At 38.0% G+C, this 72,089-nt stretch overlaps 6 protein-coding genes across 6 annotated transcripts; 4 read left to right on the forward strand and 2 right to left on the reverse strand.

Moving 5' to 3' along the window:
- Positions 1–16,369: 16,369 nt before the first annotated feature.
- LOC113293340 (replication protein A 70 kDa DNA-binding subunit A-like) lies at positions 16,370–19,694 on the reverse strand. Its single transcript, XM_026541999.1, has 2 exons — positions 19,269–19,694; positions 16,370–17,811 (listed from the first exon to the last, which is right to left on the reverse strand). The coding sequence occupies exons 1-2, from the start codon at positions 19,517–19,519 to the stop codon at positions 16,980–16,982; spliced, it is 1,083 nt and encodes a 360-aa protein (XP_026397784.1). The 5' UTR covers positions 19,520–19,694; the 3' UTR covers positions 16,370–16,979.
- A 10,905-nt stretch (positions 19,695–30,599) lies between these two features.
- Positions 30,600–38,107, forward strand: LOC113299528 (actin-interacting protein 1-2-like). The gene is made up of 6 exons (XM_026548560.1): positions 30,600–31,142; positions 31,867–32,028; positions 33,345–33,531; positions 35,167–35,580; positions 36,070–36,477; positions 37,213–38,107. Exons 1-6 carry the CDS (start codon positions 30,751–30,753, stop codon positions 37,468–37,470), a joined length of 1,821 nt encoding a protein of 606 aa, XP_026404345.1. The 5' UTR covers positions 30,600–30,750; the 3' UTR covers positions 37,471–38,107.
- Positions 38,108–39,815: 1,708 nt separating this feature from the next.
- Positions 39,816–40,871, reverse strand: LOC113295914 (zinc finger MYM-type protein 1-like). The gene has a single exon (XM_026544245.1). The coding sequence runs from the start codon at positions 40,869–40,871 to the stop codon at positions 39,816–39,818; it is 1,056 nt and encodes a 351-aa protein (XP_026400030.1).
- A 2,145-nt stretch (positions 40,872–43,016) lies between these two features.
- Positions 43,017–48,212, forward strand: LOC113299531 (anamorsin homolog). Its single transcript, XM_026548562.1, has 8 exons — positions 43,017–43,174; positions 45,900–46,047; positions 46,375–46,535; positions 46,614–46,718; positions 46,843–47,002; positions 47,092–47,228; positions 47,598–47,672; positions 47,802–48,212. Exons 2-8 carry the CDS (start codon positions 45,903–45,905, stop codon positions 47,838–47,840), a joined length of 822 nt encoding a protein of 273 aa, XP_026404347.1. The 5' UTR covers positions 43,017–43,174; positions 45,900–45,902; the 3' UTR covers positions 47,841–48,212.
- Positions 48,213–48,582: 370 nt separating this feature from the next.
- Positions 48,583–52,148, forward strand: LOC113299530 (protein S-acyltransferase 11-like). The gene is made up of 4 exons (XM_026548561.1): positions 48,583–48,711; positions 49,740–49,965; positions 50,945–51,243; positions 51,492–52,148. The coding sequence occupies exons 1-4, from the start codon at positions 48,694–48,696 to the stop codon at positions 51,972–51,974; spliced, it is 1,026 nt and encodes a 341-aa protein (XP_026404346.1). The 5' UTR covers positions 48,583–48,693; the 3' UTR covers positions 51,975–52,148.
- Positions 52,149–61,195: 9,047 nt separating this feature from the next.
- LOC113295915 (metacaspase-4-like) lies at positions 61,196–62,285 on the forward strand. The gene is made up of 2 exons (XM_026544246.1): positions 61,196–61,541; positions 61,630–62,285. The coding sequence occupies exons 1-2, from the start codon at positions 61,196–61,198 to the stop codon at positions 62,283–62,285; spliced, it is 1,002 nt and encodes a 333-aa protein (XP_026400031.1).
- Positions 62,286–72,089: the final 9,804 nt, after the last annotated feature.

Raw genomic sequence — 72,089 nt, forward strand, 5'->3', positions numbered from 1 at the left:
AAACTTGTCCTGAAAAAGGGACCCAAAATTGGGGATATCCTTCGATTCCGGACCAAATAACCGGAGCTTTCTCATTGATGCGGAATCCTCTAACGATATCGACTTACCAGCACCAGATCTAGGCGCTTCCATCCCAAACCCGAGACCAATAAAACTATCGAAGTTAATAAGAAAAAATTGAGGAAAGGAGAGATAAAGAAGGAAAATGCCAAAAGGAAGATAGAAGGAAAGAAAAGGAGAGAAGAAGAATTTATACAAGGAGGTGTTAGAAAGACGAAGAGTCGACACGTTTGAGGGAGCACACGTGTTAGTCAGCTAGTGGAAGACAAAGCGACGGAAGAAAATTATAGCTTATGGACAACAACCGTCGGGTAAAACCTAAAAGATAAAAGGCAGTAGTCAAGGTATAACATCAAGATCCCAAGGGGAAAAACAAAGAGAATGAGAATGAGTTTTCAAAATAGGATCTCCGGTGTAAGCCCACATCCGAAATCATGATCAACAGGGGCGCTCCGAAAAGACAAGAAAATATGCCGAATCAACAACCTAGATGCAAGCCATGGCGGATTTCCAAGCTGAATCCACATCTAAAATCATGACCAAAAGGGGCTCCGAGAAGACAAGGAGATATGCCGAGGCAACAACCCAAAGGCACACTCCAAATACAAGCTTTGACTGATTGCCAAGCTCGCTAGCCTTGACAAAACAGTCAAGGGGATAATGTAAACGCATGGTTTTGACTAAAATCGAAGACACGAGAATGGGGGCTTCAGATATAAAACCGAAGCCAATATTGACGATGATGCAACATGGACAAGCTACCCCGATGACAAGCCGAAGCCGCCATTGACGATGACGTGGCACAAGCAAGGATTCCCCTAAAGATAACTAGTGGTTGCCTAAATAACCCCAACTATAATAGTACATGTGTACGGCTAATAATAGAAGACTTACTAGAAAAGATATTAGGGTACATGTGTACGGTACTTACATGTCAGGCTTTGCCTATAAAAACAGGAAACTCTTTCAGAGAAAGGCAGAGTTCCCTAGACAATTGTATTGTGTATTGAGATTAGTCTCCCCATTACTCTATAATAATTTAAGGGTGTTTACGGTCTCCAACTTGAACTCTCATCTTTTACACTCTCAATCCTCATGGAGCTTTGATCATTTGCATCGACAAGGTAGTCCTCAAATCCATTAAGCTGAACTATGGATTTCTCTAGAAGAGTGGAAGCCTATATGCCCAAACATTCCTCGAAGAATATTATGCAGCATGTGACTCACTTGGCAAATATGTTTAAGCTAGTTAAGCTTATTGCAGTATATAAGAAGTACATAAATGAGATGAAAACAAAAAAAATAAATAAAACAAACTCATCCTGTCACATGGCCCATACACAAAGAGATAATTTCCTTCATCCAGACATAATTGCAACCCTCCATTCACGAAGGTGATGGCACAAGGTGTTGAGGTAAATTATGCATTCTTACCGGATGTGATACTAGGCCGAGTCGGCTAAACACTGAAGGAATGCTGCACTATGTAACTTAACAAACGACATGCTATGGTATTCCAACCTTCATGAAATTTTATAATAGAGGATTCCTTAAATTGCACTACACACTCCTCCTTAGTTGGTCCACTATCCACATCTTCCGAGTCTGAAGATAACTCTGACATATTCTCATTGTGTGCACATATTTAATCATCAGCCACGTGTTTATGAAGAAATACGTGGAAGGCATGCGAACCAAGCCATCAAAACATGATGAGACACGCTTACAACCAAGAAGCATGCCCCATCAGCATCAGATCTTCGTCCAGATAATCCGATGATAGAAAATTAAGGTGTACCGAAGTATGATGTTACTGCGGAGCACCAAATAGCCCCCAAAGATCTACTTTCTCTTATCCCCAGAAAGAGCCAAGATCAACGGCGAGGAGAAATATGACTGACACGGATGTGACAGGGGCAGAAGACACTTGTCTGACACGAGCAAACGTCTCAACTACCCGCATTAAACACTCTGAACAGTGTACGTGTCAATCAACCCATAGGACGAACGAGGAAAATCCTTCGTGATCAAGCATGGAACACATGGGGCATTGTAAAAGACGAAGACCTCTGCGTAATGGACACAAATCACAAGAATATAAGGTTTCAACGGCCTCTCAGAAGTAGGACCCACGTTTCAACCTTATAAATACCCATCTCCACTAAGAGAGAAGGGGTCGACCAATCCACAATCCTTAGAAGAGAACATAAGAGAGAGAAATAGGAAGAGTAAGTAAATCCCCTGCTTCCGCAGACTAATGTATACTCAAAATTCATTCGTCTTTGTAAACATTCAATACATAGTGAAACATCAACCTTCGTGGATGTAGGCCTTAGTGCCGAACCACGTAAATCTCCATCTTATTTATATTTCAGCACTTTTATATTCATTGCATATCCCTTATGATTCGTATTTGTGTTCGTATTTGTAGTCTTACTCTTCATACGATCATTTTCCTGATATTAATTCGACTAGGCAGTGATGACCCTGAGGGATTTGAGTCGATGAACCGATAGTATCATTTACTTTATGCATGTGCCATTTAAGTCAAGAGTTTTTATCATGTGCGAACATTGTTTTTGAACACGTAAAAGCCCACGTGATTTATGTGTTCACAATCTGGCGCTAGAAACATGGACTTTGTCCCGGTAAAAGATTTATCTTATCCTATGATTTCACCTTAAAACGCGCATTATGGCTGTGCTCTATTATTTTTAGCTGCACTTATCTGTTTATTATCCAATTTATACTGAGGCTTCAGTGTGCTTTCAAAACCTTTTTTATTCTGGGTTTATGGTCTCTATCTTCAGAACACCATTTCAAAGCAGACAAATCCATGGCTATCTATCACATATTTGCACGTGCGGCGTATTTTAAACTAAGTAAAAGACTTGATAATCAGATTCACGAGTTTTCGCTACGGATCTGTCTTTTCAAAAGATTTCCTATTTTTTTATCTTCACTGCGGATATAGACCCATGATTGTTTATTAGAGGATTTGTATTGCGAAAACATGACCGTTGAAGTCTTTATGTTTTTCTTTTATTAAGGCCCTCGGGAAACTCATTTCTTTCTTAAGGTAAACACTTTTTATTCCACACATTTTTCGGGTACAAATGACACTAACCCGATCCACGTGGATATCTTTGGTTCTCTTTATTTGAAATTCCCCTATGCAGAAAGGACCCAAGATGGAAAAGACACTAGAGGCAGGAAAAACCAAAGCCTCATCAAAGGAAACACCGAGGACTACACCGGTCATGACCCGAAGTAAGCATAGAGGAGACAAATCTAAGACAGCTAATCAGAGGCAGGATGCTGCGGAAATCACCTCACCTATGAACACTAACTCCATTGCAGCCGCGGCTCTCAAAGCAGCGGCGACGAAGAGCAATGCGACTGCTGCGGCCCTCCAGGATTCAGAAGCTAACAAAACTTTGGTTTCAAACCAAGTCCATCAACAAAGAGAAGGGGTGGCAGAATCTATGACACATCAACCCGCACACCCGCCAGCCTTCGTAATGCCGTCAACGAACGGTCAGAATCAAACTATACCAGTGGTTTTAGCACCGCGGGTGGAAACTCAACCGAGGGGACCAAACTTGGAGATACCAACAATTGAAGCTGATCCTCTACCACCCTTAATACAGACAGTAGATGAAGGGGGCACCATGGCCATAGGGGTACAAGCAGAAACTTCCAATCAGGGGTCTAACCAGTCCCATCGACTGATGGCAGAGATCGAAGAATTGAAGAAGAGCCAGCAGGTCTACGCAGATGTCGTAGCTCTGCTGGCCAGAGAGAATCAAGACTTAAAAGATCGGATTGCCCAAAGCACGAAGACCAGCCAACAACTGGACGAAGAAAATTCTAAGGCACCAGAGCCTAATCGAGACCGAAGAATCATCCTAACAAACGCCGCTAGGGGAAGCAGTGCATTTGATCCGGATTATGCCGCCGAAGACTCAGATTATTATGACAGTGAGGACCAAAGAAAGAAACGCTCAACTGAGCACGAGAACGTGGGACATTACCGCGCGATGTAAGATCTGCGTGATGAGATGATGGCTGAGATCAGGGAATTAAAAGCCATACAAGGCGGAGGAAGGATAGAAGAGGTGATGAAAGAGGCTAACTACACGCCCCTAACTCATCGCCTGGCAAACACCCCCATTTCGCTGAAGTGCCATGTCCCAACTTTCGAATGCTATGACGGATCCAGTGATCCCGCGGCACATATCCGGTATTATAATCGTATCTTAGCCCGATGGAGTCAAAACGACGCCGTCCTCTGTAGGTATTTCCCATCAAGTCTGGAGGGGTCGGCTTTGTCTTGGTTTGACAACCTGCCACCTGACTCCATCAATTCCTACGATCAACTCGCAGATAAATTCTTGAGAACCTACATGTACAACAAAGCTGTCAATACCGGAATGGATAAACTCTTTTCACTGGAAATTGGTTACAAGGAGAATACAAGGGACTACACCAACATATGGCATAATATCTGCCAAGCTATAGGGAGTGTAGATCCCGTAGTAAGCATCAACTGCTACAAATGGGGATTAGACCGAATGAGTCCACTGTTTGTTGAGATCCACGGAAGCGTACCTAAGACAGAAGGAGATCTTCGAATAATTATTGAGAAGTATGCTCGTCTTGAAGAAATCCAACGTGAGAACCCGAGGGCACAAACGCAAAGGTCACACCGTACCAATTTCGCAGAACAAACCAGCGGGGCCAAAAGGAATAGCTCAGTGGAAAGAACGAAGAGATGATTGACAAAAAGGCGATCGAAAATTCGAAGATCAGGTTTATACGAAGTTCAATGCTAGCTACGCTCGGATCTTGCGAGACTATGCCCCATGGAAAATCAATCTCAACCCTCGTCCTACAAGCAATACTTTCCTTCTTCACATATCCTGATACAACAACAGACAGCGCCGGCACCTAGCAATGGCTCCCTTCTTACCAGAAATGACGGACTGAAGCAAACGCTTAGCGGTCAATCAAAGGAAGGGAAAATTTGGAGTGTCCATGGTCTAAGGGAAAACAGCCCCCAAGAACCGAGAAGTCAAAATATTATTGTGAGTATCATTGCTTCAATGGTCACCAGACCGAGAAATGCAAAAACCTCAAAATAATGATCCAAAAGTTGATTGATGCTGGCGAACTCAAGCAATACATACAAAAGGAAGTCGCCGAGGATAGATCCAAACGAACCAAGCAAGTCCAACTTCCAGAGGGAAACCGCACAATCAACACCATTTCGTGTTCCGAAGCCGTAGGACCCTCACTTACAGCACAGATAAGAAAGAGCCTAAGAAAGCAATTCGAAGATCACTGCGAGTTATATAAGATTGATGGCGTAGAAGTGGACGAGCATGAAGAGTGGATGGACGCACCTATCATCTTCGATACTGAAGATATCGAAGAAGATATGGAAGACCATAACGATCCCTTGGTCCTCACACTACCAGTGGCCGGATGTAACCTCAAAAAGATCCTCATCGACGGGGGAAGCTCAGTTAATGTTCTATTCTACTACACCTTCAAACGGATGAAGCTCAATGATGAGAAGCTGATGTCCTCTTATTACACCATCTACGGGTTCAACAGAGCGCCCACAAAGCCATTGGGAGACATCGTGTTGCAGGTGAACGCCGGTCCCATGAAGGTAGAAACACGGTTCAACGTGGTAGACGCCCCATCCCCTTATAACGCCATTATTGGTCGAAAATGGGTACACAAACTCAAGGGAGTGGCAGCAACTTACTACCAATATCTCAGATTCCCTACACCCGAGGGAGTAATGGAAATCAAGGGAGATCGAGTCTCTGCAAAGGAGTGCCAGGCCACTCAGGATCGTATTAACAACGAAGAGGAAGAGGAGCGAAAAACCCGAAGGACCAAAAACAAAGAAGCTGCGAAAGAAAAGGCCATAGACCTGTTCCTCAAGGAAACCGCGGGGAAGGTCTTGACAAAGAATAATAATATTCTTAACACAGAGGCAAGTACTTCAGCAGCCAGCGAAGAGCAGGAACATACCAAATAGCAATTAAAGAACGTCCATGTCCTTGGGGACCCAAAGACGATGTTCAGACCAGTGGAGCCCGTAAAAGAAATCAACATAGGAACGGAAGAAAATCCGAAGATGATCAAAATAGGGACCATAATGGACGAAGAAAGAGAAGCTTCCTTAACCAAACTACTTAAAGAATACGCGGATGTATTCACCTGGAAGTTAGGAGACATGCCGGGGATTGATCCAAAAATAATCCAACACGAGATACGCATCAAAACAGGCACGCCGCCTTTCAGGCAGAAAATAAGAAAAGTTGCACCGGAGTATCATAAGGCAGTAGAGAAAGAGCTCCAGAAATTACTAGAAGCAGGCTTCATCAAGGAAGTCAAGTACCCAACATGGATCTCGAACATGGTCATCGTTCCTAAGAAAAACGGAGGGGTTCGAATATGCATCGACTTTACTAACCTCAACAAGGCATGTCCAAAAGACAGCTATCCACTACCGAGCATAGATCAACTGGTTGAAGCAGTGGAAGGGTACGAAGATCTATCATTCATGGATGGATATTCTGGTTACAACCAAGTAGCCCTGGCAGAAGAAGATCAACACACACATTCTACACCCCGCATGGCCTTTATTGCTACACTAGAATGCCCTTTGGACTTCGAAACGCAGGGGCAACTTACCAGAGAATGGTCGATGCTATCTTCAGCCATGGATTGGTAGTACCCTAGAAGTCTACGTTGATGACATGCTCGTCAAAAGTAGGCTGCGCAAAGATCACCACCAGGACCTGAGAGATATTTTCGAAGCAATGAGGAAACATCACATGAAAGTAAATCCAGAAAAATGCACCTTCGGTGTCACCTCAGGGAAATTCTCGGATATCTGGTAACAAAAAGGGGTATTGAGGTAGACCCCGCAAGATTCAGGCCATAGTGGAAATGCCATCTCCGAAGAATTTAAAAGAAGTGCAAAAGCTCAATGGGTCCTTAGCAGCCTTGGGCAGATTTATTGCCCGATCCTCGGACAAATGCAAACATTTTTTCAATATTCTCAAAAAAGGGAGTAAGTTTGAATGGACCGCAGAATGCGAAGAAGCCTTCCAAAAAAAGGAATACCTGGCTTCAATTCCAATCCTACAGAAGCCTGATCCTGATGAGGTTTTGGCATTGTACATAGCAGCGACAGAAGACGCAGTTAGCGCAGTGTTGGTCAAAACCAATACGAAGATAGAACAACCTATCTATTATGTCAGCAAGACCCTCAATTCTGCGGAAAGGAATTACACGAAGATCGAACAACTCATCCTGGCATTAGTATGGGCTACTCAAAAGCTGAGAACCTATTTCCTAACTCACTTCATCCGCGTCCCATGCAAAGCACCACTGGAAGCAGTCCTCAAAAGCGCGGGAAAAGTAGGAGAATAGCCAAGTGGAACACCCACCTGGACCAATTCAACATCATTCATGAAATTCAACATTCCCAAAAATCCCAAGTATTGGCGGATTTCTTAGCAGACCTCCCCCTGGACAACGATGAAGAGATTAGGGGATACCAGAAGCCGACGAGGAAAAAGGATCCAGTTGATGTCCTCGAACCCGAGTCAAAGACAATGGGAAGTCTTCGTTGATGGTTCCAAAAATAAGGAAGGGGCAGGAATAGGCATTGTCATCACCACCCCAAGGAGAAAGGATCGTACAGGCACTCAGGTTAGAATTCAAAGAGCATACTAACAACATCGTCGAATACGAGGCAGTCGTACATGCCCTCCGCTTATAATAGAGATGGGGGTAACTGATGTAAGACTGACAAGTGATTCGCAGCTTGTCATACGGCAAATAGGGCTCGAATACAATGTGTACGACGACACCCTCTCAGCTTACATGGCCTTGGTCCAAACATTGGCATCACAAATTCCGAACATCAAGTTCCGGCACTTATGCAGAAGGGATCTCAGGCACGCGGATGCCCTAGCATATATATCATCCATGCTGAAGGACAAGAGTATCGAAGCTATCAAAATAACAAGGGTATACGAGCCTTCGATTGCATCACAATTTTTTTGCTACAAATCAAGATACAGTGGAAGAAAATATCGAAGATCAGGTGGGAGAAGACATCCGTGACGATTTTGACGAAGAAGATATCCTGTCAAGAGCAAATCAAGACGAAGATTTCAAACGAAGATGATTGGAGAATGATGATCCATGCGTTTCTCAAGGATGGAACCTTACCCGCGGATCACAAACAAACCAGGAAAATACTCTCCAAAGTAGGAAGATATGATCTTCGGGATGGGATCCTGTACAAGAAATCTTTCCTCGGACCGTTACTACGTTGCTTATCCAGGAAAGAGGGGCATCGAATTCTAAACGACATCCATTATGGTGACGCAGGGAATCATAGCGGCATGAGATCACTAGCCGACAAAGCAAAAATGCAAGGATATTACTGGCCCACAATGATACAAGATGCTGCAAGAATGTCCCGACGATGTGAAGAATGTCAGCGTTTCGCCAAAAAGATACACGCACCAGCAACAACGTTGAATTCTGTGGATAGTCCGTGGCCATTTGCAAAATGGGGCATAGATATCGTTGGGCCTTTCATCGAAGGATCAGGGAAAAGACGATTTTTGATAGTAGCCACGGACTACTTCAGTAAATGGGTGGAAGCCAAAGCCTTAGCCAGGATCAGAGACGTGGATGTTTACTTTCATATTCCAAAACATTATTTGCAGGTTCGGCATACCAGCGGAAATCGTGTCCGATAATGGTAAACAATTACAGGGGAAAAATAGACATGCTCTTCGACACTTTCAAAATAAGGAAAAACAAGTCCACCCCCATATACCCTCAAAGCAACGGACAAGCGGAAGCTACTAACAAGACCCTCGCCCTTATCCTCAAAAAGCAATTAGACGAACACAAGGGGCGATGGTGTGAACAGCTACACAATGTATTATGGGCATACAGGACAACACGAAGATCTGCCACTGGGGAGTCCCCATTTCTCCTCACTTATGGAGCTGAAGCAGTCATCCCAACAGAGATCCTCATGCCAACCACAAAGACCGAAGCATGGGAGAAAAATCTCACAACAGACATGATGTTAGAGAGACTGGACGACCTGGAAGAAAGGAGGGAAGCAGCATTGCAAAAGATGGAAAATTATCAACGGAGATTAGCGAGAGAGTACAACAAAAAGGTTAAGCTTCGAAATTTTGTAGAAGGGCAGTATGTGCTAAGAACAATCCCGCAGTATCAACGAGAGAAGAAATGGGGAAAGTTAGCACCTACATGGGGAGGACCTTTTATAATACACGACATTGCGGGAAACGGTTCCTACTATCTTCGCAATCTGAAAGGCGAGGTCCTCCGACCCCTTGGAATGCTAAATGGCTCAAACCGTACTACCCATAGGAGCAGCGCAGCTTTGCATCTGCGTGAAGAATACCAGAAGAAGAAGGCAGCGTAACCGCTGTTTCTATCTCTGGACGAGGAGTAGCAGGCCTCAACCTATCAATCAAACAAACTTTTTGGGAAATCTTCAAGCAAACGAAATGGTCAAAAGGCCCGCTGGGTGAACGCATGTACATTACATAATAAATTAACAATATTGGGGAAAGTAGTTAATCTACAATCTCTCAGGGCTCCCCTATCAGTGTCTATGAGTGTAAGACCAGGGGGAAGGCACCCAAGAAAGAGATACCCAACCAATTTTAAGGCAGCGGGTCGACGGAATGGGTGCATGTAAATATTTCAAATAAGCATCCATATCCTAGAACGCTGCCTCGGCCCCCACCGTTTGGGAATCCTCAGGATTCGCCAGCGGGGTGACAGGTCTCAAGACGATCACGAAGGTATTTACCTTCGGTGTCGCACCCAAACACTCTCAACTTTTTACAAAGCAAGTTATTTCTATTTAACGCTTCACAATACTTAAAATAAAAATGAATTGATAACGCAGGTATGCCAAAAGGATGATCCATTTCATAAAGAGTTGATTACAAGTTCAGCAAATAAGATAAAGCAAAACACATCAAAAAATGATCCGAAATTATATAATCAACAAGGATCAACTTTCTATGACTAATAAAAGAAATCTACTTGGACGATACAGCTCCATCAACAGGGTTGTCTTGCGAGATGAAGGTACGCTACCACCTGAAGAAGGCCCAGAAGAACCAGGCAAGGGCGCGGGGGGACGACGCGGATAATTCTTGACAAGACCATGTTCGCTTTAAGATCAAGTTCAATCTTGTATAGGACTTTGTTGGTCTCCTCAGCCAACTGACATCGAGCTTTATATGTGATAACAGCGGTCCGCTGGTGGGCCTGAGACAACAATGCAGATAGGCGTTCCGCCTCTTTGGAGGCAATCTCTGTGCTTCCTCACGAGACGCGGCCAACCCTTTGAAATAGTTGGGTCCCTCCTGCTGCACTAAGGCAGATTGAGCTTTTTTAAGCTCATCATTTGCTGCGTGAAGCTGTCCCTCGAGCGCTGAAAACAAGAATACCAAGGGGTTAAAACAAGAAATAACAGAATCACACTCGATAAAACGAGGTTATACCTTCGACATTAGCCGAAGCCTCTTCATACTCATTAACAACTGCGTCCCGTGCCTCATCAAGAAAGTCATACTCGTCGGATAATTTCTTATAATCCATTTGAAGGTTCGTAAGAGCAAATTGACTCGCATCTAAGTCTACCTGCTTCATTGAATCCAAGTGACGAAGATGGTTGACTTCATCATCTCCCCATCCTTTTATGGAGTCGATACACATTTACTTCAAGATCTCTCTCAGACTCCACTTGGCGGGCAACACATCTCGAGACGCTGCTAGGGCTTTACTAAGAGCGCCGACCTAGCTAGCATTATCTCTTTCTTCGGTAACGCAATACTATCCCTAACCCCGGGGCCTAAGAAGAACGAGCCTGTTGTAACTCTTCCTTCCAAAAGGCGCACTCTAGCCTCTAAGTCCGAAGCATGTCCTCGAGCTTCCCGCAGGTTATCACGCGTCCATAGCAGCTACCATTAACAGACGACGGTCATGGTTGTACTTATTTTGCATATCAACCATTAGTGTTCGCTTTTCACGCCACTCAGCTGCTAAGGCGTTGTGCTCATCAGCACGAGCGTTCCACTTTACGGCTTCGCTTTTCAACTTACCCACCAACTCTGCAATACGGGATTTCTGTCGTTCCCTTTCTTTCCGAAGCCATATCAGCTCGGGGACTCCACCACTGAAGATAGGGTGGGGAGACTCAGACAGAACACCAAAGTACAAATAGGGAATCACGAGGAGTGAAAGATCGGTAAAATACGAACCTGTGAGGGACGAGACATTTCTGCGAGTCTGCTCCAATTTGTTGCGGACTATAGCAAGTTTTGAACGAAGACTCTCCTCAGTGTTACCCAGCTGTTCTTTTTCCTTAAGACGGCCCCTCAGTTCATTTATTTCCACTTCAGCCGCAGACAGTTCCTCTTCTCTATGACGAAGCTTAGCCTCCAACTTTAAAGACTTTGCTTTGAAGAATTGGTACAGAACATGGTTACAATGTTCGCTCCTCATCATCTATGTCACAAAAAACAAACATTATTATACCAAAGGGATCGGATATCACGAAGAATACAATGTTCGGATATCATAAAAATAAAAAATAAAAGTACAAGGATTTACCTCTAAGACACGCTGCTGGGGAAAACTGTATTGGTACCTATCAGCTATGGTCATCATATCAGCAACAGAGGATGGAGGGTCAACCACTAGGTTAGCTTCCTAAGCTCTCAGATTCTTCTCCCACATCTCAGCAACGCGGGCCTCAGAAGACAATTGCATCATCTGACGAGTATAAGCGTTGGAATTCTTCTCACCAATGACCACTGGGGAAGGATTAGGGACGAACATATGATTCTTCTTCTTAAGCCAAGTCAAGATGGCATCTTCACCTTCAGGCATTAGAGAGTGAGGGAAATCCTCCGAAGGAAACTCAACCGCAGATTTTCCCTTGGCTGTTATCTCCTCACCCGCGCAAGCTTCGACATCACAACCCTCAGCATGACCACATGCGTTTTCAGCCTGCTGACCAGTGGCACCCTCTTTACCAAGATTCCCAATCACATCCCAATCATCATTTGGGGAAAGCAATGAGAAGTCTTCGGCAAGACCCATGGCAGCGTTTACATCAAAGGATTCCCCTGCGGAATATATCCTACCAAAGGAAAATTCAGGAATAACGGGCATAGTACCCACACCACCAGTATTATCGCCAACACCACCAGTATTATCGCCAACAGGGGCAGATCCCCCCTCGCCAGTACCACCTGCGGTAATATTACCCTCAGAATCACCACCCGCGACAACTTCTTCTTCGCGATCATCACCCGCGGCAACTTCTTTTTCACCGTTACCACCCTCGTCATCAGGAGGAGAAGTATCAGTGCGTTCTTCTCCATCGTACATTTCATCTTCAGCAAACCCTTCGTTCACAGGACTAGTAACCTCCTAATAAACCTCAGCCTCACCAGTCACAACAGTAGAAGATTGTTTGGGTCCAATTTTCTTCTTCTTCGACACCTACAAAACAGTACACGTCCCAACAAAGGCTCATTTTCTCCCTCACTTAAAAAAAATGTTTTTTCAACCAAGAAAAAAAAATGGGCAAATAGAATAGAGAATAAACTGTACCTTGGCAGTAGCAGCACTCTTCGGTGGAAGGGTAGCACCAGAACCCTCATCCTCATCTCCATCAACGACATCAAGAGCGTAAGGAAAATTCATGCCCGCAAAATTCAGACGCCAAGGACAGAAACCTCCATAACGATCAGGAGGAGTTTCACGAGGCTTGCTGTTTTCAGAAGGACGCCAACCGCGCGGACCAGGAATCCAACCGTAAGCCTAAGGGCCAACAATTTCAATGACAGTAGCGTGCCACTCATAATCATGATCACGCTTAATCCTTTCATGAGCAGGAAAGAGTTTCCGTTTAGCAGATCCCTCAATACCAGGAACATACTTCAGCTTGGCATCACTCACCTCACTCAAAAGACGAATTTCACCCCGAGGAGCAGCAATGTTACGAAGACTAACACTCCACGGCTTACGGTTCCTACTGTTGACATAATCCCCAAAGGAACTATTAAAATTTTGAGGAGTGTACCACTCTCTCTCAGCAGGATTTGGAATGTAGCAGGTCATCATCGTCTCCCCCTTGCTCCGCAGATAACATTCCTTCAATGCACGAAGATAATTCCCAGACAATTGCGACACAGAACGATTATGAGTGTTTTTTAAAGAACCTTCGCGACTAGCCAGCACATCATAATAAAAGGAGTCACCCGACTTATACAGGGGCAACATGAGACCCGCCTCGAAGGCTCCAACTGTAGTCAACAGATGGAACTCATCAAACTGATACTTAGAGAGGAGTTCATAAGTGATATCATCATCAGGGGCATAGAAGCAAACCTCAAAAGCTTGAAGCTCATGTTTTTCCTGGAACATCTCAAGATCAATATGCTTGAAAGTGACCTTCTTCTTACCAACTGAAACGTTGCGTATCACGGCGGCAGCCTCTTCCTCGTCTGCAGAATCTGACGTGGGACTCAATTCTGAAGCCTTCCTTTTGGAAGGAAGATTTTTAGATGGATCAGCTCTCAACGTAGTACCCTTGGAGTACTTCCCCTTGAAAGAAACCGTTGGAGGAGGCGGCAAAGAACTCTGCAGGGGCACTGAAGGAGGAGCCATGGAATGAAGGGGAGGAACATCCAATGTTTCACTACGAGGAGGAGGAGCCCGCGTACTCCTAGAATCATCACGGGGAGGAGCCTGCGTACTCTTAGAATCTTCACGAGGACGAGAAGAAGCGCGGTTAACAGCGTACCTAGACCCAGAAGGACCCTTTGGCAGATCCCCTTTCTTAGTAGGCAAATCCTTCGCACCAGAGGAAGATGAAACCCTATGACCACGAGGATCCAATGGCGAAGATTTATAAGAACCTTCCCCAAGTGGAGATCTTTCAGATTCTCTACGCGGAGGGGATCTTGGCGGACTAGACGGCGGGGTCTGGTAAGGAATCCGCGGACGATCAGACATAGTTACGAGGAGACACAAAAACAGTTTAGAGGTGAATACGAGGGGGCCACCAAAGATCAAAAAACCCATAAAATGACAGTTCATCTTAGTCTCTCCCAAAAACCCTAAAACTAGAGAACAATCAATCAATCAAAATACTGGCCTATTCGCTTTGTAAAGAAGAACAGGGGCAAGCATATATGCTTCGACATATGTGTTCTTCATCACAAAACAAACAAGTTACAGCAGCAGAAGATAAACAAGTCGATACAAACAGCGGAAGATGGAAAAATCAACAACAGAAAAAGTGAAAAAACCCCATACCTATATAGAAGGAATTCACAGCACCACAAAGAAGAAGACGAATACCAACGAATAGGCAAGGGCAGAAGAATCAGAAAGAATCAGGAGCAGGGCGTGATCAATGAAAAGACAGAAGCAGTTAATAGCTAGAGAACAAGGAGAAAGAACAAAAATCTCTGATTTATAATATATGAAGACTGACAGGGAGAGAATGAAAGTTATTTCTAGAAAATTTTCACATTCTCTCTCTTATTAATAAGCTTGGGAGCAGAACCGTAACCGTCCCCTCCTTTTAAGAATGCAATTATTACATGGGTTGGGAAACGTGCCCGAATATTTATGGGAAGTTATTAGGAGAGAAATGAGGGATATGTAACGTTATTTTTCTTCTACACTCCCACTAATACCCAAGTCAGAAGAAAAGGGGCAAATTGTGTGTACATATTTAATCATCAGCCACGTATTTATGAAGAAATACGTGGAAGTCATGCGAACCAAGCCATCAAAACATGATGAGACACGCTTACAACCAAGAAGCATGCCCCATAAGCATCAGATCTTCGTCCAGATAATCCGATGATAGAAAATTAAGGTGTACCGAAGTATGATGTTACTGCGGAGCACCAAATAGCCCCCAAAGATCTACTTTCTCTTATCCCCAGAAAGATCCAAGATCAACGTCGAGGACAAATCTGACTGACACAGATGTGACAGGGGCAGAAGACACTTGTCTGACACGAGCAAACGTCTCAACTACCCGCATTAAACACTCTGAGCAGTGTACGTGTCAATCAACCCATATGACGAACGAGGACAACTCTTCGTGATCAAGCATGGAACGCATGGGGCATTGTAAAGGATGAAGACCTCTGCGTGATGGACACAAAGCACAAGAAGATAAGGTTGCAACGGCCTCTCAGAAATAGGACCCACGTTTCAACCCTATAAATACCCCTCTACACTAAGAGAGAAGGGGTCGACCAATCCACAATCCTTAGAAGAGAACATAAGAGAGAGAAATAGGAATAGTAAGTAAATCCCCTGCTTCCGCAGACTAATGTATACTCAAAATTCATTCGTCTTTGTAAACATTCAATACATAGTGAAACATCAACCTCCGTGGATGTAGGCCTTAGTGCCGAACCACGTAAATCTCCTTCTCAGCACTTTTATATTCATTGCATATCCCTTATGATTCGTATTTGTGTTCGTATTTGTAGTCTTACTCTTCATACGATCATTTTCCTGATATTATTCGACTAGGCAGTGATGAGCCCGAGGGCTTTGAGTCGATGAACCGATAGTATCATTTACTTTATGCAAATGTCATTTAAGTCAAGAGTTTTTAGCATGTGCGAACATTGTTTGTGAACACGTAAAAGTCCACGTGATTTATGTGTTCACACTCATCTCCACTAGCATCCTTCTGTTTGTCTTTGTTGTTTGCGCCGAGGCTCTTCTTCACAGCCGCGTCAGCTGATTTAGAACCATTTACACTTCTGATCCTGCGGGTATGGGAGGAAGTTTGAAAAGGAGAAGAGGCAGAGGGAACACCGGAATCTTGTAAAAAAAAAAATTAATCAAATCCAGGGCAGACGATATCCCGACTTCCCCTAGTATTGGCAGGAGGGCCCAAAGTAATAGGGCCAGGTTCTTTCTCAGGTAGATTAGCATTTTGCACCAATAGCATGTTTGTTTTAAGAGGTCTTCATTCTGTTTCTCTTTCAATTCAGTCACGTCACTGGGGTATTTGCCAACTGCTAACCTGAATTAGAGATGGATAAGAAAAAGAGTCCCAAACTTAACGCAACATATAATCATGATTCACAAGTTCCAAGTTGCTCATGCGTTTAAAGATCCAAGGTCACAAGTGTAGCTCATCTAATTCAATGTGCAACAAGCTTCTTTTTAGGTAGAGAAAAGAGGTCTAGAAACATTAATTCTCCAGGCTAAAACAAACCGTAAAATGAGCAAAAAGATTAAAAACTATTCTAACTATTACGTACAACGAGATTTACCAAAAAGAGGTCAGCACAACAGCTAAATATGAGTCTGGAACTCATGAGTCTTTCTCTGTCCTACTAACAACTTAGGCCACCAAATATACTTCTAACTTTACCCTCCGAGACTATCTCAGCGATCCCCTTCTTCTGCCTTGTGTCTCCAGAGGTCGATACAGCAGCATTAACAAATAGCTGGGTACAAGGCTCGGATTTCTTTTGTCGTCTTTGAGTAGTATCTCCAAATATGGACATAGACTTGGCTGCAACTTCAAACTTACTTCTCCATTCATCAAATGCACGGATATATGGAGTAATAAAAAGTAGACTTGGCTCTCTAGAGAAGGAGAAAACGGCAATATCCTTTGCTCCGGTATCAAACCAACTTCTCAATGCACTAGCTTCAGGCAGATCTGGATTATAGAAGAGCTGGCTTGAAGATATCGTATCAACTGATTTCCCGTTGACAATCATTTAGTCTAACAGCTTTAACGGCTAAAATAGAAATTACTCGAGCGTAAACATCTCTCGTAGCACTTGACCTTCATTGTCACAAAATTTCCCCCATAGAGTTATCTCAACAGTCTCGTTGGTATCATCGTTTAAAACCAGTTTTCTTTTTACGTTTTCTGTACCATTCTTGAACATAACAGGAACTGGATGACTGACATTTGTCACGATACCAATGACATCCAGTATAGAATTGTTCTCCACATTCTTGATCTCAGAGATTGGAGTGAACAAAAACTGCTGTTGTGGTATTGAACAGTCCTCTTCACATTTTTCCAGCATGGATGTTGCTTTCAAGATTATCACCCATTCATTCTTAAGATGGTTGTAGTCTTTTGGCACTTGTTTCAGACTTCCTTTTGAAACCATGTACACTTTCCCAACCTCAACATATGGATAAAAACGATTAACAACAGCACAGCCAACATACTTCACTTGAATTTCTCCTCCACTAGAATCAAGGAGATCGAAAGAAATAACCTTCACATCTCCCTCGACGAGTCTATGGTACTGGATTCCACCTTTTGCAGTTACTCTGGCCTTAAGTGTCCATTCACCCAGATGAGAACCCAAGGCAGAAATTGGATTAATAGGGACTTCGTTCTTCGCAAGGGAGCCACGAGTTATGAAATTCAGCGATGGAGGTTGACATGCAGGTTTTACAGTAGAATCAAAGATCGATGTCTTACTAATATTACCAGTTGGAGCAAAAGCGTTACAGCCAGATGGAGCACTTTGATATTTCAAATGAGGTTCACCTAAAGGCTTCGGGTCCCCAATTTTCACACACTCTGGGATAACAGTCCGCATGTTCATTATAAAAATATTCCTACATGAAGCAAATAAACATCAGATCAGGCAAGAGATGAAAGATCCCCAGCATTTAAAAGTTGTACATTTGAATAGTTCCATCCGCCAAGTCTTGCAAAATTCAAAGTTCACACTCTTTACTGGAAAAATTCTTTTAAAACAGGTAACCTCCCGGTCCTTACCTCCAATACAAAAGATAACTGCTGCAGAGATAAAGGACAGGCGTGCACAGGGATTATGTTATCACTGTAATGAAAAGTACTTCCAGGGTCATACTTGCAAGAACCCACAACTATTCATGGTGGAAGGCACTTGGCCACAGATTGAACAAGAGCAGAATCAACCTACGGAACTGCCTATAGGTGACAGTGGAAAAGAATCAACTCTTGCAATCTCTTATGCGCATTCACTTAGCCTTCCTTATGCACAACCTTGAGGACAAGGCTGTTAATGATATGCGCAGGTTTATGGGTCTGTTTTAGTATTGTATGTACTAATTTGTTGTCTTGTTAATGTATTGTATGTTGCTAAAGACTAATTTTCATTGTGCACAACCTTGAGGACAAGGCTGTTTTCAAGGGTGACGGAATGATACGCTCACATGGTTGGTCAGGCAATAGGGTAGTTCGTGGGTGCATGGTTGGTCAGATAAGTGTTGTTAGTTTATCGGGACGACCGAAGGGAGTCCCTTCTATACTGTCACTATGGGGCCTAAAAATGCATTGTTTGCTACGCTTTTTTTTTCATTTTTAATCGATCCAATTGAATGGGTATTGGTTGTTTTTTCTCGAAATTGAGTCAACAATCGGAGAGTTATCGTCCCCGACTACGGTTAGGAGCAATGAAAACGAATGGAAGCCAACCCAATTGACGGCTAATACGGCATGAAAATGGTCAAAAAACCGTCACCTAAACTTTCAATTTTAATCTTGATCGTTGATTGCCAACAAAATTCAGCCATCAGATCTAAAACTGTTACAGAAATGTTACAAAATATGCTACACAATTGTTATAATATAAGTGTTACACGAATATAACGCTTATAAATATTATAAAATACCTATTACGATACTGTTGCAAAGGCTGTTACAAATTGTGTCACCAAAAACAAGCCCCCTACTTTGGTGTCCCAGCACTGCTGAAGCAGTCATCTAGTCTATATTAGGTTGTGTATTGGGCAGTACGGTTATGGGTTGTAAGGCTATATATATATGTCACGTACTGATGAAGAAGGATTATGAATGGAAAAGTATGTTAATGTTCTCATCTGTATCTTCTTTCTGTTTCTAAGAATTCTTCTAATCCTAAGCTATTTCTTTGATATGTCTGGGCTTCTCAGGCTACATGCTTAGTAATCTCCACCAATCAGCAAGCACATAGATCAAAAGCGTTAAACACAATAATACATTCTATACCATGAGATTCTTAAAATTGAGACTGAAAAATTCAAATAAAATATGAAAATAAGAAACTTACTTGTGATTTTTGTAAAAGTATTCAATCAATTGAACCACGGACCCTTCGCGAACATAACCTTTCGTTACTTTATCATTTAATTGAACATCTAACGCGGCTTGTAGAGTTGATACCGAGTCAGAAACAACAAATTGATATCGAACCGGTGATTTTCTTACAGATTTTATATCTAAAACTTGAACAATGGGGCGTGACTTTGTATCCCCTCCTCTAATATCCAAAATCGCATCAGGAGTTAAAATTATATCCATTTTTGTGAATCACAATAGATACGGATCGGAGTGAAAAGAAATAAAAGGATATATGTTCTAGCCAGGGTTTTCTTCCGGCGGAAAGGAACGAGCCACCTTCAGAATATTTAGGCATCTCGATATTTTTTCTGGGTCTCGATATACTCCACCGCTTAAGGATGGTCTCTGTTATGGGTTTTAGAGTTGTAAAACCTACTTTGCCCTGAGTAGTGCGCTTCAAAATATATTTATAGTATTACTTTTTTTTTTTTTTTGGTTTCACCAAATTGCCACCCACATTTTTCCTATTTACCACTCTCATTAATTATCACCCCTACTTATCATGTTTGCCACCCACATAATTTTTCACCTTCACTAAAACTGATGTAGAATCTTCGTAAGAACTCGGATTTTGATGGTTCACCCTACCATTCTTATCAGAAGAAAATTTCTTATCCCCCACCTCGAGAAAATTTAGGTTTTGAGCTCGTTTAGGATGTGAAAACATCCCGACAGTAAAAACTCAGGAAGAATTCTGCCAGTTTTCAGCCATGACATAGCTCGCTCTTTAAGCTGTATATTTTAGAGTATTAATCTGATTGATGTGATTTTTGAGTATTTTATACTAGACATTTATACAAAACTTTTGGCATATAGATAATACTCAAATTATTTACCAATTGCTCACATATGTTCGTCCAACCTTTCGTGACCTTTTGGATGTTGTCCGACCAAGTTGAAAGATATGATTGGTTAGTGTGAAACCAAGTTGTCAGGTCAGCTTCGAGCATTCTGATTGGTCAGAATGGAAGAGGGTGAAAGGTGAGCACCATGAGACATGATTGTTCGGTCATGGGAGGAGCTAGAATAGTTAGATTGGCTGGAGCTGAGCATGTAGGCTATAAGCAATCTGATTGTCCGGAGCGGAGCAGATAGGCTATAAGTGATCTGATTGGTCGAACATAGAAGGATCCAGGATTTCTAATTTGACCGGCCAAGTTAAGTGGTCATGGTCGTTTTGCGGCGGAGCATGTTGAGTATTAAAACTAAGCAGCTTGACTAGCCTACTTTAGCTAACAATTTAAAACAGAGCTTGTATGCTAGAAGTGATGTGATTAGTTGATAAGAAAGAGGGGCGCAAGGAGGCCAACATGGAAAAAGGACGGTCGTTCATGGAAGGCGAGCTAGGGAAAATCGACCAGCCAAGTGGCGCGGTTGTGCTCCCTCCGTGACCGACCTAATCAGTCACGGTTTTCTTTTTATTTATTTTTTCCAACTTCTATTAGGATTTTACTCCTATTGGCTCTATCATGGGCTAATTCTTAGCTTTCCTAGGTTTAGTTTCGACCAATAGGGATCAAGATATCGTGCATGCTCAATTTTTATAGTAAAAATAATTCGACCAATAGGAATCGAGATATCGCGCATGCTCCAGTTTTAAGTAAAACTAGACAGGTTCAGTGAATCCATATTACTCAGACATAAATGTTAGGTAAGCTTTAGAAGTTCAGCCGAGGAACATAACACTAAAACATTTTGACAATCAAGTATTCTGAGAAATAATCCTAAAATGACCATTATGCCCTTTTAGGTCGAATTTTGATAAATGTTTTTTTGCCCCTGGTCCAAAACCTGATGAATATGACTTTTCACTTTGAATTATAAAATTACCATTTTACCCTTGGCCTAAAAAGTCACGCAAAATGACGGTTTCACCCTTTGTCAAAAATCCACCATCAACAGTACTACTTGTGATATTTCTATTATAGAGATAAACAATATAATGCGGAAAAAAATGACACTAAATCCCCGAAATTTTGTTAACGAAGAATACTACAATGTGCAGAAAACCCCGGGACCTAGTCCAAAATTTGAATACCACACTGTTTTAACTCACTATAAATGTTAGGATACTATCAAACTTCAAACTAGAATAGTTGGGACCGAATCAAACCTACGAGAAATTCAGCTTCAGTTGTGCCCTTTACAAGTTTAAAAGTATGCTTCAACCTAAGTGAAGATTTTTAACTATTCTTCCTCTAACAGATAGCCTACTTGATTTTCTCCAAAAAGATATTCAACCAAGGCAACGGAAATCGTTTTTTATGACGGATCTTCAGGTCAAAGAAGATATCAAGCAAAACTCAAAACAATTAGGATAACTTATTCTCTTCAAAAGTTATAGAAATGCCTAATCGATTCTATCTCACATAAAAAACATCTGAACAAATCAAAACTAAAGTGTTTTAGATATCTATATTGTGGAATCACATAGTCTGAGATGAAGAATACTTTGTGATTTCTATCGATTTTGTTTTCGATCTATAGTCCGAGAACTACAACAATCAATAAGAACAAGATCCAAATCACAAAGATCTATCAGATAAAAGATAATCTTACCGAGCTTCATGCATCCCTTAGTGAAGACTTTAAAAGTCATAATATGATCTCTTGTTTCTTCTTTATCTTCATATATCACCTCCTTTAATCTCTTGTTTCCTCAACTGAGAAACTCTTTTCTCATGCTATCCTAATACTCTCAGCTTCCTAAGACAGACAATAAAATGTCAAATAAATCAGAATAGAATGTCAAATACATCTAGTTAATAGTTGCAAACCCCAATTTTGAAAGTTAAAACATGGATGGTATCATTTCCAACATAAACTTAGTTATTAACAAAAATGAAGTACCTTTATTTTTTGGAACTATTTTTTTCTCCCAAACATACAATATTTCAACGGTAGAACAATGACTCGTAGTAAGAAAACTTCTATTACCAACAATACTTCCTGTTATTATCTCCTCATCTAACCTACCAAATAGGCCAAGACAACTCAAGCAACATGTTAGAGCATCGCTCGGTTGAAACCACCAAGTGTTGGTTTGTCCAGTTTGGTTGTCATATTTTAGTATCAAAACTCATATAGAGTCGATTGATTATTTACTAGAGTCAACTTCGTTTAGGTTAGACTAGAAAGTATAGGAATGTTGAGACATACAAGTATTACTCTGAAGACCTGAAGAAAGTGTAGAAGTAATGACTGCAACGAAGACATCATCCTTCCTCTTGAGGTTAGTAATATTGAGTTGATCTTGTTTCCATTCCTAACATATCTTTTAAGTCGCTTTATATAAATATATATATATAATACTGTAGTGATTAGACTTTGCCATATCATTATGATCAAAGTGTCAAGTAATTATATTTAATTACGAACTATAGCGTTTATCTTTTGAACTTCGTAAATACGACATCAACATAATCTATGTATTTAGTTACTTGATTATGTGTGGGATATAGGTGTGATTTCATCCTAGAAAACTATGTATTATTATATTGCTTTGAGGAAGTAGATGTATGAACTTGTTTCATAATCGAAAAGGTAAATCACGATCTTTTGGATGACCAATACTAGATGACAAGGTAGAACCTATCTTGACGTATATTGAGAATCAAGGTATAACCGATCATAGACTATAGTGTGTAGTAAGGTGTAACCAGTCATAAGCTTATTTCAAAAGCAAGGTGTAATCCGTCACAAGCTACATTGAGAAGTAAGGTGTAATCGGTCACAAGCTGAATTGGGAAGCAAGGTGTAACCGATTACAATCTACTTTGTGAAGTAAGGTGTAACCGATCACATGCTACTTTGGGGAGCATGGTGAAACCGTCACAACCTATCTTGGGAGCATGGTACAACCGATCACAACTTACATTGTGAGTCATGGTATAATCGGTCCCAAGAGCAAAACCGAATTTCCAAAGTTCGCACGTTTTCTTCATGATTGTGTGTGAGTCAGGAATTAGGGTTTGCTAAGAGAAACTTCTAGATGTCTACATTATTTGAACATGTACATAACTCTTATCATTAGATATTCCTTGATGCTCAAGGTAATCCCGAACCGAAATATTGAAAAACATTTAATTATGATTTTCATCATATATGTTTTATTACCAGCAATTAAAGCACGTCCTCTTAAAAAGTTTTATTAGTTAATATGCTAAACTAATAATAAAAACTTTCTAAGAGAGATTTCGGAAATATGGTTTGGCATTTAATTGGAAATAGAAAAACTGAAATTAAGTACTTTAATGAATATCTTGAGAATATTTTCGTTTTTGGAATTTCCTTGTTGTCCAAACAACCTTGGTCTATAAATACTTGAGTTTGCATTTCTTGCAAACTATCCTAAGAGACAGACAAACTTTATTCGTGTTATTTCTGGTAGAGCCGTCTATTCGGAGAGAAAAGTACCCTAATTGAGCGAAATCTCTTACGACCGCTCGTTTAAAGACTTTTTTGGGATCAAGAAGCTCTATGAGTACCGTTGGTGGGAAACTAGATAATTGCATTGTTATTTTAGTTTTCGATTATTGATTTGATTGATTAACGGTTGTTGAAACTTTGATTGCACCTAGTTTGATTATTCTTAAGAGTCTTGTCTTCTGACATAAGGGTCACTCAAACTAGATCAAAGTATCAACGAGATCTTTAGAATCATTTGCGGATCTAAAGACATCTTGTGATAATATATTGTTAGCAGACTCTGTTCTGTGTGTGATTGATCACAAGAGGATTCAAGTTTGTGTTGTGCAGGTTATTGAGAAGGCAATTGAAAATTTGAAGACAAAGAAGATTTTCAAATTATTTTTCATATCTTGTGAATTTTTTGCACACATCTTAATCAGCTAGGATCCAACTAGAATCAAGTTTATCTTTGATGGACTTGATTGTCTAGTTGTGTAAGATCGGCATCACCTTATAGTTACTCTTTGAGTTCTATATTGATTGATCGCGAATCTGGAAATTGGTTATTTCGGTAATTAAGTTTTGGATTGATCTAACCAGACAAAGGAGTTTATTAGTTTATACGTAAGAACCTTTCTCAATAACTCAAACATATCTTTCACCAAAGATTGAATAAAATTGTTACCAAACAGATTCATTCCTTTGCTGTTTGGAATACGATCTAAAGGAGTGGTGATTCACGTGCGTGACTCTAGAAGTCGAAGACGCGAGGATACTGAGGACACTAAGTAGCTAGGGGTAGTCTACTTGGTCTCAACTATACGAAGTTGGCATTAAATTTTGTATAACGGCTTAATTTTGAGAGTATTCAAAACTGGACTAGGTCCCAAGGTTTTTCTGCATTTGCGGTTTCCTCGTAAACAAAATCTTGATGTGTTATTTACTTTATTTTTACGCAATTATAATTTGTTTATTATAATTTAAAGTAAATACACTTGTATGCTAATTCCTGGTCACTTGATATTGATCCTATAGTGTTTCTGTTTAAGACCGTACCTATTATCAAGTGAACACTTTGTTGTTGTATTGTCTCGATTTCATATCCATATACAATCACTTAAAGTTATACCATAGTTGTTATATTGTCTCGACTTTGTCCATATACGATAACACTTGGTATATGACTTATAGGTTGATATTCGAAAGATTAATTGTGGTGTATTTGGGTACCCTCGTCTTTTCACAACCTTATAAATCACATTTTTCATGTACGCAAAAGTAAGTTGTCTGCTCTAACCATATATCGAAATTAGATTTTCCACCAAACCCCAAAATTAAATCTGTAACCAAAACCCTACATTAATTAACTAAATCATGAATTTGGAGTCTGAACAACAATTGTTACCTCATAAAAATTTTCAGTCATCTTCTAATCCTCTTTCAAATGATCCTATTCAAAATCTAACCTCCATTGGAAACACCATATCAAGCTCATTAAGATAAAAATAAACCTAATTAAAAATATCAAAATAAATTTCTAGTGCAAGTTATAAGAATTTGTAAATCGTAGAACACTAACCAGGTGTATAACCGAATTATCATTAGAGAAAACAAATATAATCAACTTGAATCAACATAGAACCAACCATAACATTAAAATTGAAAATATCCGAAGCAAAATAATGAACATAGAATCATATATTGCTTATTAAGATTCAAGAAATCGAACATGCAAATCTCCAACTCGAAAAATACCATGAATCAAAACCTAAAATCAGATTTTTCGTTCTCTTTGGATTTGATTTTCGAAAGTAATTTCAAAACATGTAAGAATAAGAAAAATAAGATAAAAAGGAGGTAGTAAATCAAGTGAAAGTCGATCAAAATCGATTGTTTTAGAAGGTGGTGATGGTGTTGTAGGTGGTAAACTAGGATCTAATTTGATCACCAATGAAACCTCCATCGTCATCTTCTTCTTTTCCATAATAATGAAGATGGTGATACAATTTATAGATTCGATGGACTAGGAGGTGGTGCTGGAGCTATGATGGATTTGGTGGAGGTGGCGAAGCTCGTGAAGGTATTGGTGATGGAGCCGATAATGGAATTCGTCTTCTTTCACAAAAATCTGTTTATTTCTTAAAATAATCGCCCCCTCTCTCTTTCTCTTTATTTCCTTTATTATAACATAATTAGAATAATAATTCAAAATTACATAACAATCCCAGAAGACAAGGTAATAGTTGGAAGCCGAGCAACAAGCTGAGTTCCAACACCTTTTTGAATAGCAACGCTTACCCTATGGAACAAAAAATTGGCTACTTTAGAAGACGAATCATGCCTAACAAGAAAATTTTTCAGTCTCTTTAGAAAAACAAAAAAAAAAAACACATCTAACACATAAAGGGGGTAAATTAGGTAATAAATATTAAATAAATTTCTTTCAATAGAAGAAACGTAGCTAACACATAAAGGGGGTAAATTAAGTAATAAATATTAAATGAATTTCTTTCAATAATGTAGGGGTATGATTATAATTGGTAGGGATATTTGTGAAACGCATTAGAAAAAATGGGATGCATACTCCCATCTCTTGGCAGAATCAAGCTACGGAGGAAGTAAGACACAAAATTAGTTCTTGTCCTAATTTCCAAGATTTTTTCTTCATTCCAAAAAAGCATAAAACTTTAAATTTAATTTAAATTGGAATGTGATTCCCCCTTCTTGTATTATGCTTCAGAAATAGACAAACCTAACGAAATATTCCGGGTTTCTAACACCAAAAGTCGGTCTCTTTAACAAATTAATGCCAGCAGGGTTGAAGAAAGACTTGGCAGAGGCCTATGCAATGATGAATGGATAGAATTATTCCCATTATCCACAATATTTCATCTAATTGCAAGGGGCTCTGATCATAGCCCTATAATTCTAAAAACTAATCCTGGTTGGAAAGATGGAGCTTACCCATTAAAATATTTTGGAGGCTGGATGGAGCACCCATAATGCAAAAGATTAATCATGGAAGCTTGGAACAACAACCAAGCTGGATCTCCCAGCTACACATTGGCCAAAAACCAATATAATGTTAAACACATTTTGAAGAAGTGAAAAAAAAAATATGTTTGGTAATATAAAACATAACATTGTTTCCATCAAAAAGAAAATAGAGGAAACCTCCCTGAATATTAATAGATGTCCTCTAGTCTTGAAAGAGTTAGAAGTTTTTCTGAGAAAATGGAAATATATAGAAGAATATTTCTGTAAAACCAAGAGCAGAAACCAAACTATAAAACTTGGTGATAGAAACACCTCTTTCTTCCATAACTCAGCTAGAAATAAATATAGAAGAAATAGAGTGGATACGACAAAAGACAAAAATGGAAATTGGTTGAATGAAAGATCAACTATTGCTAAATGTTCACATAACATTTTAAAAGTATTGCTACAACCTCCAATCCTGTCTTAAATCATGAGATGATAAATCTCATTCCTTAAGTTATAAGTGAAAATGATAACAATATGCTATTGGAAATTCCTTCACATCAGGAAATAAAGAATACTCTATTTGATATGGAAGGAAACAAAGCACCTGGTCCAAATAGATTCCCACTAAATTTCTTCCAAGATAATTGGGAAACCACAGGACCTAATATCATCAAGATGGTGCAAAGTTTCTTTACAAATGGTTATCTCCTAAAAGAGATGAATTCTACATTTATCTCTCTTATCCCCAAGGTTCAATTCCCTGCTTCTCCTGTGGATTTCAGACCCATAGCTCTTTGCAATACAACCTATAAGCTCATTTCTAAAATTCTAGCCAAAAGAATGAAACCTCTTATGAGCAAAATAGTATCACCATACCAGTCTGCCTTCATTCCAGGAAGACAAATAAATGATAAAACCATGGTAGCACATGAAATAATACACAACATGAGAACTAAAAGGGACAATCAAGGTTGGATGGGTCTTAAAATTGATATTTCAAAGGCTTTTGACATGGTTGAATGGAAGTTTCTTATAGTTATTCTAAATAAAATGGGTTTCTCTAGTAAATGGTGTGATCTTATAATGCAATGTATCTCCACCACAAACTTGGTTGTTCTGCTAAATGGAGCACCTTGTGAATTTTTCAAACCAACTAGAGGGTTAAGACAAGGTGACCCTTTGTCTCCTTATCTATTTATAATATGTATGGAGGTTATAGCTAGAACTCTAATGCATGCTGAGTTAACTGGAAAACTACATAACATTAAAGTTGTTAAGAAAGCTCTACCAGTTAGTCACTTGTTATTTGCAGATGACTGCATCATTTTTTGTAAAGCCAGTGAGGAGGAAGCACAAAACATTCTCACTATCCTAGAGGATTTTGGTAATTGCTAAGGGCAAATGATAAATCTAAGCAAGTCTGACATCTTTTTTAATAAAAACACTCAACCAGATAAGGTTCGGGATATCATTGGTATGATGAGCATTGCTCCTATATCTTTAACAGATAAATATCTAGCATACCCACTCTTCACTAACAAGTCAAAAATTAAAGCTTTTTATCCTATCATAGACATCCTCAAATGGAGAATGGCAGGCTGGAAAGGCAAGACCATAAATCCTATAGGGAAAGTGGTAATGATAAAACATGTTACCTCAACTATGGAAAATTATTAGATGAGTACATTCGAAATTCCCAAAGCTACTATTAAGGAAATGAATAAAATCCAAAGGGACTTCTTTTGGGGTAAAGAGGAAGGAAAGATCAAAGGAATATATCCAAAAGCTTGGATATCTCTATGCAAGGAAAAAGAGGAAGGAGGTCTGGGATTCTTGAACTTAAGAAAATTCAACAAAGCCATCATTACCAACATAGGATGGAGAATGATGAAACAACCTGACTCTTTGGGAGCACAGGTGATGCAAGCAAAATACTATCCTTAGGGGGATATAATGCATAGACCCACAAAACCAAAACCAACTGAGTCTTGGGTTTGGAAAGGAATTCTCCCTGGAATAGAGAGTATACAAAACATTGGAATATGGGAAATTGGTAATAGAAACCAAATAAAGGTTTGGGAGGATAAGTGGATACCAAACCAAAAGGTACCACTTACAAGACCTCCAAATTGTCCATTAATATCCAAAATGTAAAATTTGATCTTAAACCAAAACCAGTGGGATGAGGAACTACTTACTGAAATTTTTAGTAATGAAATTGTCAGTAACATCAAAAAGATAACTATCCATCCCAACCAGGAAGATAGAGTTATCTGGCCACTCACTAAAGATGGGAACTTCACTGTAAACTCTTTATATAAAGAGCTTACATGTGAAAAGGGCACAAGAATCAACATAAATAAAAATTGGAAAGCAATATGGAACCTAGATACTAGTCCATCCATAAAACTCTTCATTTGGAAAGCTGCCCACAACATCCTTCCTATAGGAGAAAAGATTGGTAAAATTCTAAGCTACATTGAAGACACCTGCAAAATATGCAACTGTCAAAGGGAGTCTCTAACACATTTATTTATGTATTGTCCTTTGATTTTGCAAGTATGGCATGAATTAAAAGTAGATCCTATAACAATTTATAAACAGTTTCAGGATTTTCATATATGGCTATAAACAGTTTCAGGATTTATAAACATGTTAGGGAGGAACAATACAAACACAAAATGGGTAATCTTAGTTGCTACTGTGATGTGGCATGTCTGGAAAGAAAGATGTAACATCAATTTCAATAGAACTAAATCTAATGCTGCTCAAATAGCCAAGGAAATAATACAGTTCATGCATACTAGGCAAGTTGTTGATAACATATCACAAAAGAACTTCACACATATAGATTATACTAAAAAGGATGCTAAAGAACAAATCATAGAATTCAGGATTTCTTGGATACCTCCGCCCCTCTTTACTATGAAATTAAGCATGGCAGCTGTATTCAATATTAACCTGAATTGTTAAGAAATAACTCTGATGATCTTCAATTTTACAGGAGCCTGCACAGGAGCCAGAGGTTGGGGGAACTTGCAAGGGAGCAATCTAGAGATTCACCAACTAGCTGCTCAGGAAGCTTTCAAATGGGCAGCTGAACTAGGGAGCAGAATGGAGATCGAATCAGATTCCTGCAATCTAATAAGGCCAACCAGAAGAATTCATGCCGAGCAGATAGATATCAGATTCAAGTTTAAAGAAGATCAAATTAGGTTTTCTGAAATTGCAACTTGGAGTACTATATCCTCCGGACAAAACAAATTAGCTATAAATTTAGCAAATTTTAATTCGGGTTGTAACCTTAATAGACGATGGGTGTCATCTGAAATCCCCAATTCGATTAGGGAAATCACTGGCGAAAACAATGTCGTGGATATCACTGTAATTGCAGGATAGTTTTTCTCTGCACTTATAAAAAAAAAATAACAAATGAATTACCCATTTACGGAAATAAAACACAGAACTAGTCATAAAATCCAAGGTGACCAAACTTGTGGTACAAAAACCCATTCAAATGTTGGGATCCACTAAAACTCCATCTTAAACAAACTTGATATAAAAATCCCAATTTTCAAAAATTGATATAAAACCCTCAAATTTCAAAACTGGTTTCATCATAAAATAAAATTTGGTTTCATCAAAATTCTACGATGTTTCATCAAATTTTATGATGAAACCAAAATTAGTTTCATCAAATTTTTTGGGGTTTTTGTGTTACTTTTGTTTTTTGGGGTTTCTGTGTTACCTTTGTTTTGATGGATTTTTTGTGGATGGATAGTGACACCTCTGGAATTATAACTCGCGGACGGAATAAAAAATAAAAATAAAATAAAAGCAGGAATTGAGGACCGGGAACCAATGAATGAAATCGGAACCAAAACATTACGGTAGAGCAAACCTTCCCCATAAAGTCAGACTGAGAGATTCCATCTGTCAGTTATTCATTTTCCATTTTTTGTTGTTACCATAAATCTGAAGCCAAACTTGAGAGAGATAGTAAGAGAAAGAGAGTAATGGCGCAGCTTTCAGAGACTTACGGTTGTGCACCATCAACAGAAAGAGGAAGAGGGATATTAATATCCGGAGACATAAAATCAAACTCAATTGTGTATTGTAATGGTAGATCAGTTGTCATTTTGTATCTTGATAGACCATTAGAAATTTCTGTATATGGTGAACATGCTTATCCAGTAACTGTTGCTCGTTTTTCACCAAATGGTGAATGGATCGCTTCTGCTGATGTTTCTGGTATTGTTAGGATTTGGGGAAAGAATAATGAACATGTTCTTAAAAATGAATTCAAGGTTTTGTCTGGTAGGATTGATGATTTACAATGGTCTCCTGATAGTCAAAGGATTGTTGCTTCTGGTGATGGTAAGGGCAAATCTTTTGTCCGCGCTTTCATGTAAGATCTCTATCTCTCCTTTCAATTGTTGTTTCTGATGATGATTTTGTGTATGCTACGGTTTTTGGTTTAGCTTGGATGAATCAATTATGTTTATCTAGATATGAATTTTTGATTGATAGAATTATTTTATAGTGACATTTTGCAATGTCTTTGTTAACCACATTTTGCTAGCTAAATTTGTCATCGGTTTCGGTATTATTTGAGGTTGGGACATAAATCTTGCTTTGCCAGCTTAGACCTAGTTGTTTCAGGACTATCTGTTTGCCCAACAAAAGTGAAATTTTAGCTTGGTAACTCTCATAAGCTCATTCAAGCCAAGTTGACTAGGTATATGCTGTTCATCTTGGACTCAATTCCGGCCAATACAGCCAGATTGCATATCTAGGAGAAATTCTAGGGTATATTTGAATGAAGACTTCGTTTTGTCCTCTTTGAATTGTATCGCTCATGGCTGATTTTTCAATCTATTGGAGCAACGCATTTTTGCCTAGGCTAAATGCTGGATCCTCTTTATGTATCATGAAATTTGCTACAACAGAACCATCTAATGCAGTATTGCTAAGTTATGCAATTTTTCAGTAAAGAATGTGATATCGTGAGATTTTTATTTCTGAAGGAACTCTCATTTGTTGGACACATACGGGACGGGGAAATGGCTTTTATTCTTATCATTTACTTGTTGTTGGTATTCATCTGAAGTCGGCAATGATCTTGTATGTAGGTGGGACTCAGGTTCTAATGTGGGGGAGTTTGATGGCCACTCGAGGAGAGTACTCAGTTGTGCTTTCAAACCAACTAGACCATTTCGGATTGTCACATGCGGTGAGGATTTTATGGTAAACTTCTACGAAGGGCCACCATTCAAATTTAAACATTCGTTGAGGTTAGTTATATCAAATTTCTTGGAATTCTATTATTACCTAGGAAATTGAGATGCTCTTTATACTTGAGATTTTGTGTATGCAGTTGCTGGGTTTGCAAATGGAGCCAAAAACATTACTTTCCATATTCACCGGATTAAACATTATTTCCATATAGTTTTGGTTCTTTTCTTCTTCAAATAAAATTTAAATCTGGATGTGTATACCAACCTGAAACCTTGTTAGAAGTTAATCCTTATTCTGAAGTTTTTTTTTGGAGATGGATGTATGTTATGTACTTTTATTAGGTGAAACAGGGAGTTATAGTGTGTACGCTTAGATTAATAATTCCAGGTTGTCTTACTTCCAATCGTTAATTTAGCTTGCCTTGGGCCATTGGTCGGATCAAACATTGGATTAGATGGGTTCTAATTGCAGGCATGGGTTACCTGAGGAGCATGAAATGTAGACAGCTACTTCACGTTTACAATAAAACATACCTAACTGTAGCTCTGGATACAACTTTTCTTAATTTTATTGTTTTATACGACTTCTCAAGTTCTCATGGAAAAACCTAGAAAGTTGCTAAGGTGACAGTGTATATGGTGGTTTGCTGCTTTAACATATGTCCTATCCATGGATGTTGAAGGTTGTTAAGCCGTATAGTCACTTGGAAAACCGGCATCTTCTGTTTAAAATAAAAAAGACAGAACATAAAGCTGCTGGTAATTATTTATTGCTCAGATGACGAAAAACGTAATAACCTAAGGCAATGAACTAATGAAGTACCTAGAGGGGACGCTTCATTGATCGGAAGGGACACACATAAAAATGTATGTTCTTTGGTCACGGAACATGGACAACGTAACAAGTCCAAAACCACAGTTTTCTGTCCAGTCTTTTATCCGCTGACTTTTGCCTATTGATTGATAAAAAGTGATGGTTAGTTGAGTCAGGTGTTTAACAACTGTCATCCACGTACTCTATTCTGTAGTTTAATTAAGCATGATAAATTGATAAATACCTTGATATCATTTGTCAATTGGATTTGAATATTGCCATGGGTTATAATGCGTCATATACGAATATTGGGACAACTAAATACAAAATAACAACAGCACCAATAGTGATTATATGATCTGCAAAATTCTAATGATTGTTGGCTAGATACTGTAAGCGAAGCCAATTTTTTTGACTTCCATACTCTAGTTGATCATTTAAAGTGATTTATTAATTAGATAATATTTAGACTTGATTTAAAGTTTGGGGAAATTAGTGAAGCAAGGAGCTGTTGCTGCTGATATTCTACTGCTTTCAAACCTATTGTTATGACCTGCAGGGAGCATTCAAACTTCGTGAATTGTGTAAGATTTTCTCCAGATGGCAGCAAGTTCATTAGTGTAAGCTCTGACAAGAAGGGTATTTTATATGATGCTAAAACTGGAGAAAAGATGGGAGAACTTTCGCCAGAGGATGGACACAAAGGAAGCATCTATGCTGTGAGCTGGAGTCCAGATAGTAAGCAAGTAAGCTGTTCCCCTTGTTGCGTTCTGTTTGAATTACTGTCTTTGAAATTACCCGGCAGAATACTACATATGTAATTTACAAGAAGAGTAAAACTGAAGTTTTAATAGGCTAAGTAAAAATATCTATATGACAGAATCAAAGCCACCACTTCAGTCTTAGATTTACACTTCATCACATATTTCAGGAAGAATCTATCTTCCTGATGACTGCATTGACTCATAATATTAAGTTGCTTCCAAAGTACATGAATATTTTACCGGAACTAGAGTTACTGTAATCCTGTAAAAAAGAAAACTTGATGCTTGATTTATAGGAAGTTGTTAGAATTCCAAATGCATCTAATACATATTTTAGACTCACTTTTACACACTGTTGCACAAATCAATGGGGAGAATTGGCCTGAAGGACAAATGAAATCCAAAGAGAAGCTTTCTAACTAGCCAGTTATACCAAGCCAAGGAATACTCACTCTAGTTTGCTTTAGTTTAAGTTTAACTTTAGTTTGTATTATTATAGTTTATACTAATAATCTTCGCTATATTTAGAGGTGAAGATTTATTTTTGACTGTATTTATATCAAAAGGAAATTGTTCACATGGACACTTTCTTAATTCATAATAAATTTCTGGCATACTCCTATCCATCTTTCACAGAGAATGCATGTTTCAACTATGCACCGTAATATGAGCTTGAACATATCAATTTTCAGTAACACATAGCTGCCTTCATTTTTCATATTGCTTGAACATTGCATGCTGAAGATTAGCATTTATTGTCATAAAACAACCAAATATGAGTGATGAGTTTTTCATTGCATTTTTTTTTCCCTACTTAGTAGTTCACATTCATTTAGATATGATTATGCCGTTTAAAGAGCATGCATAGACCATTTTTTGTAGTTGTATAGGCACTTGGAGGTTTTGATCAGGAGCTAGACAGACCGACTAGGCGATCACATAAAGAGAAAGAAAATAAACAGTTGGGAACAAGGCTGTGTGTGATCCGCCGTCATAAATACATTACTTTATTTTTTGGGGGGAAAACCAGGAGTAACAACAAACAAAGACAGAATCATATAACCCCAATAGTGTACATAATGAGTTCATCAGTCCCGACTAAGCTCTGTTAGTTGAATCAGTAATTCAAGAATTAAATAACCTTGTCTGTTTGATAAATTTTCTCAGTCCGGTGATCCCAGAACTACTATTGTATAAGGGTTTACTGTTTGTGCATCTTCTGTCATTTTTTCTTTCTTTTTTTAAGAAAAAAAAGAGAAGGTAATGATTCAAAAATATCTGGACAATTTCTTCATCTGGGATTGCCTCATTGGTTACATTTTTTTATTTATTTAGGTTGGCTAAATTAATAACCAAATTTAATGTTAAAGTCTTTGCAAGGTTGCTTTAATAGCTTTATTAAGCAGCACAAACACACCTTGTATTAATTCGTTAGAAAACTGTCACACAGCACTAATTTCTTACTACTGTGGACCATATTAATAAGTTGCCTATCAGTTCCTGAATCGGCATGTTCCTTCGTCTCTCATTTTTTTCCCTGTTTGTTTGTCTGTCTGTCTGTCTGTCATGTTCCTAATCAATAAAGTTCTAGCTTGACCTGTGCTGATTGGTGTGTAGGTATTGACAGTGTCTGCTGACAAGTCTGCAAAGGTATGGGAGATTGCTGAGGATGGTAGTGGGAAGGTGAAGAAAACTTTGTCAAGTTCAGGTGGAGTGGAAGATATGCTCGTTGGTTGTCTTTGGCAAAATGATCATCTTGTCACCGTTTCTCTTGGTGGCACTATTAGTTTATTTTCAGCAGGTGACCTAGAGAAATCCCCATTATCATTTTCTGGACACTTGAAAAGTGTCAGTTCTTTGGCTGTACTTCCGGGACAGAACGTCGTGTTATCTAGCAGTTACGATGGTGTAATAGTACGATGGACTCAAGGGGTTGGATATAGTGGAAAATTAGAGAGGAAAGAAAATGCTCAAATTAAATGTTTCTCTGCTACTGAAGGAGAAATTGTTTCATCAGCATTCGACAATAAGGTAATTAACTGGTCAATTCAAAAATCTGTCTTTATGCTTTCGTCGGTGCTTTTTGAATTTGTAAACCCCTTGTAGGATTTTATGCACATTTGCTTTGTCTTGCCTATTGTTCATCCTCTCAATGCTCCACCATCTGTAGGCTTTCTCTGTATTATATCTTATAATCATTACAACTGCGTGCCCAAAAGCAAGTTAACTATATGCATGTATAGTATTTAGAATCGCAACCGTGCACAGTATTTAGTTTTTAGTTGGTACAAATCATTTAGCATGCATTAAAGGTTCAAACTCGTCAAAATTAAAACCTGGAATCAAGGGGTCGAAAAGAACAGACAAATTGTTGGCCTTTCAATCTGTAATACAGAGGTAATTGTTTCTTAATGCTCCAGTTATAGAGCTTGGAAAGCTATATACAAGATCAAAAAAGTATTTTTGGGTTTTGGCAGCAGAAAGTATTTCTGTAAATCCGCTTCTCTTTCAAAAACACAGGTATGGAGAATTCCGCTCCTTGGTGATCAATGTGGAGATGCGGAAGCCGTTGATATTGGGAGTCAGCCCAAGGACCTGAGCATTGCACAGCTTTCTCCCGAACTTGCTCTCGTTTCAACTGATTCAGGAGTCGTCATGCTTCGTGGGTTAAAAGTAGTGTCGACCATCGACCTCGGCTTTGCTGTGGCAGCATGCGCAATTTCACCCGATGGAAGTGAAGCAGTCGTTGGTGGCCAGGATGGTAAATTGCATGTATACTCCATCAACGGGGATACACTTACAGAAGAGGCAACCCTTGAGAAGCACCGTGGTCCCATTACCGTCATTCGTTACTCAACGGATGCTTCTATGTTTGCTTCAGGAGATTCTAATCGAGAAGCTGTGGTTTGGGACCGTGTATCCCGAGAGGTAATCCTAATCTTTCAACCTCTTACTCATCTTCTGCTTTTCTCACCATATCATCTTAGGATCTCTAACAATTATGTGACTGGTTACCAAAAAATCTGCAATAAGAATTTTCAAAGAAGCTAAGGACTTATTCAACTTATAAACCAACCAAAAAAATTAGAAATTCTTTCACCATGAGTCTTTCACTTAAACTCGCATGCTGCATAGTCTCACAAATCCTCGACCCAGTAAGCAAAGTTCTTGCTGTGCACTGTCCTTGATTCTCAGAAATGTTAGGTTTTGATTATAGTTTGCTTTGAGCCTTTTACTGCCAATATAAAAGTTACAATTAAAAATTTAACATTGATCCCCACAAAATTGAGGGATCTCTTGCATTTGCATCATGTTTCGAAAATGCGATATGCACACCTAAAATTTAGCCACCAAGTTGATACCACTGATGCGGCATCCTAAAAGTACGGATTTCTTTGTTTGGTCGATATCTGTTTTTCCATTCAATTTTTGTGGTGAATCCCACATGCTATCAAATAATATTGACTAGAAGAAGAAATCCATATTTTTAAGGTGCCACATCAGTGGTGTCCAATTTATCCATATAGTATTGCCCAGTAGTCTCCAGATATGTTACCGAGGGGTGCGTTTGGCAGTATTATGAATTGGTGTGATTGTACACTTGAAAGGCATCTTGGACATCCTTATGTGAAACTCATATTGGAAGTTTATTTTTTTTTGCAGGTAAAGCTTAAGAATATGTTGTACCACAGTGCTCGCATAAACTGTTTGGCTTGGTCTCCTGATAACACCATGGTTGCTACTGGATCGCTTGATACATGCGTCATTATATATGACATCAGCAAGCCAGCATCCAGCCGAGTAACCATCAAGGGTGCTCACTTAGGTGGGGTCTATGGGTTGGCTTTTACTGATAACTGCAGCATTGTGAGTTCAGGCGAGGATGCATGTGTGCGTTTATGGAAGTTAACACCACAGTAGCAATTGGAAGCACATGTCCTTGCAGGAGTTTAATAAGTGGTGATTGTGCAGAGGTGTTTTTTGTTGCTTGTTTTGTAGCTGTTTCTTACCCATTCTACTGTTGTTGCTGAGGTGAAAAAGGGGTAATATGTAAGGAAAAAGTAAAATAAAGAAGGAAGAAGAAACAAAAGAAACAAAAACGGTGATCAGACATTTCTTGTGAAACGGGTTTCTTCAGGAGCTGTCTGTGTTTGCAGCAAAAGTTGCTTCCTCTCAGTATGAACAATGCACACTTTTAGAGATCAAGAGAGGTATTATAGCTATTGAAGAGCTTGAAGAAACTGTAAAATCTTTGGTTCTTTTTGCGTTTGATTCGCTAATACCGGGTTTATTGGTAATATCACTATCCTTATATGCCGAGGACATCAGGGTTATGATTCTAGTGTCTAAGTTCATTGAAATAGTGATTAATTTTGAGCAGAAAAAGTTGCTCACTTTTGCTGCTTTTGTTGATGTGTCCATGCGAGTGACAAGATTGCCGTGTAACAACATTTTCTGGTGGTTTCTTTTGTTTGTTGTGAATGTTGCAGTTGTGTTATTTCAAGTTTATTTTCCTGTGTGGTCTCAATACTTCAATTAAGAGTTAGTTTTTCTGGTATTTTTTAAGCCTTGCCAATTTGAAAGAAAACTGGTTTGCGTTCCTTTCTGGTATTTCAAGTTTATATGGTAAATGTTATTTGCCTTTCTTTTCCTGTTCAGTATCTACTATCTGGCTTGAGTTGCTTTGCAAGTTGGTTATACTGATTTTCTTAGTCACCGTGATCATCGGTGAATGTTAGAGATTCCTCCTTACAGGGCCGTACCAAGCTTTTTGGGGGCCATAGGCGAAAACTGAAAATGGGGGCCTAAATATTTTTTTTCCGCGGATTGTTTAAAATAAAACGACCGAAAAACATACGTATGTTTCCAAAAAAAATAAAAAAAATAAACCAACATAAATATGTAATGAAATTAAAAACATAAGTATGCAATATAATTACGACTATGCAAAAGTAGTTAATCTACGAAAAAATAATTTTCTTGGCCTCCTCGATGCAATTTCATCAATTATCTTATCGTAATCGATGTTATTCACCATGTCGATCTCGATAGATAACATTGCTAGGTCATTTAATCTTTCTTGTGACATTGTCGACCGAAGGTAAGACTTGATCAACTTTAGCTTTGAGAAACTTCTTTCTGCAGAGGCAACGGGAACTGTCAACAAAATCCTATATGCAATCTCTGCATTAGGGTAGCATCCTTCCATATATTTCAGAAAATTTAATACTTCAATTGGCCTTTCAGCTTCTTCCGGCAAATAGCCTTTTAGAACTTTCATTTCAGCGTACAAGTCACGGCCATCGATATCGGAACCCATGCCATGCTTTAGATAATTTTGAAGCTTGATACAAGATGACTTTAAAGTGCTATCATCAAGAGAATGTAACTTCTTTACATGTAACAAGAACCCAAAGACTTCATCGAACTTTTGGAATTGTTCAAACCTACTGGTGAGTGAGAATCTAACCTGATCTACCATATAATTAAAGTAGTTAACTTCAAAAGATCGTTTACCTGATAATGTCACCTCTTTTTCGGTCACAGGCTCGTCAAAATGTCTTTTCCTTTGCTGTCAACTCAATAGATTCCTCTAATAACTCTTCAAATCCAGTATCCCTGCACTTCTCAAAAAAAAGAAAGAAGATCTTTTACTCGGTCCATGGCAACATCAAGATGCATATCTTCTTTCTGTAACAATTTGCTAACAGAGTTTACTGCAAGCAGGAAATGATGCCAAATAACCATCCCGAATATAAATTCAAAATTATCTATCTCGCGTGTCAATAAGGAATCAGCTTCAGCCCTTGTTTTCGCACTAAAGTCAATGGATTCCGACAACTCTAGCAAAGCATCCCGTATTTCAGAAAGTTGGAATCGTATTGCTTTGACACTTTCTATATGACTTTCCCATCGAGTATCTGACAATGGCTTAACGGTGCAACCAGTCACATGTTTCTTAAATACTTGCTAGCGTTTTGTAGACGATGACAACAACTTGTATATCCGCTGCATAACAGTGAAAAAGGATACCGCCTTAGGACATGACTTAGCCATATCCAAGAGAAAAAGATTAAGACTATGGAAAGCATATGGCATATAAAATGCCCTTGGATTTACCTTGAGCAGCCTGTTTTGCACCCCTTTATTTTTTTCTTCATATTTGCCCCGTTATCGTACCCTTGGCCTCTAATATCATCAATATCAAGATTAAGTTTCTCCAAAAGGTTTTTAAGCTCATCAAAAAGTCCTAGTCCAGTTGTTTCTTACACCTTTAAGAAACCTAGAAAATATTCTTCAACTTTCGGAGTTCTTAAGTAATCCACATATCTTATAATGAGAGACATTTGTTCTTCACGGCTTATATCCGAAGTACAATCCAACATCACAGAAAAATATTTTCCTTCTTGAATTTTTTCAACAATTTTCTCTCTCACATGGTGTGCCAATAAAGAAATCAACTCGTTTTGGATCTTGGGACTAAGATAATGATGGTGAATGTCCTGATCTTTGAAACGCCGAAGATGGTCTTGCATTACCAAATCAAATTCCGCAATCATTTCAATAAAGCTGAGAAAATTACCATTATTTTCTTCGCCAATCTTTTCATTATCCCCACGAAAAGATAAATTATTTTTAGCAAGAGTTTTGATAAGAGAAACTATTCTAACCAAGACTTGTTTCAAATACTCTTTTTCCTTCCTGATTTGTTCTTGCATCGCCTTATCGATGGTTTCCTTTTTCTTCAAACTTCTTTCCAAGTCATTCCACTTTGACATGGATTCTATATGTCCCTCACAAGTATCATGTTGTCTAAGTTTTTTACCAAGATTATGCCAATCATTAGAGCCATTGGTATCCAACTGACAATCAACCCCATCTCCTTTAAACAATTTGCAACTAAAACAGAACACGTGATCCTTAACAGTTGAATATACTAGCCATCCCCTATCAACCCTTTCCTCATTACTCATTTTTCGTTTATAATAACGGTTAGAGAATCGTCTTCGATGTTCATTGTAAGGATATTGATTATGTTCACTTACTACTCTTATGGGACCCTTTTCTACCAAAAAATCTCTGAAACCTTGGTCAATGAATTTCCAATTTCCTGGATCATAAATGTTTACTGGTCCGCACTCTTTATTTTGCACTTCGCTATGCCTGTGTTCATTCTCATTTGTAGTTGGCAGTAAAAATTCTTCACCTTGCACATCCTGATTATTTCCGCTAGGACCAGCAATGCTACTACCATTGAGCAGATCATTCTCTTTCTCCATTTCATTAACCAAATTTGCATATTCTTCATCACTGTCATTCATTGTTTATGCAGACCATCACCCTCCTCATTAATTCTCTCTGGACGTCCAACACTATCACTTGTTCGAGTCAAATATTTGTTCATCGATCCTCTTAAAGAATTTTGAAGTTGCTCTACTCTTTTTCTTTTCTTGGCTTTGAAAGAACCACTATGGCATTTCGTTTTCCTATGGGTCATAGCTTATTCCAACTCTTGTATAAGTTGTATTTCGTCTCTTCAAAATATACACGGGAACAAAGCAAGATATGTCACATAAAAAATCATCTAAGTGAAGTTGACAGCATCAGTACATAAGCATTAAGCAACATAAAAATTCAAAAAGCCATGTGAGAGTACCGTCTCTTTTCATGATTATCTCCGACTGTAATTTGTAAATTGTAAATAATCAACATTACGTCCCATAATTCAAAGAAGACAAAGTCTAAATTAAACAATTAACAAAACCACATGTATAATTTTGTCTTGTTCTATCCTTTTCTCCAATCCAATTGTTTATCACGGGATTACCGATTGATGATTTTGTACTTGTATTTGTGAACCAATTCTTCTAAAACTGTTACTATTATGAAACCCTAACTAGCAATTGACCAAAATTATGTACTGTCTACTCTTGATCTTAAAAATACCTATACCCATATCAATGATTTCATATAGATTCAAACAAAATAAATAAAAAAATTGAAGGATCCTCTGTTGAAATTGAATCTAATCGATGAACTTACCGAAGTTAATGTCGAGAGATGAAGAGACAACTGCTCCGGGATAAGGCGAAAATGTGTGTAAATGGATTTATTCAGTTAGGTTTTACTTTTGTAGACAACCGAGTACTAAGTGGGGCTAAAAATACGTTCCTTTACTGGGCCAATATAGTTAAGACTTGGACTCATAGTATTTTTTTCCTCCTCTGTTCAAGGCAGATACATAACTACTGGGGGGGGAAAAATTTGGGGGCCCCTAAAATCCGGGGGCCCTAGGCGGTTGCTTATGTTTCCTAATACCTAGGTACGGGCCTGCCTCCTTATTTTGCAAAATTAGAGAAAAATGAGACTATATATGGGTAGAAAGCGTCCAACTGCAAGAATGAAAATTTATTGTTTGTTTGCATCTGAGTCATCTGGAATCACCTACTCAATATATTTGTTTTTTTGGAATCACCTACTCAAAAATATGCGAGTCAGTGGCTTGACCATGAATCGAGCATTTCTATGCCCGACTCAACAAGGGTCCAAGACAGGAATTTAGGTCTGGCTCAGAGATCGAGTTAGATCTAACTCAAAAAAACGATACAAATGGTCAAACAAACATGGAGTAAATCTACCACTGCTGCCTAAAGTAGGCCTTGTTACCTAGAATTAGGGCTGCACAAGACCCGCCCACGATACCCAAACCCACCCGTACCCGCTAAGTCCGTGGGTTTTTAATCAATACCCGCCCGTTGTGGGTGCGGGGTTGGTTATGAAAAAAAAAACCCGCTGTCTGTGGGTGCGAGGTTGGTTTAAGCTAATACCCGCCCAAAAAACCCGCTGATTATATACCATTAGATAAAACTAATCATAGTCGTCCATTATGAAACCCTAATACTAGTAGATAGGATAACTGATAACCCTCATTCACTTTCTACACTCTTCTTTCTGTTCGGCCTCTCCTCTTCTTCCTCCTCAGTTCTTCTTCTTCACCTACGAACGACAATTACCAGAAATCTTCACCAGAAATCGACAACAACAACTTCGAATCTTCACCAAAAATCGACAACAATCGAAAAATCAACAGATTCAACACTTAATCTTCATCTGTGAACTTCCTAGATATGAATATTTTGGGGGTTTTGGTTTTTTTTTTCTCACTTAATCAAGGAGAATAGAAGTTACTCTAAATACTTGAATATAAAGCGGGTTTAAACCCGTTTAAACCCATACCCGCCCAACCCGTAGCGGGCGGATAACAAAACCCGCCCGCTGTTTATGGGTGCGGGGTTGGTTATGAAAAAAAAAACCCGCAGTATGTGGGTGCGAGGTTGGTTTTAGTTTATACCCGCCCATACCCGCCCATGTGCAGCCCTACCTAGAATTGTGCGTGTGAACAAACCGCCTATACAAACGGCACAATAAGACGCACACGTAACACGCGTAGTCTGTGTTTCGTGAGCAACATATAAATACCTAGCGGCTATTTCTTGCTTTAATAAATCTATTCTTCCCCACCGAGCTTCTTTTTTGCCCTAATTCTGAACTAGATTTCTCGTAGTCTTCAAATTTTTACAGCGATTTCGTTCATATCTTTCCGACGCAACAAGGAATCAGTAAGGTAAGATTCAGTTGATAAACTCTTTAGACATTTCCGTTTTTCCAATGTTTTCTTATTGTTATACTTTTTCTATCATTCTTTTCTTCTTCTCTGCAACTAGGTATTTTGTCTGCCAACCTCCTCTCGCTGTCAATTTCTCTTCCACGGCTGTCTTTTTATCTTTGCAATTGAATTTCCCCGAAAATGGGTTATTGGTTTTACTTGAATTATTTGTTACTCTAGGGTTTTGTTAGTTCTGATTGCTAAGAACCCCAATTTAGATATGATCGAATATGATATGAAATTACTGTTATCATAGAGAATCGAAGGCATTTAGGTTTGTAAAACAGTGTTATGGTATTTAAAAGTAAATTTGGGTATTTTTCTATAATGTTTCGGCATTTGCACATAGATTAGTTAGATTAGAGACTTGCTATATATACTCTTTCTGCTTAAGTTTTAGATAGTTTACAGTTTGTTGCGTAGGATATGTACGAGATGGCTACTACATCAAGCGGTGATAATATGATTATTTTGTTGGATTCATTTACGAAGAAGCCAAACCAAAAGGGGATACAAACCACTGCATTAGATAAGATAAGAAAACATGAATATCTGTATCTGGAGATGCAAGCACAATGTCTTTTTTGAGTGTCTCTTTTCCCCAACAAATGCATTCCAAGTCATTTTGTGAAACTTTAAGCTCGAACAGGTGAGATCATAAATTCACAGATATTGACTGTAGAAGTTTCTCGCTGAAACATTTCTGTTAGGAATCTAATTGGCACTGATCTGAGGACATGACCTTGTCATCTGCTCTATGAACACCTAAATCCTTGGCAACGCGATTTCGATACTAGTCCTATAAGTGTTCAGGAAGTTATACAACACTTCTTGCGTAACTGACTAGACTATTTATTAGTGCGTAGAGGGCCGGCCCTACAGTTGAAGCAGCTCAAGCCGTGCTTGAGGCCACAACTTCAAGGGGGCCACAATATTTTTTCTTTTTCTTTTACTACCATTGTTTCTCCCCGTTGATAAAACTGAAAGGAAAGTGAAAAAAGAATTTTTTTCTCCCGTGGTTGATAAAACCCAAAGGAAAGAAGAAACTCTTCTAGGGTTCATCAATTGAAGTATGTATGATATTAATTTCTTTAAATCAGTTGATTCAATTGTTTTTTTGTTTCTTCTTTAATTATATTTCTACAATTGTTTTGAATATTTGGTTTCAATTCTTTGTCTTTTTGGTAAACCCTAGCCCTAGGATGAGACTTGGTTTTGAATTTTGGAGTCTTAATTTGGCTGTTTGTAAACCATGAAAATAACTCATTCAACATTTTAGAACTAATTAGTCTCTTTTTTTTACATAGAAAATCACTTTTATGTTTTGTGGTGAATCTGTTTTGCGCTAATTAAAGAAGATTGGGAAGACTATTATTTGAATAGGAGTAGCAATTTTGTAATTGAGTTGTTAATAGACGAAATGAGAATTTAATGTAATGAATATATTTGAAGTATACACATGTACAGAGCCAATTTCCAGTAACTAATGTGTTGAATTTCTGGTAACTAATGTGTCGAGTTGTAGGTCAATGTGTGTGTACTGACAATATTGTGTAGTACCATTGTTTTTTTTTTTTTTTTGATATCCAATACCATTGTTAGGAACTAGGAAGACAAGTTTTATTAACTTGCAGCACATCAATTTTAGTGATCCTAGATTTTGAATTTTAGGAGCTTGATTACAATGTCGATTCATTTGGATTCCAATTTTAGAAGCTTGACTGGTGCCCCAGTGGTTCTCCTGCTTCGAAGCAATTTCGCCTCTTTCTTTAATCCATTACAAAGCATGTCTGCTGTGCAGAAGGTCGCGTTTTTGGTTAGAGAACAACTGCAATGAAAATGAAAATTCAATCAGAAATATAACCAGTTCTGTCAAAATGATCTACAAAAACAAAGCAAGACTCCATATAAACTGGGAGTATTAATTAAAAATTAAGTTTCTGAAGTAGAGTAATCGAAATTATTGTCTGCTACTAAGAAAAAATATAACGTGTTAAGCGAAATATAATCTCTCTGAATATCTTTTCTTAAGGAACATCAAATTATTATTTGTTAGATGTAAAACAGTTGAAGTTAAAGATTTATCTTCAACTTATATTTTTGCGCGCAGTTCCTCTTTCCGCCGCTGCGGTCCATCCTTCCTTTATTCTCTTTTCAATTAACTTTTTCACAAATTCAGATGTTTTTAGAAACACCACTTTACACTATGTTTGTGCATATTTCTTTCCAGAGCTTTCAATTATGCCTCCTGTACCTACTAGGAAGCATGAACCTGGTAACACTGTCAATGTAGTTTTTGTTTCATGTAGTTTATTTTGATTAACAGGAGGCCACAAAAAAAAGTTTTGCTTTAGGCCACAAAAAATGCAGGACCGGCCTTGACTGCGTAAATGAGTAGACTAGTTTATTACATATTTCTCTTTATCCATTGGATGCAATATATTGTAAAAGTCCATAACCCAGCTGATGGAGTCTAGGTTGTTATTTTAAGGCTATCATGTTATCAGTTTATTGGGGTTATGGTCTCAATCCTCTGCATCCCCGCTTCATAGTAGTAGACACTTGTGCTTGTTTACTTATAGCTAGTCATGTTCTTTCTTCTCTTATAAACATGTAGCTCTATATGTCACGGCTGTTGAAAGTATTGGAGGAAAGTAATCTAAATCTTTTGCTTTTTATGCAGGACATGGCTGCAATGGAGAGCAGTATACTAGTGTTTTCAGATCATGTTGTTGTGCCTGTCAGCGCAGTTATGGCTGCGATAGCACCGCTGGGGGTCAAAGGAGATGGACAGAATGATCCCCTAATCCTCACTCAAGCTTCCTATCTAAGTATTTTCTTCCAACAATTTATACTTTGCTCAGAATTTCTAATTTCACTTTTGAAATTCTAGTTATAGTTATTACCTCTCCTTGCTTGAAAGTACATAGGGGTTTAGTGTATGGTAGAATCTGTTTTGACTTCTTCGATGAGTGTACAGCCTGGTAGCTAAAGTGATTTGCGTGTTCTTAGAGATTTGGCTTTCTTTGAAAGTGTTATAAAATATTAAGATATTCCGGAAAGGAGAAACTTCCTTGTTCGTGTCTCTGCAATATTACGTTTCTATGCACAGTTGCCTCGTAATCTTTACTGATACATGACTTGATGGCCTGAATCAGAGAAGCTGCCAATGGACTCAGTTTCAGTTGATATTGTCGTTTACATTGTGAGAACTGTTGAGCTTCTTGATCAGTTTCTTGAAGAAATCTCCAGAGTTCTGAAACCTGGGGGTACTGTCTTAATACAGGCACCCCAACCTGCTTCAGTGAGCACGGATAAGGTACTTACTGTTCTTTATAAATCTGTAATCTTAGTTTTGTGAAGATTGCTTGGTAATTTTCTTATTATATTTTTATAGGTCAGCTCTACATTTGAGCGCAAGTTATTATTAGCCGGATACCTAGAGTTGCAAGTTCTGGACCTGAAATCCTTAGTACCAGAAGTAAATGTTCAATCTGTAACGGTGAGTATTTCTTCTGTTTCCCTTTTTTCTCACCATGACATCATATTGTTATGTTCCTGTTTGGTTTCTTTCTTTATTTTCCTGCAAATTTTCTCAATGTTTACCCATATTACTATTTGTGCAGGTTAAGGCCAGTAAGCCCTCGTGGAAGATTGGGTCATCCTTTTCCATTAAGAAAGCAACCCCAAGTTTGCCTAAAGTACAGCTTGATGATGATTTGGATTTGATTGATGAAGACAGTCTATTAACAGAGGAAGACTTGAAGAAACCAGAACTTCCAGTCGGTATGATAATGAAAATCCTAATCTGTATATTCAGCTCCTTTTGATTATTTCCTTTAGAAGCTTTATGTGATACAAGTAGTCATGTGCAGTTGATGACTGTGAAGTTGGAAGTTCAAAGAAAGCTTGCAAAAATTGCACTTGTGGACGGGCGGAGGCAGAAGAAAAGGTTGTGAAGCTCGGCTTAACCGAGGAGCAGATTGAAAACCCTCAGTCCGCGTGTGGCAGTGTGAGTGTAGATTCTTCCCCTCTGCATGGATGCATTTAATCACTGACCATATAAAGCTGTTTGTGGAATCAATGGTTTCTGTATATGATTCAGTTAGTTTGTTATTTCAACTACAATTTCTTATATTGATTCCTAATATAGAGATCTAATGTGAAAAATCCACAGAGTAGTTGGTAAAGCTTTGGTAAGCTGAAAAAATGATAGGGCTCAATTGGGTTGGACAAATTTATTTTCGGAAACCATAATTGTTGTGCCCCAGCTTACATTTTACCCCAAACAGTTCTTATAACTGCATGACACCTTGGGAATGAGCATACGTACAGTTTATTACTCTTGCCTTCCTTAACAAGTTTCTTATTTGTTATGCAGTGTGGACTAGGTGATGCGTTCCGTTGTGCATCTTGCCCATACAAGGGTCTACCGGCATTCAAGCTGGGTGAGAAGGTAAGAATGAAATGAGATAAAAGCTAGAGATATGAGACTTCTATCCGTCTCTCCTTTTTCACACTATAATCTGTAACCAGATTCAGTTCCAAAGACTTGTTATGACTCAATTTCTCCTGTTGGATGCAGGTATCCTTGTCTAGTAACTTTCTTGTTTCTGACTTCTGATCATGGTTCCAACGGGAGCAGCGGAGGATTTTGGTCTTATCATTCTGACGAGATGGTTTGAAATATACAAGGGGCAAGAGTCATAATTTGGATGGATAGATATAGATACATACACTTGCAGGATTCTAGGTGTTCTGGTGTGTGCCCGTGATGTGTTAGATTGAATATTATGTAGTCTTCGGACAATCTTTTAACGGCTTTGGATTTCCTAAAATATATTGTAATAATATGCTGTTTAGAGCTACTGATCGACTGAGAAAGAACTTGAGGTTTTGGTTTCAAAGTTTTAAATTTCACAATGATCGCTTCTTTCAATTGTAACTACATTTTCTTGATAGCTTTTTTACGGGCCCATCGGGTTCTGTTGAGAGATGTATGTTGGTTTCCCTCAAGGCCCTAAGCTCGGGTGTAATTTATACCTTTGCACCTTTGCTTCGTGCTAAATTTGAATCTTCTTAGGGTCTATTGGCCCTGCCAGCAAAAGTATGTCTAGGGCTTTGCGGCTTTGCCTCAAATTAGTGTCATAAAAAAAACATTGCAATTTTGGTGCGTGCTATGCTAAAACGAAGATGAATGACTGCGAAGTAGTAACATCAAATTTTTGTTTACGGCACTTGAGGGATATGTTGCAAAGTTTTGAAAGCACAAGGATTATTCACCAAATAACATAATTTTTCGAGGGTTAATATCAAAGTTATACAATTAAAATAGAAAGAAAGGAGAAAAAAACAGAGATTTTTGTTTTTACCATTTCTCTCTAGTTTATCAAATTCCAGTCAATTGAAGAAGAGAAAGGAGGTTGGTCATCCAATCTCTCTTTCTCCAACTCAATACCAAGCAGAGAAGATAGAAAATGAATGACACAGTTAAGGTATTATTCTCTCTTTATTATGCCCCCTTTGATTTCGTCTTTGTAGCTGAGTTTGTTGATTAACAGATTTTCAGATTCTTCTAGTTTGATTCACAAAAATAAGAAGAAAAAACCCTAAAAAAGGCGCTGGTTAATTTACTGTTAAAAAAGAAACTAGTATCCGATGATCTAAATAGTGAATATATCTACCCTTATTTTTGTTATTTTAGGAAATTATTGGAAATTTACAAGTTGGTCTTCAGGAAAAATTAAATCTTTTATAATATCTATTGTTTTGTAGTGTATTTTAAGTATCTAGATAAATGTGGATTTGCACTTACAAACTTATTCTGCGGAGTACAAAAATATGGGGAAAAAGGGTATCTGATAAAACTGGCTTACTTTGTGTAATTTGGAAGTTTCATGGATATTATAAGTGTACAGTTTAACTAACTTTTTTGGTTTGGGAAATGTCCTAATGTAGAGGAGATCTTAAAGACGAAATTGGAAAGATTAGATTAGATTAGTAATAAAAAAAAGTAAAATTTGATTTGGATGACTGAATACTTGATGCTTTCCTGATGCATCCCAATCCCCATTTTCACCCACTTGGATAGAGGGTTTTATCTTGCTTAAGTATTCTGGAGACCCGCATTTAGTTTCTTGAACAAAGCTAGTGCCTTATTCACAGTTATTCGGTGCTTCTAGATAGGTGGTTTCTTGATGCAGCCAAGAGAGTCCAACTCATATTTCTTGTTAATGGGTATAGGAGATGATAGGTAGTGGAAGTGCACACAAGTAACTTGCATGCGAATATGTAAATGGAATGGAGGTCTATGTAAAAGTTATTTATGTTGTGTATGTCCTTTCTATTTTTACCATGCCAGAACTTCACTATTTTCTTTATGCAACCGTATTTCTTGTGTTTTTGTTATACTTTTATTGTTTTATTTTTATATCCAGTTATTGTGCTCGTTTCTCTGTTTTATATTATTCTATACGCATTAATCACGTGTATATTCTTACTTTGTCTTTCCATTGATATCTAGGAGGAGCATCACGTAACATCCATATCAGAGGATCATGAAACAACCTGCTGGGGTTGTGGATTGCGCCTTCTTCTTCCTTCTTATACTCCTATTTTCAAGTGCGGTTGGTGTGGGGCCATAACCAACCAAAACCCACTGAAGCACAACAACAAGTACCTTCGATGGAGGCATATACGAGACCGGTGCTTTATTGCTATCCTTCTCATATTCATGCTCTTTGTGATATGTAAGGCATCAAAACTGTTTGTTTCCCTTAACTCTGCCTTGCTGATATTTTCCCCACCTTTTGCAAAATGCTTAGCTTTTTTTTGCATGAAAGTGCTAATACGTAAAAGAGATAATTGTTCTGTTGATTTATAGTGAACAGACAATAATGGTTACTCGTACAATATCTTTTATACTCTTTCTTTTCTCAATTCCGATGTTATACAATTATGTTAGTGGAACCATTTAGCTTGTTTATACGGACAAATGACAAAGCAAAATTTAACAAGTTGGAGGTAAAATGACATGTACATCCAGGATAAGGATCATATAGAGGCTAGAGGTGTTTTATTAGAAGGTATCTTAGTAGCAAAATTTGAAAAAGAGCAAAAGCTAAAAGGATATGTGATGACCAAGTACTCCAGTACAAGGAGGGTTTACTCTTTTAGAGGTTACATATATTTTCTGTAGATGGTATCATAATTCACTATTAGATCAAGCATACAGTTTTCTCTGGTTGAGAAGAGAGTCTGATGTATTTCAGCATGATGTGCTAAGGTGTGGATATTAGCTTAGGGCTATTCAAGTATGTTTGAAGAGCTTTAAAGGCTTTAAAATGAAACTTAGTGAGTATCCATCTTTTGCAAATGGTGCCTTACAGCATTCCATGACCAAGGCATTTTGTTTCCGCAAAACCTTGGGCAATGCGGTTCTGAATTTAGTTAATTGTCAAGATATTAGGTAGTCTATTTGTCATTTTTTCGCATTGTGGGTTTCCCATTTATTGTTACCTAAAAAACCAATTCGTAACATTATATCTCTTTTTAGTAGCCTTGTGTTTGGACTGACTCCTGATTTGATTAATCTTGACCTCTATGAGTATTCTCGGGTCTGTACTTCATGAACTCTATCACTAAGATGCACACCTTCTCCAAGTTATGTCTGATTTTGTTTATGTTGAATCTTATTTGTCGACTAATGATCTTGACAAAAAAATGCAGGTGGCGGTGTGTGGGCTGTCTACCCCGTGATATTCTCTGAGAGCTATTTTCGTGGGATTCTTCATTGTACCATAACAATGTTATTGTCGATCAGCACTATTTCTAGTTTTAGTCTCGCAGCATCTCGACCTCCAGGCCCACCGCCAAGCATACCATGGGGTAGCTATCCGGTTGTCGAGAAAGGTGGCCTTGAAAACTACAGCTTCTGTTCATATTGCTCAAAACCAAAGTCGCCGAGAACACATCACTGTCGATCATGTGGAACGTGTGTGCTTGACATGGATCATCATTGCCCATTTGTAAGTTTTTCATCGCCTTTGTCCTGAATTCTGTAGATTACCTAATTAAATAGTTAAGAAGCATATGGTCATACTGTTTTCCATTCCATTTTGGCCTAGAAAGTCTCCATCACTTTCGAGCCTTGAAGTCTAATTATTTACCTGGTGGTTACTCCCATGGCCTACCTTCTCGGATATAATGGGGAGCCCTGCGCTTTCTATCACTTTGTTCTTTTTCTCAATCCTGTTTCCCATATGCTCTTTTTCAGATTGGGAATTGTGTGGGTGCTGCAAATCATCAACCTTTTATTTGCTTCCTGTTCGCTGCCGTACTCAGTACAATGTACATATCAATTATGTCGATTTCTGTGGGCTGTCAGCTGTGGCCGCCCCTAGATCATGAAACCATTCGCCATATCACCACCGGCAGCAGTCATTCTCCTTTCATTATCATGAGAGAGATTATGTTTGCTTTCTTGAGCTCAGCAGTCTTATTATCTGCAAGAGGACTAGTTCTCGCTTATCTGTTAGTTGCCAGTATATCTGTGGGGATAGGGTTAACTATACTATTATGGCAACAACTCAGTTACATTTATCAGGGGAAGACTTACTTAAGTCATTTAAGTTCACGGGCAGATGAGCCAGTTGGGGAGAGAGGATGCCAGAATATTTTTCGGTTTTTCGGTTACCAATATTCTTTTTCTCGATACTTACCACGATTTTCTAGAACTAAAAAGATTCACAAGAAATGAAAAAATTGGCTTCATGAACTGCAAACCTGTAATTTTGTATCATAGTCAGATGCTTAGTTCAAAGCAGGGATGGGCAGGCTCTAGCCCGTCCCTTGATTTAACCCAAATCATTTTTGGTAGAGGGGATTTGTATTATTACATGTTATTACGTAACAACACTTTATTTTCATCCCATTTGCAGCTCAACAATCATGTTAAGTTTAATTTCAGCCAATTCATAGAGTATAACAAGTCAGTTGCTTAAAGGGAAGGGGGGACGGACTCGGAGCTCTGCAACTCGGCAACTAAATGGCCGTCTGACTCATTTCTCGATATCTTCTTTTCACAATTTCTTTTTATTTTTACAATCCTGATGCAAATCTGATTCGGTTTGTTATTCAGTTTTATTCCTCCAATACCAAACCTCTTTCTGATTAGATTTTCCGCTTCTTTTAACATGGATCCTTAGTATAGATCTATGATTTCATCCAAAATCAATTTTTAGGTTTTTATTTCGAGAAATCATCTAAATATTCGTCTCATACTCAGTTTTCTTTATGATTTTAATCTTTTATCGATGTTATAATGTTCTAATCAACAACTTTTAATCTGACTTCATAAACTTTTCATTGATTTCATCGAGATAACTTTTGATTTTCTCTATTTTTAAACCCTATAGTGCATGAATTACTAACTCGATTTAAGATACTTAGCACTCTTGTTTTCTCCTTTTAATTTATCCCTTCTCGCCTCCCAAAACCTGATTGGTAGGTGCTAGGGTTTTTTGCACGGCTCAAGAGCGAAAGGTGCATGATCAATTTGGGTTGTTTCTTAAGCAGTGGCAGAAGTTCTGACAAACTAGTGTCTTAATTCCACGCTTTGTATCTGTTTTGACGATTATCCTTTTAGCAAGTTAAGTTTTTCCTCTTTTAGAAGAAGATTATGCATAATCTATTTCAAATTCTTTCCTCCCAAGAAATAATCATTACTTTGAATCCATTTTCGTATCAAGACCAGTCCAAGTTTAGTCCAACATTTAATCTCAGTCTATATCAAATTTCTTGCATGCTAAACACTTGGAAAAATATTCTCATGCAGTGTTTAGTTCTCCATATTTATTATAAATTCCATCCTCTGTTAAAAAAAAAATCATATCACAGTGCAACAAAACAAAACCACCTCTGTCATTCCCTTACTTGGATTTATTTAATCTTATATCCATTCTCAAAGGGCAGAAGACGTGTCAAGTGTTGCAAAAATTTCAGCTTAACTAGCAAAGAGTTGCTCTGTATCTCAAAAAACCACTAAGCATGTCACTTTATAAAGAAAAGGAAAGTTTGTAGAATCTTTTGCTCTTATCGGTCTTATCTGTAGAGAGGATTCAGTAATATTTAGAGGTGCTCTAAACTTTACTCTCAGAGCTATCTGGGGTTCTGATTCTGAAGTAGTAATAATCAATACAAATAGGAGAAATGTTTTCATTTTCAGAATCCAAAATAGAGAGATTTATCAAAGGATTTTAAGAGGAAGACCACACTCAGTTCAGGGTCATCTTATGGTGCTGATGCCATGGGAGTTTCACATGAATGTGCATCAAATTATTTGCAAGTTTGAAGTTTTCTACATTGAATTCAGAGTGAGAGTTGATCTAGATAGAGGCAACATTCCTTACAAAGTGGCTTCTCAAGCTGGAAAGGTCATAACTATATTCAATAGAGACTCAACTGGAGTTTTCAAGAGTTAGAGTGGTTGTGAACTTACCAATTTGCAGAAAAGTTAAACTTACTTTAAAAGATGGTGAAAATGTGAAGTTTTCTATATTTTATCTAGGGTTTCCTTCTTCAACATGCTGAAACTGTTATGTTTTTAATCATAATCAGCAATATTGTGACATAATAGCAAACGTTGCTTGGATGAAACTGTTATGTTTTTAATCATAATCAGCAATATTGTGACATAGTAGCAAACCTTTTAATGATCAAGAATGAAATAACCAAGGAGAAGTTGTAGCTATTCAAAATGTCCAGCAAAATGCTCAAGATGAGAACATGCAGCAAGATAACCAAGTTCAACCTATTGAAATTGATCGGAATCAAGGAAATGAAAATGATACCGAAGTGTTCAATATTCAAGAGAATGAAAATATTGAAAGAGATCCTCCAAATTCACCAGTGGATTGACAAACTTATGTATGCAGTTTGGATATTTCTTCAGAAGAGAATAGAGGTGTTAAAAGAAGACGGGTTGTTGATATTATTGAAGAACAGATGAATTTGGATAATATGAACTAGATATTAATGAAGCTCTTCAAAAATTTGTTGAAGAGGTGACAAATGATGGTGAGGATGGTTTAAACAAGAAATGGATTTGGGCTGAAGCACTAGATGTATTTCACTGGAACTCAATCTGAAAAGGGTGAGAGTTCAAATACTTCTGCTACAAAGGAAGATACTACTGTAAAGACAGATGAAAACAACAAAGTACCTGATCCTGAACCAGCTGCAAATGATGTTATTGCAAAAACCATTGACAACTTCACTAATAAGGTTAGTGTCCCATTTCCCAGAAAAATTATATTTATTAGCCTAAATTTACTTGCGAATTAAAATTTAATCATACTGCTCTTATTTTATTTGGTTTATTCATGTTAGAAGTTTTTTTGCAATATTTCTCCCATAATTATTACACTAGTATTTATTATTCCCTGTATTTTATATGTTTTTGTTGTGATTAAGTGATTTATATCCCAGTTATTTGCTCTATTTATATGAGATCTTTGATCATGAAGTTGGCTTGGAATGTTCAAGGGATTGGTCTCCCAATCACTATTAATCATCTAAACTTCTTATTAAAACATTCAAACCCTGACATGATTTTCTTTTCTGAAACTAAAGCTAAATGGGAAAATATGGAAAAAATTAGTTAGAAAATTGAAGTTTTCCGAATGGTTCTTATTTCCTAGAATTGGTGTGAAAGGTGGAATACTGATAGCCCGGCATAATAATCTAAATTTAAGATGCATATTTTTTAAGCATAATCTATGTATTTATAATTTTCATGATAATTTTGGCAATTTTTGGAATCTTGTTTGCATGTCAGGTGTTTTGTATGCTGAAGAAAAATATAAACAATGGGATATCATTAGCAATTTTAGTGCTACCAATAATTCTTCTTGGATCATTATAGGTGACTTAAACTTTATTATGCATCTAAATGACAAACAGGGAGGAAATGAGAGTAATTCTAGTGCTACCAAATATATTCATGATACTATACAAAAACTAGGGTTGATTGACCTTAAATTTCAAGGGATTCCTTTTACGGTCTAATAATAAAGAAGGCCATGGAATTATTAAAGAGAGAATATGTAGAGTTTTAGCTTCAACTGATTGGTTTAATATTTTTCCACACACTATTATTAAACATTTGGTTAGAATGGGATCTGAATACACTCCCATCCTCCTAGAATCAAAACCTCTAAAGAAACATAATAATGCTAGGCCTTTTAGATTATGAGAACCTGGTTAGGTCATGATAGTTTTCATAAATTTATTGAGGAAAACTGGAATAAGCCAGTTAAAGGATTTAATCTTATTATTTTAATAAAAACTAAAAAAATTTCTTTTAAGGTCACAATCTGGAACAAGAAATTTTTTGGAAACATTTTCAAAAATATTGAGGAACTTAACATGAAAATCAATGATCTTCATAATATAAATCGTTTACCTATAAATAATATTAAATATTTACAATCCCAGCTTGATAGCTGGTATGAAAAAGAAAATTGATTATTGGAATCATCTAGCAAAGGGAAAATTCTTTAAATACCATGATAAAAATAATGAGTATTTTCATCAGTCTACCTCTAACGGAAGAGGATTAAATCACATCCATACTTTGAGGGATTCTTCTGGTTTTTGGATTAAATCACATCCATACTTATCTCGATAATCTTATTGTTAACCACTTTAAGGACATAGGAACCTCTAAAAGAATCTACCATGAAGATCTTATTTATGAACTTATAAACCTTGTTATTACAGAAGATGATAATATTTTTCTTACCAGAATTCCTGAGCTAGAAGAAATCAAAAACACTCTGTTTAGTATGAACCAATGGGGATCCCCAGGGACATATGCTTACCCTCCCGGTTTATTTAAAACTCATTGCGAGATTTTCTCAAAAGATATTTGTAATTTAGTTCAAGATTTCTTTAAAACCAGATTTATGCTAAAACAAATAAATTATACTTATGTTACTCTGATTCCAAAAGTCCAAAATCCTTCTTATCCTAATGACTTTAGGCCAATTAGCTTATTTATAAGATTATTTCTAAAATACTGGCTAACAGACTTAAGCCTTTCTTAAATAGAATTATATCTCAAAACCAATTAGCTTTCATTCCGGGGCGTCCAATAACTGATAATATCATAATAGCGCATGAAATCCTTCATACTACCTATAAAAATAAGAAGGGGCACTTTTCTTTAAAAATAGATCTTTCCAAAGCCTTCGATAGAGTCGAATGGCCTTTTCGGGAAAAAACTCTTATTGCGTTTGGTTTTAATGATATTTAGTACTGTCTGTTAGAGCATTGTTGGGTCGAACTCACAAGTGTTGCTATCTCAAGCTTGTTGTCAAATTTAATTGTCAAAACTATATCTTGATTTCTACTCTACATTTAGTCAAGTCCCGGGTTAGGATAGAAGTGTGTAGTTGAGAATCAGATATCATTACGTTCTAGCGCTTGAAGGCGAAGATCAACCGAAGATCTGGAGAACTTCTTCAACAAAAGGTAAGTGAAGGCTGAACCACCTATTTCTCTAGTTTTCACCTTTCTATCTATGAGACATTCTCGCATGACTAAATTAGACAGCTTATGCATAATAAAAATTTCGAGTCAAGTTTATCTTGAATATGGTTCTCGAAATATGACTAACTAAGCTTAAGAACATTTGTTAATACTTGATAAATTTGGTTAATTATTGTTTATGACATAAATTATGATTCAAGATTTAATCATTTGAAAATAGCTTGAAACGGTGATATGTGTCATTGATGTTATTCGGGAATGTTTCGAATTGATTATTAGAGACATATATAACTACAGTTATCTGGATACATGACAATATGCATACTAGTTCACATACTGAGAGAACTGTTAAGTCCGGATCCGCAGTACATATACCCAGTACACGTACCGGCATAGCTATAGTTTGGCAGTGACTTTATGGTACGCATACCCGACATCCATACCATAAAAAGTCTGTTGACTCGTGAAACAGGAAAGGTACGCATGCCTATTTTGCAAACCGGAAAAAATCTGTTGGTTTCAAAATCGAAAAGGTACGTATACCCAATATGTAAACCATAAAAGATTTGTGAGTTTATGAACTCTTTTGTCTTAAGGGTACACATACCCGATACACGTACCATGACAAACATATTCACGAACAGGTACAATACACGTACCAGGTACACGTACTTACCCTGTCAAATAGTTTCAGATGCATCAGAATAATTCTATGAGATGATCGGCATTTGAACAACTCTATAAAAACACTATCTAGACATGATTGATCACAAGTGTGACTCAATATTAAAAATCTTTAAGTGTTATATGAAAAGGGTTAAGCATATAGTTCGATTGGCTAGTTTCGGCTAACCTTTCATGAACAAGTCATTGTACACAGTTCAATTACGATCCATCCTAACCAGAGTGTATATTCTACTATTTTAATCTCAAAGTCAAGTTTTTCATCTAACGGGGATTATTGATTGCTTGATTCCAAAGATACCTTATCTTAAATCCAAAGCAACCTTGAACGTCTATATAAGGAGAACCTCAAATAACTGGGATTTTCAAATCCCTGACACTATTCTTGTGTGTCCTAGTTGTAAACTAGAGTCGTCATCTTCTTCAAACCCTTCAATGGTTTAGAAACTAAAAATACTTCACCTAGGGATTCGTGAAGCCAGGTCCAACTATCTTTATTGCTTTGTGTATCCTGATATTGCTTTGATTGTTGAGCTTTCTTCAACAAACAAGATAGATAGAAATCACAAATTTTCTTCATCTCAGACTTTGTGATTCCACAAGTTTATGCTTGTGAGGTGAATAATCTAGGCTGCTCTTCGGAAGTCATAAGACCGGATTTTGAGGTTTGGCAAACTTTATCTATTGCAATCGATTTCCTATCTTACCTTGATCATTGATCAGAACGAAAATCACATATAGGCTTATTTATGGGAGGAAGATTGGTTTAAATTCTTCAATTGAGTTAAAGCAATTCTTAGGATGTAAGGGACGTCAACTAAGGGAATCAATTGCGCGGAATCCTGCTGGGATTCAAGAGGCGTTAGGAACGCAACTATAAATGAATTGTCGTGACAGTTTAATTCGGTATGAACTACATTCCAGATTGAAGTTATGATAGTAGGCTAGTGTCTGTATCGACTTAATACATTTTGGCGTTCAAATCTGGACTAGTTCACGGGGTTTTTTTGCATTTGCGGTTTTCTCGTTAACAAAGTTTCTGGTGTCCGTGTTATTTCTTTTTCCGCATTATATTGTTTATCTTTATAACTGAAATATCACAGGTTGTAGGTAAATTAATCAAAGTAGATATATTCATCCTTATTTGTTGGATACGACTTGATTGATCTTGGATATTGATCTTTGGAATCGTCCAAGTGCTCTCACACATAATCAAGTTCACGGACTTTCTTCTGTAAACTTTCTGATTGTGAGAGACGGAGATATAAACTCTGAATATTATTCCTGATTGAGATTCATTAAGTTGTGCTTGCAATTGTATTTAGGTTTAATCTGTATAGGTTTCCTAAGAAAAAGTTGGTGGTGTATTTTGGTACCCCCACGTTTTCAGTGTCAGCTTATCATGTAATGTGTGTCCACGACCTCTTTTTATGTCTTTCTAAATGGCATACCTAGTCAGAAATTTTATGTTGACCGAGTCTTAAGACATGGGGATCCTTTACCCCCCTATCTCATTATTATTTGCATGGAGCTCCTTTCTAGACTTCTTTACAAAGCTGAATCAGATAAAAAAAAATTGGGATTAAAGTGTTGAAATCTGCTCCTCCTGTATATCATTTATTTTTTGCTGACGATTGTTTCCTTTTCTCTAAGGCAGGTACAGTCGAAGCAAAGAATTTGATAAATATCCTTAATCTTTTTGGTGAAATATCAGTTCAAGTGATAAACCTTCAAAAATCTGGGGTTTATTTTTCACCAAAGCTTCATAATAAATAGTGCAAAATAATTAGCAGAATTCTAAAAGTTAGACAAATTTCAAAAAATGATAAATATTTGGGAACCCCTTTATTCTTCTACAGTAATAAAACTAACAGTTTTGAACCGTTACTTAGTAAATGTTATGCTGCTTTACATGGCTGGAAGGCTAAGATTTTATCCCAAGTCGGTAGAACTATCCTCCTTAAATTTGTGCTTAGTGCTTATGTAACTATCAAATAGAGTGCATTGCTTTTCCTAAAACTTTTCTTGATAGGATTGAAAAACTACAAAAAGACTTCTGGTGGGACAAGAAAGACGCCTCTAAAGGATTCTATACAAAAGCTTAGGTTAGTATTTGTGCTAAACTTAATTCTAGTGGTTTAGGCATTAGAAATCCCCGTAGACAACTTATCCATGTTAAGTAAACTGACATGGAGACTTTTGCATAATCAAGATTAGCTTTGGGATATTATTCGTAAGCACAAGTACTTTCCCAAAACTGATCCTTTGATACATTCTAGAAAGTATAATAATTCTTGGATATGGAATATTATATAAAAAGGGTCTTAATATTATAAGTTCTAATTGTGAATGGCAAGTTAATAATGACTCAAAAATAAATATTTGGTCTGATTTTTGGTTGCCAAATCAAGATACTCTTCTCACTCCTATTATTTTAGATGATAATATCCAATAATTGTTAACCAGCTAACTGACAATCAAGGAAACTGGAATGATGATTTGTTAGATAAATAATTTCACCCAGATATGCATAATAGGATTAAGGTCATCACTCTTAATCTTAATAATAGACAGGAACAGATGGAAATATACGATTTCTGGAGAATGCACTACTAAATCTGCTTACAACTTCCTTTCAAATAATGATAGTAATAATGCAGACATGAGTTTCTGGAGATACCTATGGAAAATAGATTGCATTCCTAGGATTGGGCTTTTATGTTGGAAGATTGTTTCAAATGTTCTTCCTTTAGGAAAAAGAATGTCTCAATATAATGAGCATGGTTATCCTTGTTGTAGTCTCCGTAATGATAGTCAACTGGAAGATGAGATGTATCTATTTTTAACTTGTAGATTCACAAAATGTATTTGGTTTGCTTTTTATTATTTGAATTTGGTTAGTAATTGTAGTAATATTGATGCTAAAAGCTGGCTTTCAAATGTTTTAAATGATGACAATCTTAAAAATGATGTTCCAAAGATTGGAAATTCAGAAATGATATTTTTTTTCAAGTTGCTAAACCCGAGCCTATTATGGCATGAGGAGGCACACTTTCTCTAATCGGGTCATGTCCATCCCTGCGCAAAAATAATAAACATTTATCAAGTTTTCATACATTGTATATTTATCATATCATGGAGTAGTTTATATACATTTATCATATGGTTTTCATAGATCGTATATTTATGAAATAAATTAAAAGAGGATAAAAAATATTTTAAATTTTTTTAGAAGTCTTCCAAAATCTTACATATTTTGCAAGACTTTAATCAAGGTAAAAATATTATTATTACTCCATATCATGGAGTAATTAAAAGAGGATAAAAAATATCATTTATTATTTATCAAAATGATATTATTAGTAATCATATCATGGAGTATTTTATACACATTTATCATATGATTTTCATAGATTGTATATTTAAGAACTAAATTAAAAGAGGATAAAAAATATTTTAATTTTTTTAGAAGTCTTCCAAAATCTTACATATTTTACAAGACTTTAATCAAGGTAAATATATATACACAAAAATCACTCAAAGTCTTGATCATAGGTAACTATGCAATATATTCGAATTTTCAAGTTTTTAACGAGTAATTCAAATTTTAGAAGATATTTTTACAATCTACAACCAGTAACATAAACTTTGAAAGAGAGTTTAAACATATACAACCTAAAAGGGGTCGTTGAGTTGACTGTTGAGAGAAAGAAAAAAGAAGAAACAAAATTGATTCAGATTAATATGGCTAAAAGAGCAGTTCTTGTAGGATGCAATTACCAAGGAACAAAAGCTGAACTCAAAGGATGTATTAATGATGTGAAAAGGATGTATAAATCACTTGTAGAAAAATATGGATTTGCAGAAGAAGATATAACCGTTTTGATTGATACTGATGATTCTTACATTCAACCAACTGGTAAGAACATCAGAAAGGAAATATCGGATTTAATTACATCTGCTGAACCTGGTGATGTTTTATTCTTTCATTACAGTGGTCATGGAACTCGTCTCCCTGCTAAAACCGGTGAAGATGACGATACTGGTTATGATGAATGCATTGTACCTACTGATATGAATCTTATCACTGGTAATCAATCAATCAAAACACAACCCCTTTTTTTAGTCTTTCATTCATTTTTATTTGTTTGATCATTTTATTTATGTGTTCTTCACAGATGATGATTTCAGGGAGTATGTGGATCAAGTCCCAGAAGGTTGTAAGATAACAATTGTATCGGATTCGTGTCACATCGGAGGTTTGATTGATGAAGCTAAAGAACAGATTGGAGAAAGTACTAAAGGTTATCAAGAACAGTGTTCTGGATTTGGATTCAAGCATTTCTTGCACCGGAAAGTCAACGATGCTTTGGAATCTCGTGGCATTCATTTGCCTAGAAGACGCCACCATAGGGATGAAGAAGAAGAAGAAGAAGAGCAAGAAGAAGAGGATGAATCTGTAAAGAACAAATCACTTCCTATGTCAATTTTGATTGAAATCCTGAAACAGAAAACAGGCAAAGATGACATTGATGTTGGAAAGATTCGTCCTACATTGTTCGATGTGTTCGGAGAAGATTCCAGCCCAAAGGTGAAGAAATTCATGAAGGTTATATTGGAAAAACTCCAAAGTGGTGACCATGGTGGACTCATGGGAATGGTCGGGTTATTAGCTCAAGAATTTTTAAAGCACAAACTAGACGAAAATGATGACAACTACGCCGAACCTGCAATGGAAACAAAAGTTGGCAGCAAAACAGAAGCTTATGCTGGGTCGAATAAGCGAACACTACCTGATGGTGGGATCCTGGTTAGTGGATGCCAGAGTTTGTAGAATGGCGACATTCTTGTTGTTGCATTTGGATTGCTAGTATCAGTTTGCAAATAAAAGGATGACCATTTAAAATGAAGGGTACATTTTAATTGCTAGTATCAGTTTTGTAGAATGTGAACATTCTTGTTATTTATTTATGGTTTTAAATGACGGGATCTTATTTTGTTGTTTTCCAACATTTTGAAATGATTTAGCATTACCATATGTCCATGTATATCTTTGGACTTCGGTTTTTATGGGATCAACTATGATTGTTGATCCATTTATGGGATCAACTCTTGTTGTTGACGCAATTTTTAATTGGATCAACTACTGCTGTTGATCCCATTTATTGGATCAACTTCTGTTGTTGACCTAATTTTTTATGGGATCAACTACTGTTGTTGATCCTTTCAACTCCTACTGTTGACAATATTTCCTTTGGATAAGTATAATCATGCTTGTAGTTTAAATCATGTAATTCTAATGTTGAACTTGTGGTGCAATGGTAGCATGACTGACTCCATGTCAGATGATGCGTGTTCGAATCACGCCAAGTTCACTCCATTTACATGGATCAACTTTCATTGTTGATCCAATTTAGTGGATCAATTACCATTGTTGATCCCCAAAATTGGACCAACTTCTACTGTTAGTTCTATTTTTATTTGGATCAACCACTGTTGTTGATACAAAAATATCTGAACCAGTGGTGGCGGCGGCGGCGAAATAGTGGTGGCGGCGGGGGCAGACTAGTGGTGGTGGCGACGACGGACTAGTGGTGGTGGAGGACTGTTGGTGGTGTAATGGTGGTGGTGAAGGAGTGGTGGTGGCGGTTGGTAGGTGGTGGTTGTTGAACAGTGGTGGTGGAATGGTAGTTAAATGTTGGTGGTGGTGGTGGTGATGAAGTGGTAGAGGAAGAAATTTGTTCCATTTTGAAATAAAAAAATATATTATATGGGTAAGGGTATTAAGGTAATCTAATTTTAAATGGATAAGGTTATTAAAAAGTAGGGACATATTTATTGTTGTATAACGATATATTTATTAGGTATCAAAAGTAGGGACATATAAATAATGTACCCTAAGATCTTTACAGATCATCCTAAATCATGCAGGTATCACTATCACACAGTTACACCATAGGGAGGGACTAAGATAGTGTTGTTCCGACATCACCAAAAATTAGTTGTCTCATTGAACCTTGATCTTGGAGCTCCATTCACAAGGTTAAGTATCCTTCATGGCGATTTATTCTATGAGCTTAAGTCCCATCCCCCTCGATGTGGATCTAACTACCTCTCTGGATAATCCTTTCGTCAAAGGATCTGCAATATTCTCTTTAGACCTCACAAAGTCTATAGAGATGATACCAGTAGAGAGTAGTTGTTTCACTGTCTTCTGTCTTCTTTGTGGATGTATAGACTTTCCGTTGTATACAATATTATTTGCGCAACCAATAGCAGCTTGACTGTCACAGTGGATTGCGATCGAAGACACAGGCTTGGGCCAGAGTGGAATTCCTCCTAGGAAACCTCGTATCCACTCAACTTCCTCTCCAGATTTCTCCAAGGCTATAAACTCAGACTCCATGGTGGATCGAGCTATACATGTCTGTTTGGAAGACTTCCATGACACAGACGCACCTCCAAGTGTGAAGATGTACCCACTAGTAGATTTGCACTCATCTGAGTCTGATATCCAGTTAGCATCACAATACCCTTCTAGCACAGCAGGATACTTCCCAAAACTTAAGCAATAGTTTGAAGTTCCTCTCAGGTACCGTAGAACTCTGTAGAGAGCATTCCAGTGATCCTGCCCAGGGTTGCCAGTGTACCTGCTTAATCTACTCACAGTGTAGGCAATGTCAGGTCTAGTGCAGTTCATCAAATACATAAGACTGCCAATAATGCGTGAATACTCAAGTTGAGAAATTCCCTCACCCTTGTTCTTTTTCAAGTTACAATTGGGATCATAAGGAGTAGATACAGGTTTAGCATTTTCATGATTAAATCTCTTAAGTACAGTTTCAACATAATGAGATTGACTAAGACTATATCCATCAGACGTCTTTCTGATTTTCATCCCTAAGATTACATCTGCGGGGCCTAAGTCTTTCATGTCAAAATTTTCGTTAAGCACGCTTTTAGTGGTATTAATAATATCGAGGTTACTGCCTAATATGAGCATATCATCAACATACATGCACACAATAACATGAGAATCATCCGCAAATTTAATGTAAACACATTTATCAGATTCATTAACCTTGAAGCCATTAGATATCATTACATGATCAAATTTTTCATGCCACTGTTTAGGTGTTTGTTTTAAACCATACAGAGATTTGTTTAATTTGCATACTTTGTCTTCAAAACCTTTCACAACAAAACCTTCAGGTTGGTCCATATAAATTTCTTCATTCAATTCACCATATAAAAATGCAGTTTTAACATCCATCTGATGTATATGCAAATCATAAATAGAAGCAATGGCAATGAGCATCCTAATAGAAGTGATTCTTGTGACCGGTGAATAGCTATCAAAGAAATCTAATCCTTCCTGTTGTCTATAGCCCTTAGCTACCAACCTAGCTTTATGTTTTTCTATAGTTCCATCTGTTCTAAGCTTCATTTTGAAGACCTACTTGCAACCTATGGTTTTACTACCAGGAGGTAAGTCTACAAGCTCCCAAGTTTCGTTTTGTTGAATGGAATCCCACTCATTAATCGAAGCTTCTTCCCAGAAGGGAGCTTCCGGAGAAGTCATAGCTTCCTTATAGGTTTGGGGTTAAGACTCTACACTAAGAGTCACAAAATTTGGACCGAAACTTTTCTCGGTTCTGACCCTCTTACTTCTTCTAGGTTCGGTCTCAACATCTAGAGACGGGGGCTGACTAGTCGAAGGAACATCTGAGAGGTCATCGTGGACCCTTTTGCGAGGTCCATACCCTAAAGGAAAAATGTGTTAAAAAAAACTGCATCTCTAGATTCCATTATGGTGTTCTGACCAATGACCATGAACCTATAAGCACTAGTGTGCTCAGGATAGCCTACGAAAACACAATCCACAGTTTTAGGTCCTATTTTGGTTTTCTTGGAGCGAGGAATGACCACCTTGGCCAAACACCCCCACACTTTAAAGAATGCATATGAAGGTTGTTTACCTCTCCATAACTCATATGGAGTTTTGTCAGATTTCTTAAATGAAACTCGGTTCAAGATATAGCAAGCAGAGAGAATTGCTTCCCCCCCACAAGTTCGTAGGTAGCCCTGAACTAGCTAACATAGCGTTCACCATATCTATGATTGTTCGGTTTTTCCTTTCAGCTACTCCATTCGACTCAGGTGAAAAAGGTGTAGTAGTTTCATGAATGATGCCATTAAGTTTGAAAATTCTCCTATAGGTATCACATACTCACCGCCTCGGTCTGACGTAAGAGTTTTAATTGTAACACCTCTTTGATTTTCTACTTCAAGTTTATATAATTTGAAAGCGTCTAAGGCTTCATCTTTACTTCTAAGAAGATAAACCTGACAGTATCGTGAGTAATCATCTATAAAAGTGACGTACCATTTTTTACCACCTCTAATTGGTGTTGATTTCAAATCTCCTAAATCCGAGTGGATTAGTTCTAGGGGAGTTGTACTACGTTCAACCTTTTTGTTAAAGGGTTTTCTTGCATATTTAGATTCAACACAAATTTCACATTTATGACCTCTGTCAATGTTTATTTTAGGAATGCAACCTAAATTAGCAAATCTTTCAATAGATTTGAAATTAACATGTCCTAGTCTATCATGCCATACATGTGAGGAGTCACAAACATAAGCAGAAAAAGATGCATTAACATTCAAGTTCAAAGAAAGTACATTAAGCTTAATCATGTTTTCAGTCACATAACCTTTTCCTACGAAGTCACCACCCTTAGAGATTACAACTTTGTTAGACTCAGCTACAAATTTAAAACCTTTACCAAGTAAGATGGTTTCTGATATAAGATTCTTGCATATGTCCGGACGTGATACACGTCATTCAATGCGAGAGTTTTTCCTGAAGTGGGCTTCAATTCAACCTTGCCTTTTCCCACCACTTTCGCGGTGGAATAGTTATCCATAAACAATTTCTCATCGTCTCCTACTTTGTCATAGGAGGTTAAAGCATTTCTGAACTTGCAGACATGCCTGGTGGCTCCAGAATCTAACCATCAGTCTCTCACATTGGTCACATTTGAGACAAGGTTGACTTCAGACACCATGCCAGTAAAATATCCAGAATCATCTACTATGTTTGCGTTATTTTTTTGTTTAGGATCATTTTTGGTCTTTTTAGGCGCCCTACAGTCTTTGGCCACATGACCGGTCTTACCACAGTTATAGCAGTCACCTTTGATGGTGTTTTTGGAGATACCACCCTTTGGTTTAAGATGGTTACCTTTGGAGTTACGACGTTTGTTACGCTTGTTACCATTTTTGCTGGATGCATATTTTACATCATGCTCTTTCTTTGTTGCAGCATTATCATTTAGGACATGAGCTTTGTTGGACATGTCTTTGCTCAGCATCAGTCTCTTGTCCTTGCAGCACAGTAGTTCTTCAATTTGGATCTTTTTCCCCAGCTCTATCATGGTGATTTCACGATTCTTGTGTCGCAGCATCCTCTTGTACTCGTTCCATGAGGGTGGAAGCTTTTCAATCACTGCAGATACTTGTAGAGCTTCATCAATATGCATGCCTTCAGCAAGAATTTCGTTGATGATTAGCTGGAGTTCGATGAATTGTTCTACTACAGGCTTTTCATCAGTCATCTTTTATTCCAGGAACCTAGCCACCAAGAACTTCTTGCTTCCAGCAGCCTCAACAAGATATTTTTCTTCCAGGGATTCCCATAAATCAAAAGCAGTCAAATTTTCTTTTGCATTATAAAAGTCGTACAAGGAGTCATCCAGATAGTTAAGAATATGATTTTTGCACATGTAATTCTTCCTAGTCCACCTATCCAGTCTATCTTCATAACCACGGTCATGAAGCCTTCTCGAGGGTCTTTCTAAGGCAACTTCATCTAACCTTAGGTCTTTTAAGAAGAATAAAATTTTGGACTTCCATCGTTTAAAGTCTTTTCCACTAAACTTTGGGGGTTTGTCTACAGTACTCTTTCCCATGTTGTTACAGCAAAAATATAGTAATTAAGGATATTGCCTTTAGATTGTTGGAGAAAATGTAACAACAATGGTAATAATTGAGAAGAAAATACTTAGCTCAAACCGACTCTTGACTGATGTTGTTGGAGATGCACAGATAATGGTAGCAGGAACTAGTAGAGGCACGTATGAGATACGCTGACCTAAAGGCAATATCGCCTGCTACTCCTATGAGATGCTATAGCAGTTGGCGAGTCACCTCCAGGATAAAACTACTGATAGTACCCCTCAATGTAGCATACAAAGAAGGTACTCTAAGAACTTGGCAGAGATTTATGAAGAAGTTGAAATGGTTACAGAGAAAATAAAACAGTAGCAGAGAAGAATAAGAGAGGAAGAAGCTACTTATCCTCTGTTGTGTTTAATGATATGAAAACTACTCTCTTATATAGTGTTTTGTGAGGTTACAAAACAAGAGGAAAAAGCCATGCAAGAAACCATGCGTATGACAGAAATACTGGTAATGTTTTTTTAAAAACAGTGCAAGACCAAATCAGAGAGTTGTTTTTGCCAGACATAGATCAGAGTGTTGCTTTTGCAGAAATCATCTTTTTCAGAAAGCAACTTTTCCAGAAAACAGCTTTGCCAGAAAATGGCTTTTACTTTAGGCAGGAAAACAGCTTTGTCAGAATTACTTTAAGCAGGAAACAAACAGCTTTGTCAGATTAGCTTTTGTCAGTGTTTTCTCACGCATGCCAACAGGAGAATATTTTTGTTTTGACCAAAAAATCTGAGTGACATACACGTTTGAAAATTTCAGCAAAAAGATAGGTCTGTAAACCCACACCCGAAACCGAACCCGACCCGACGGATGGCGTGCGTGCTTCGATGCGAAGCACTGCGCGTACGGGAAAGGCAACCTTGCCCTAATCTAGATCTTCTCCCTCACACAAAAGTGTGTTGACCCAAAGGGTCATGCCCTTTAGCCAATTCTATGGTATTTAAGTTTAAAATTCTTTAGATTTTAGTCTATGTGGGACTAATGTTTTAACTATTCACATGAAAAAACAATTGGTGGGCAATAGCTCTAGGGATCAAATCATAGTCCATGCTTATTTGGTTTTAAAACAAAAACCCGTTTTTTCCAACACAAACTTGGGTAAAATTGTGTTAAGAAACTGATTATCTGTAGTATATACATTAAGAAGGGTGTTATTAGGCCATGGGTTCACTGGAAACTCTGATTTGGTTTCATTTCGCATTTTGTAAGTTATATGGTAGTGATGTTGAAAAAGATTACAACTTTAAAGTAGAAGAAGATGAAAATTAATAATGATAATGCTCAGGCGCTTCCTCCATATATATCTTCCTCAGGAATTAATAATAGATAACATTCTCACCAGAATACCAGGTCGGATTCTAGCTAAGTGGAGTTGCGTTTGTAAGTTATGGTACTCTTCAACTTATAATGATAAAAAGTTAGCTGACGTTCACCTTATTCGAAATCAAACCAAAATAAAACTACTCATATGTCTCCTGAATGTAAAGTTTTGCCATCGGGTAAAAACTACTAGCTTTTTCATTTTAGATGCATGATGACTGTCAATGTAGATTCTTAGAGAACGTAGTTGCGCCAGACACAACTGAATTTGTAGGTTGTTGCAATTATTTCTCCTGTATTACAAAAGTGTACAACGAGGATTATGATGGTATGAGGGGAATGATTGTCGTTAACCCGACCAGGCGTGAATTGCTTTATGTCCTCTATTTACATCCTCGCACTGATATGGGATGCAGATATTTGTGTCATGGCTTTGGTTTTGATTTATCAACACAAGAATATAAGGTTGTCGTTGTTTTACTTCAACAACCAATGACAAGTTTATATCTTTGGTCTTAACTTTGGGTACTAAGACATGGAGAAAGATAGTCACGAGCGTTGATATCTCACCTCTGCCAGGTTCTTCTCCTTTTCCTACACGAATGGTAACAAGAGCTTCGGGAAATATCCATACACCCTTTGCGGGGGTGACGTTTTCTGGAGGATGGTGGTATAAAATGAAGAGGTAGATATAACTATAATAACAATAGTAATGAGAGTCATATGCTGCTCTCATTTGACATTCACAACGAGAAGATTCGAATCATTCGGCTCCCGGCCTAATGTAATTTGACCCCAACCCCGACAACTACTTTAGTCGTTGAACATCATCTTCTGGAGTATAAAGGATATCTATATGTTGCACAGTCATAAAAGGGGACCAGAAACATCATAGATCAAAGCCGTCGGGATACTTTTGTTTGTCTTTGTAGTTTTACGATTCAGCTGTATATATTGAAAGACAAGGTTAAGCAAGTGTGGGTCATGGGGGGGACTTTTGGTGTTCAAGTTCAGTAGCTAGGGTTAGCACCAGCTCCCTTCTGTTGTTACTTTGATTCCACTACTGCTACACCTACTACCATCCCAACGCGCATGATGAGTTTCTATGATCATGTGTTACTATATTGGTTCGATGGGAAATGTCTTAATTTGTACAATTTGCAAACGGAACGCCTCGAGGTGGTGAAGTCCTCGTGCTCGTCTAATTGGATAGGTCGTCTTAATTTTGAATCTAAGATGAAAGGATTCCCTCTAGAACGTGGCGTTGGTGGCGATGATAAATTTTATTGCCCGTACATGGAATATAAGTTGCACACTCAAGTTGAAAACATATTGTAGTGGCATAAAACCACACACTACATCCAATGGTGTAGAAGATGAATTAATCACTAAGTAAAGATGCACAAACAAACATAGACACAAAGATATACGTGGTTCGGTATGATTACCTACGTCCACGGGGTGAAAGGATGAATGCTATTATTTCTTTTCTTTGATTACAAGGTGTTCTCTCCTTCTCCAACGGTATAACTCTCAAACTCTCAAATGTAGTGTCTAGTTTCTCTCCCTTCTCCAACGGTATAACTCTCAAACTCTCAAATGTAGTGTCTAGTTTCTCTCCCTTCTCACTTGCCTCTCTCTCTCGACCAGCCCTTGTATTTATAGGCCAAGGTCGAAACATAACAGAATTACAGTGGTGGTCACATTACATCAGTTTAGCTGTTCCCTATCGGGCCTGTGTTGGCGCTCGCCCATCTTTCTGGTATGGCCGATAGAGTCTTGGTCTTTGATAGTTCTTCACCCGAGGCCGAGTCCTGATCGTCTGGTTGACACGATGTCGCCCTTCTTTCTTATCGTCCCATTGTTTGACCAGCTCCATTTGTCTGACCGAGTGCTTTCTGATCGTCCGTCCAACTTGTCAGAGGATAAGGGTCACGTCCCATCCGGCAACTGTAGGGCCATCACGTCCGACCCACGTGACACCTTGCTCTTTGCGTTATTTGGTTCTATCCTGTGCTTCGCCGCTCTTTCCTCTTCGGTGTATCATACCTTAGGATCTTGCCACCTATCCCTGTATATTATTTACACCTACGTTTATGCCCCTTCTTTCGCTCGTTTGCTTGGCACGAGGAAAAGAAAATCGTTCCATCTTCCCACGTCCTTGAGCATGCCGAGAATTCCTCCATGCAGTTCCCCACTAAACATCCCTTTATGACTTGTAACCGCTGATGTCGGTCAAGACACTTCATCCTATAAATATCACCCTTTATGTTCTCTTTCCTCTATTCGCCATTTTCAGAGAAGCCAAACGTTGTTCTTTCTTCTTCTTCACCTTCCTTCCTTTCCGACGCCATTAACTCTGATGACCTTATTATCTTCTCAGTTTTCATCTTTGTTGTTTCCGTTGGTGAGGTTTGCGACAGTCGTGGTTGGTTCCTCTTTTTACTTCTCTCTTCATCAGAGTTCATATTTCTCCGTTTGCTCTCTGCCATGGATACTTCTTCTCCGTGAATGACTGAAAAAAGGTGCATGAGTGATACCTTCTCCTAGAGCGATGTTGTTTCTCTTGATTCCTTATTTTGGCTTGAGAGTCCTTCCCATCACGATTATCGTGTTATAAATTCCCTTTTTCGTGATGATTCTCCCTATTTTTCATGTAGGGATGATAAGAGAGTCTCCAAAGACTTGTCTGATGATGAGTTTATTGAACAGTTGAAGGAAGAATTCGGTCTTCAAAACTATGAAGTGACCCTAGTCTCGGGCCAAACGGGTGTGTTGAAGGATACCGATGTCTAAAAGCATGATCAGTCGTCCGAGGCGATCATCGTCACTCGTGGGAAGTTAGAACTTGGCCTTCGCTTTCCTCTATACAACCCTGCCAGCCCTTTCTACTCTGAGGTATTGTCGCAGCTTCGTCCGTATCGGGCCTTGATTCAGTGGAATGGCAACACTTTCCGTCTGATGAATGAGTGGAGAGACCGAGGCGAGGGTCTACGGCCGATTGGTCGACCTATAAGCCTGGAGACACTCCCGATTACACTTCTGCCGATTTTATCGTGAACTACCGGAGCGACACAGGCACAGCTACCAATGACGACCTTGCTGGTTTTGCTGCTAGCCCTCACCGTCAGAAATCTATGCCCGAGGGTGTTGACAGATTGATGATAAATGCTGATCCCCTTGGTAAATATTCCAACAAGCGTGCTCGCCACACCAATGACCGATACTGGGACCGAGTTCCACTTCTTGTTCGCGGCCAAATTTTGCATGGTAGCTTTCCTCCTCCTCAATTTCCTGCAGAGCC

The sequence above is a fragment of the Papaver somniferum genome, chromosome 7 (assembly GCF_003573695.1).
Source record: "Papaver somniferum cultivar HN1 chromosome 7, ASM357369v1, whole genome shotgun sequence".
Lineage (NCBI taxonomy): Eukaryota > Viridiplantae > Streptophyta > Magnoliopsida > Ranunculales > Papaveraceae > Papaver > Papaver somniferum.

Coding starts and splice junctions, on each gene's coding strand:
- LOC113293340 (XM_026541999.1), bottom strand. CDS start 19,519: ATGGATATAATTTTAACTCCTGATGCGATTTTGGATATTAGAGGAGGG. Junction 17,812..19,268: donor TACTTTTACAAAAATCACAA/GTAAGTTTCTTA, acceptor TGCTTCATGTAG/GAATATTTTTATAATGAACA.
- LOC113299528 (XM_026548560.1), top strand. CDS start 30,751: ATGGCGCAGCTTTCAGAGACTTACGGTTGTGCACCATCAACAGAAAGA. Junction 32,029..33,344: donor AAATTTAAACATTCGTTGAG/GTTAGTTATATC, acceptor TATGACCTGCAG/GGAGCATTCAAACTTCGTGA. Junction 36,478..37,212: donor GGGACCGTGTATCCCGAGAG/GTAATCCTAATC, acceptor TTTTTTTTGCAG/GTAAAGCTTAAGAATATGTT.
- LOC113295914 (XM_026544245.1), bottom strand. CDS start 40,871: ATGAATGACAGTGATGAAGAATATGCAAATTTGGTTAATGAAATGGAG.
- LOC113299531 (XM_026548562.1), top strand. CDS start 45,903: ATGGCTGCAATGGAGAGCAGTATACTAGTGTTTTCAGATCATGTTGTT. Junction 46,048..46,374: donor CACTCAAGCTTCCTATCTAA/GTATTTTCTTCC, acceptor GGCCTGAATCAG/AGAAGCTGCCAATGGACTCA. Junction 46,719..46,842: donor TAAATGTTCAATCTGTAACG/GTGAGTATTTCT, acceptor CTATTTGTGCAG/GTTAAGGCCAGTAAGCCCTC.
- LOC113299530 (XM_026548561.1), top strand. Junction 49,966..50,944: donor ATTCATGCTCTTTGTGATAT/GTAAGGCATCAA, acceptor AAAAAAATGCAG/GTGGCGGTGTGTGGGCTGTC. Junction 51,244..51,491: donor TGGATCATCATTGCCCATTT/GTAAGTTTTTCA, acceptor GCTCTTTTTCAG/ATTGGGAATTGTGTGGGTGC.
- LOC113295915 (XM_026544246.1), top strand. CDS start 61,196: ATGGCTAAAAGAGCAGTTCTTGTAGGATGCAATTACCAAGGAACAAAA. Junction 61,542..61,629: donor TGATATGAATCTTATCACTG/GTAATCAATCAA, acceptor TGTTCTTCACAG/ATGATGATTTCAGGGAGTAT.